At 39.9% G+C, this 72,089-nt stretch overlaps 2 protein-coding genes across 3 annotated transcripts; both read right to left on the bottom strand.

The window, feature by feature from the left end:
* Positions 1-29,785: 29,785 nt before the first annotated feature.
* Positions 29,786-33,288, bottom strand: LOC308081465 (uncharacterized protein). Its single transcript, XM_080457834.1, has 6 exons — positions 33,084-33,288; positions 32,778-32,831; positions 32,222-32,318; positions 30,950-31,243; positions 30,591-30,750; positions 29,786-30,203 (listed from the first exon to the last, which is right to left on the bottom strand). The coding sequence occupies exons 4-6, from the start codon at positions 31,088-31,090 to the stop codon at positions 30,031-30,033; spliced, it is 474 nt and encodes a 157-aa protein (XP_080313960.1). The 5' UTR covers positions 31,091-31,243; positions 32,222-32,318; positions 32,778-32,831; positions 33,084-33,288; the 3' UTR covers positions 29,786-30,030.
* Positions 33,289-33,472: 184 nt separating this feature from the next.
* On the bottom strand, positions 33,473-39,741 carry LOC308081468 (uncharacterized protein). Of its 2 annotated transcripts, XM_080457840.1 has the most exons (7): positions 39,090-39,741; positions 36,768-36,967; positions 36,462-36,515; positions 35,906-36,002; positions 34,634-34,927; positions 34,275-34,434; positions 33,473-33,887 (listed from the first exon to the last, which is right to left on the bottom strand). In XM_080457840.1, exons 5-7 carry the CDS (start codon positions 34,772-34,774, stop codon positions 33,715-33,717), a joined length of 474 nt encoding a protein of 157 aa, XP_080313966.1. In that variant the 5' UTR covers positions 34,775-34,927; positions 35,906-36,002; positions 36,462-36,515; positions 36,768-36,967; positions 39,090-39,741; the 3' UTR covers positions 33,473-33,714. The 2 variants fall into 2 exon arrangements, with proteins under 2 accessions (XP_080313966.1, XP_080313965.1); XM_080457839.1 differs by lacking the exon at positions 39,090-39,741 and having other exon boundaries at positions 36,768-37,239.
* Positions 39,742-72,089: the final 32,348 nt, after the last annotated feature.

Raw genomic sequence — 72,089 nt, 5'->3', positions numbered from 1 at the left:
GTATTCATATAGTAATCAATGACATATTGTTTGTTCATTAACTGGGACCTCTGTGCTTCTTCAGCACTTTACTAAACAGAACATTAAATTTCTGGTGCAGCGCGGAATAAAGCGATGCTTCACCGGCGCGTTTCACTGTTTTAGAGCTCCTTCAGCAGCCGCTGGTTCAAACTTGCAGTGCCTTTCGGCGATAGTTCTGTCTTCTTTCACTTTCTCCACGCCGTTTGGTTCCCCCCCAAGGTTGGTCAAGGATAAACTGAAGGGGCAGAATTTGCATATAATAACAGTTAAAGGTTAGTCATTTTTTGTTTTAAGTTATTACTATTTAAATGAATATGCTGAGTAGGTTTTTGGGTGATAGTTTTAGACATGAATCATTAAATAAAATAGTTTCAAGCAAGCATGTTAAATCACCAGACTGTATGTACTGGATAGCAAGAGGACAATGCACTTTGAATTAATCAGTCCTGGACACCTAAAGAGGGAAGTAATCAGTAACAGAAAAATGTCACAGCGTGCACTAACGGTTTGATATGGTAGACTACCTGGATGATTTTGTAGCAAAAAATAATGGACGTGTACAAAACATGTGCATATTTCAAAAAAACAACCAACACAAAATTCAGCTAAAAATGTTAGATAGGCTAGTGATGAAGAAACTAATACTACCTCATTAGTTGTTTAAGTTATACTTGAAAGCAGCACCAGTACAAAGCAGCAGTTGTGTTTTCCAAGCACACATGAACGCCTCACAGACTTGCGCAGTGAAACATGACGTCATCACGTCAGCACGACCTCTATAGACCGCCGAAGTCTGACGTCATTTACACATCCTTTGTTTGTCTACCTGGTTCGCAGTTTTCCACCCCCGTTCTGAATCCCATAGACGTATTTAATATCGCGTCAAATAAGAACTGTGTTCCAAAAATAAACAAATGACCACGGCGGGTTGACTCTTATGGATATGAAGCATCAACTGACGGTGAGAAAACGCTAATGTTACTTCCGCCAAATTAGTTACATTTTCGCCAGAAACAGACTGTATCAAATATAAGTGACTGACTATCATAAACTATACAGAACCTCCTCCCTGACAATAACGCCGACACGCGGTGTTTATTTTTGGACCACAATTCTTATATGAGACGATTCTAAGATGACCCAATGTTATTCTCCATAGAGAAATTACTTCCGCAAACCTGGGGATGAACGAGTGACGTCAGGACTTCGGTGCTCTATTCAAACTGGCGCGTCTACGTGAAATCAGCACAGCAGTTAGCTGCCTGTGACTCTGTGAGATATATTCATTCATAAAAAACGACACCAATAACAGAATACCAGCTGTAGCTACAGTGTGGTGCTGTATGTTAGTGTCACCAGAGGAGAATCCTGCAGCCGATTGTTGCAAAAACCAAACGTTAACCCACTCGGTGAGATAAACACATCTACACATGTACCTGTATTGCTAAGTAGCTAATGCTAACGCACTGCTACATGTTGCTAACAGCTAGCATCCTGTTTACACAGGCAAAGCCCTGTTGTGAGAGTTGAGTCCTGACGTCATCAGTACTGGATCACTGGATGTGATTCTGTGAGATATATTTGGCTGTTGAAATGTTGCTGCTATAAGTTACTAGTGTTGTGGAAAATATAGTATATGTGATTGTTATTGTACTAAACCAAACAAAAACTGATTTAATCCTACTTTATCTTATAAGATGCACTTTCAAATGGAAAATGTTACCACTTAGTCCTTATGGTGCAAATGCATTTTAAAGGTGCATTCCAATTTTGTTATTATCATAAAGGGTAAATTACCAGATGTATTCTACTGACACTGTTAAACAGTGTGAGTTAATGAGTGCCTTTGGGTGCTGTATTATTACAGAAAAGAATGGTATGTGTATTTATTTTGAGTTCATGTTAGATACGAGGTGTTTGATATTTTTTGTATTGATATACTGGTTAAACTGAAGCAGTTTAATTCATTTATTTTGCATTCCAACCAGTTATTGGTTCAAAATATGCTACGCATATACATATATTAATTCTATGGAATAAATGGAATTTGGATTTCGAGATTTGGGTTGTTGGGATTTAGAGTTGCCATTAGGATACTAATGCTCACATATGTTTAGAAAAAAGTGCAATTGGCTGTAGTTGCTGGGACTGATTTGTCATATTGATGAAAACAGGGTATTATGTATATATTTACTTATTTCTGAAACTCAAAGATGCTAAAATATTATATAGTTATATAGTTAAGAATGTTTTCAGATAGTTGATGTGCTATGTGAATGTAACTCCAGGGACATTGGAAGCATCTTAGCTCCCCCCACTTCCTTTACTCTGCCCTGATTGGTTGAATTCAATGTGTGAAAGACGCTCCTCAGGTATAAGTACCATAACATTGTTGTAGTCTATGTTGTTTGTGCTTTCAGCAAATTCAGAGACAAGACAGAGAACCAGACCTTTCATCCCATTTGGAAGGATTTTACATGGAGGAAGACTTGAACAAAAAGGTAATCGTTGCACAGTGTAATTGTGTGGTTGAGACATTGCACTTTACCATAGTCAAAGAGTGGACCTTTGTATTGTTTTATACAAAATACTAACCTTGAAGATGCCATATGTTGAAACGGTTGTATCTACTATCAAGTAAAATAGTACACATCCGCGCCATAGATACGAGCTGTGCAACCTCTATCCTTTTTAAATGTGTTTAATACCAAGCCATTTATCATTACAGATGAGCCAACCGGGGGAAGTTGAGCAGTCCTGTAGAGAACCTAAAAGGAGGAAGGTTGATCACCAGGTTTGTAATGTTTGTGTTATTGCTTAATTATTACAATGTGTTATCTATTATCTTGTGTGAACGTTGTTTTTTTTAAGTTAGATAATTTTAATTTATTTATTTGTTACAGGTGAATGCAACAGCAGTAGTGTTGAAGGCGTGTTCCATCCCTCTATCACGTGTAAGGTTTAACAGTGGACTGTTGGATGTGAAGGATGAAATAGTTCCATTGGATCTTTCTAACCCTGTGAAACACACTGCTGTTCCAAAAAGGGAAACGGTAATTTGCATGAAAATACTATCTGTTGGTTGACGCCTTATTACATCGCATTAAACCCTAGCATCGGATGCACCCTGCCCGACAACGTGTTAAATGTCAGTGTGTTGAGAGCTTGCATGTCAGTTGTTTTCAGTCAATAGATGCATTTTCAATGTACATTCAATATGTTGTCAGCATGTTATTTGTGGTGAAGAGATTTGATGCATCAGTAATAAAATTAAGGGGTCAAGTAACCGGGGAACACCAGCCAATTAAATATTAAGGGTGTGTTTGAGTGGCATAGTTATTGTGGCCCATAACTCTAACAGAGAAATGTGCTGCCTCCAAGAGGAGACTGCTTTAATGAAATATTGTGTGTATTGATTGTAAAACAATGAAAAAACAAAACACTGCTGTTTACACAGTTGATTCAACTGTTGTTGTTTTTCCCCCCCTTTTCTGTAGGTGTCCTCAAAAACATCAGCTGCCAGGGATGTGAAACTGGTTATAAAGGAAGAGAGTCTTTGTATGCCGTGCACAAGATACACCAAAGGTGAGAGCGATGATTACATTAAATTATATTACAGTCATGTATCAGACACTTTTATCCAAAGTGACTTACAATAAGTGCATTCAACATAGGTGGGGAACAAAACTACTAATCACCAGAAGCATTGAGTGCATTCTCTCCTAAAACAAGCAACCAAGAGTATACGTAGTGCTAAAGTAAAAGTGCAATATATCAGCTGCCTACAAAAACAGATGAGACAAAGTAGGAAAATCAAAATGTTCCTACTTTCGTAGTTCGTACAACTATTTAACAACAGTTGTACGATGATTATCCTAATGCTTGCATGTGTTCAGAAAAAAAGAGCAACCGGCTGTAGTTGCTGGGACTGATTTCAGAGCTGAACCATTGAGTCCAGTTGTGAATGCATTGACTGCTGTGATCAAACATGTGATTGTTCCTGTTTGTACGTGACGAGTGAAGGATGTCAAAGAAAAAAAAACAGAAAAACACAGTGCTTTTACAAACGGGAACACACAGATATGCATTATATATATATATATATATATATATATATATATATATATATATATATATATATATGTATATATAAAATGTTTACTGGTGAGGGTCCTCATACACAGTATGAAAAGCTACACAGCATTATGGCTGCAGCACTTCTGCTGTGGTATCGTGTCTGCATGCAACGTGAATGCCTCCACAATGGCTACAGTACTTCTGCTGTGGTATCCTGTCTGCATGCAACGTGAATGCCTCCACCATACTTTTATTTCGCTACTGCAGCGTCTCCTCCTAGACTGTTTTCAGTTGCTATAATTCACGGCATTTCTTGAAGATTTACAAAGACTAAAACTAAGCTAAAAACTAGTAATTTCTTATACAAATATGTTTCACAGCTGTTCTGTGCGCATAAACACATGTAAGCTCAAACTTAAACGTGAAATTCCACAAGAGAAAAAAATATCACCATTACACCACTGACCGTTACCGAACTAAATGAAAGCCAGCGCATGACGTCATATTGCTATACAACAGCTGACCTGACCAACTTACCTCTCGGTACATCACTGTATACCAAATAGGGTGCTTAGGTGGGCTCTACCATTATTTGGGTTCATTCATTAATTTGGATGTGTTCAGCATGCATACTGAGGACAACACCCACGTATGATGGCCATTTTGTGGGCTTGCCCTCCTTCCTTTGTTATGAAACATCACAGGTTCAGTGTCACATCGCCGAATACAAATGGTTAACATTGTTGGAATACATTGGTTCCAATTCAGTGAGTGTCATGAATTAACTATCATGTTATTTTCCTCCTCCTAGACTGTGTCCCTGTGTGTAAAGACAAGTCTTCATCTGAACAGATGGAGAGAGGCCACAGACGGATCAAGAAGGAACCAGAATATCCACAGATTAAAGAGGAAAAGGAAGAGCTATTCCAAAAACAAGAAGATGTCCAATTAGAAGCTGATGGGACAATGTTAACATTACTAACAGTGAAAAGTCAAGATGTTGAAAACAGAGAAACTGTCCCTCCAGCCAACACCTCATCTGCGCACAAACAAATTCAAGCTTGTACAGAGGACAGTGATGCATCACAACCAACTAGTAATACTCAGCTCCTCTCTTCAAACTGTTCTGAATCTGATACTGAAGACAGTGATGAGTGGGAGGAGACCAGGGAAGCCCAGTCCATTTTAAACACACTGCAATCACACAAGACACAAACTGTGGAAGGACAAAGACCGTCTACGATTAACAAGCTGGTACACAGTGTGAAATCATCAAAACAAATTCCATCTAAGACGACTCATAGAGAGGAAAAGCCCTTCATATGTACACTTTGTGGCAACAGCTTTAGTCAATCAAGTGGTCTGAAGCTGCACATGAGGGTTCATACAGGTGAAAAACCCTATAGCTGTACAGTTTGTGGCAGCAGCTTTAGTCAAAATGGTTACCTGAAGAAGCATATTAGGATTCATACAGGGGAAAAGCCCTTTAGCTGTACTGTTTGTGGCAACAGCTTTAGTCGATCAAGTGGTCTGAAGCTGCACATGAGGGTTCATACAGGTGAAAAACCCTATAGCTGTACAGTTTGTGGCAGCAGCTTTAGTCGAATTAATTATCTGAAGCAGCATATGAGGATTCATACGGGGGAAAGCCCTTTAGCTGTACGGTTTGTGGCAATATATTTAGTCAACGTAGTCATCTGAAGCAGCACATGAGGATTCATACAGGTGAAAAGCCCTTTAGCTGTACTGTTTGTGGCAACAACTTTAGTCAAAAAAGTGATCTGAAGCAGCACATGAGGATTCATACAGGGGAAAAGCCATTTAGCTGTACACTTTGCAACAGGAGCTTTAGTATACGTGGAAATTTGAAGAGTCACATGAGAATTCACACAGGGGAAAGCCCTTTAGCTGTTAAGTTTGTGGCAACTGCTTTAGTCAAAATTCCAATCTGAAGAAACATGAGGACTCACACAAGGATACAATGGATACTGTGAATGTGTGTTAGTTTGTTTTGTTCTGCAGTGCAGCTATACCGGGAAATATAGTTAACTGGTTTGTGTACATATTTTATTGTGCTCTTTGGGTGGGATACTTTGTTTATACAGTGACTTGTTATTCTGCATAGTGCAGGCTATTGATTATACAGTGACTTTGTGTTTGTTTTTCTTCATAGTGCTATTGTACAAGTGTACAAGCAGCGTTTACAGGACATCCTGACAGAGTATAAATATGTAATTAAAAAGGAAGCATTCTCAAAAGTTCCTAGCTACAGTCACTGACCACAACCCCTCAGGTGTTATTTATGTTCAAATGAAAACGATACCCAAAGAAGATTTTCACAAGTCACCATTTTTGTACGTGGCTTATTTAAACACTGGGTACATGCATTATAATGTTCTACTGTTTTTGATGTAAACCATACTGTGTTTATGTAACACATGTTTTTTTGTATTATTATGTTAACATTTATTTTCTTTAGTTGGATTGTAACTACACTGAACATGTTTTTCACATCTTGTTATGGACTAATAAAGTTGTGTTGGTGCTCATTGGCCTGATGGTTTGTTTTTGTTTTCATAAAATCTGTATATAACCATCAGAACTACTGGCATGTAAAGACAACATGCTGTAGCAGCAGTAGAGTCGTGAAGCAGAATAAAAGGCAACATCCAGACGTGAACATAGCTTGTTGTTTGCCTTTTAGGTGTTGTTGCAGGAGAATACATATTTCCAATTCACACAATACTGTTAGCCTTCATGATTTTGGGGGATAAACAATTACCTCAAGAACAGATGTACAATTAGTGTAATACCACGTATATGCCGATATCTCATTTGGCTGACCAGTTGAATCACTTTTAAATCCATTTTGTAGTGGGGTTTCTTTTGGGTAGGTACTACACTTTAGCTTGGCAGGGCAGCATAGTCTAGACTATATAGTCTAGGGGGGTAGATCAGCAAACACATAAGGTGCTGATCTACAAGCTCACAATGTGTCATTGAGCCTGTTTGGCTGTTTATGGTGAGGACATTTGGTGTAGCTGGGGAAAAAGCGGTCCAAGTACAGAGTACTAATATCAAGATAGTTTACGTGGTTGACCTGTGCTCAGATTTTTGTGTGTGAGCCACAGACATTTTTTATGTTGCTCATTCAATTAAAAATAAATCTCTCATCCTGATTGGATAAACATGGTATCCTGTCCTGAAACTGTAATTTGTGTTCACTATAATGCAGCAGAGACAGGGAAACCCCTGATCAAACACTCTGTAACTGTTGTTTCTTAAACTTTTGCACGTCAAGGACCCCCAAATTAATTAGTAGTGGTCAGCATCATGGAGAGATGATTTAGGTTGATTTTTTTGAAAGCCATTTCTCCTAAAACATAAGGAAGTAGGCCATTAATGTAGGACAGTGACAATGTGTGAAATTGCTATTTGGCCATAAATTGTATCATGGTTGTATACATTGCTGTATGCAATCTATAAAGTTCTCATATGCAGGTTTAACTGTGTAAAGGTCAAATATGGGGATGAACAGCTTAAGTTATTCTTCACCTTTAAGGTGGAGGCTACATCTTTGCCAGCCTAAATAATTGGAATGCGAATCAGTTCTTACCCTATCTATGTTCCACTTCATTTACACAAGACTGTCGGAGGCTATATGATCACTACTTATCATAATGAAAGGAATACATGCAAATTATTTGGCCCATCCATAAAGTGGAGTGTTTTAAACCCTACAACCAAAAATAATAGATGCATTTGTGTATTTTTGTGTATTTAAAGGGGTTGTAAGGGATATTATGTTTGCTAAACTAAGTGTTACATACATAATATCTGTATTCCTATAGTAATCATTGGCATATTGTTTGTTCATTAACTGGGACCTCTGTGCTTCTCACTTTACTAAACAGAACATTACATTTCTGGTGCAGCGCGTTACAAAACGACGCTTCACCGGCGCGTTCCACTGTTTTAGAGCTCCTTCAGCAGCTGCTGGTTCGAAATTGCAGCGCCTTTCGGCGATAGTTCTGTCTTCTTTCACTTTCTCCACGCCGTTTGGTTCCCCCCCAAGGTTGGTCAAGCATAAACTGAGGGGGCAGAATTTGCAACTGAGGGTGCCAGCCCCCCTCTGGCACCCTGTGGCGCCGGGCCCGGAGGAGACCCCTGTTACTGAACAAGCATATAATAACAGTTAAAGGTTAGTAATTTTTTGTTTTAAGTTATTACTATTTAAATGAATATGCTGAGTAGGTTTTTGGGTAATAGTTTTAGACATGAATCATCATTAAATAAAATAGTTTCAAGTAAGCATAAAGGCATGTTATTAAATCACCAGACTGTGTGTACTGGATAGCAAGAGGACAATGCACTTTGAATTAATCAGTCCTGGACACCTAAAAAGGGAAGTATTCAGTAAAAGAAAAATGTCACAGTGTGCACTAACGGTTTGATATGGTAGACTACCTGGATGATTTTGTGGCAAAAAATAATGGACGTGTACAAAACATGTGCATATTTCAAAAAAATGCAACAACCAACACAAAATTCAGCTAAAAATGTTATATAGGCTAGTGATGAAGAAACTAATACTACCTCATTAGTTGTTACGGGGCCAGAGCTCAGCTCTGGACCTGTTTTAATATTGCCTGTATTCTGTTTCTTCTGCCACTTTTCGCAGTTCTGGCTGAACCGTGCTGTCGCTTTTTACGAAACTTGGCCATATGGTATATGGTCATGAAAAACTATCAAGAAATAAATCTCACAATCTTTCGTCAAAAGGTGGCGCTATAGCACTCAATTGAAAATGCCAACTTTGAACAGGTACAACTCATGCCCTGTTTGACCTACAGCCATAAAACTTCAATACACACATGCGTCTACTCATGATGAACAACTTTAACCCTCTGACTTTTGACCTCTGACCTTTAGATCTCCCACCATTTTGAATTATATGAAAAACAAAAAAAAAATCTCCTCCTGGGATTTTTTAGTAATCTGCACGAAACGTTTTACACGTGAACTTTGGACCTTTGCCGACAAACAAGCAGCGAGGATTTTCCATAAGTGAAAAAATGAAGCTTTAATGAGCCAATGAATATTGCAGTTTTATGACAATTATTCATCTGCCCCTAACACATACATGCAGACTCACATTTCTTTGAAACTTTGCGGTAATGTTGAGGGTCATTCCAAATATTACTGAAACCAATCTTACTCCAATTGGTCAAAGGGGGGCCCTACAGCGATTTTTTGAAAGTGCTAACTTTAAACAGGCAAAAGTCATGCCTCGTTTGGCCGACAGCCATTAAACCTGTTTACACATGTGCCTTGACTCATGAGGAACACATGTATCACGTTGACCAGTAAGCTCCGCCCTTAGATTGTCCGCAATTTTGAGCAGTTTGAAAAACACTTAAACCCAGGGTTTTTCAGCTATTTGCGTGAAACTGTATCATCTGTGTGATCTCCTTTTTCACAGGTTCTTGCCTCACTTAATGCAGACTTCATTAAAGTTGCATTGCACACAACATGATTGTGTCAATTAATACATGTGCAATTGTTAAACTTAACCTGAAATACTTATTTGAGAGGGTATGTTTTCCCGCTTAAGTGAGTGTTTCACAACATCAAGGTTGCCGGTTCAAGCCTCACTTGGTGGAGACTTCATTTAAAGTGCATTGCAAACAACAAGACTGTATTAATGAATACATATGCAATTGATAAAGATAACATTAATTGCTTATCTGAGAAGGTCTGTTTTTGCAATGTATGACATACTTCATTCTGAAAATAGCCGATCTACAATCTCAAAACTTTTCAGATAGCAACGTGTTTCTGAGCTTGTAGATCGGCTGCTTTCACTGGTTCAGTTTTATCTTCAACAGACAACCTCAGCCTGGTCAAAGCTATAGCACTATAGGTAGTGTTGCAGCCTGTCAATCCGAAGGTTGAGGGTTCGATTCCTGGTTGAGATGTCCAATCAATCTATTCTGCTTCCATCTCTCTCTCTCTTCAATCTATTATGTTTCCATGTCTCTCTCTCTCAATTAATACATGTGCAACTGTTAAAGGTAACATGAAATGCTTCTTGGAGAGAGTATGTTTTTGCAATGTATGACAAACTTCATTGTGAAAATAGCCGATCTACAATCTCACAACCTTTCAGATAGCAACGTTTTGTGAGCTTGTAGATCGGCTACTTTCACTAGTTTTCGTTCCGAGGAGACACAAAAATGCCTTTATTGGTAAATGGTTTTTGAACCAGTGATCTAGAGTAATTCGGGACACAGAGGCTTGGTTCATAATGGACGGAAATACTTATAAATATCAACAGACACTACCAGTAATTGTGTCAATGAATACATATGCAATTGATAAAGATAACCTGAAATGCTTATTTGAGAGGGTATGATTCTGAAAATAGCCGATCTACAATCTCAAAACCTTTCAGATAGCAACGTTCTTTTTGAGCTTGTAGATCGGCTGCTTTCACTGGTTCACTTTTATCTTCAACAGACAACCTCAGCCTGGACAAAGTTATAGCACTATAGGTAGTGTTGCAGCCTGTCAATTCGAAGGTTGATGGTTCGATTCCTGTTAATGGCAATAGGTTGAGATGTCCAATCAATCCATTCTGCTTCCATCTCTCTCTCTCTCTCTTCAATCTATTATGTTTCCGTGTCTCTCTCTCTCTTCAATCTATTCCGTCTCTCTCTCTCTCTCTCTCTCTCTCTCTCTCTCTCTCTCTCTCTCTCTCTCTCTCTCTCTCTCTCTCTCTCTCTCTCTCTCTCTCTCTCTCTCTCTCTCTCTCTCTCTCTCATATTCACCAGAAGTTGCATTGCACACAACATGATTGTTGCGAACGCGGAAGGAGGCCTCCGACCAAGTGGAGCTTACTATATCACTGTGCTTGGGTTGTGTGTGTGTGTGTGTGTCTGTCCCTTATTTATGGTCTTTCCGTGTGTGTTCACGCTCTCATTGGCTCGCGCCCCCATGTGACTCGAAACTCCGTGCTGAAATGCCAGCAGCTGCACTGCCTGTATACAGCCGGCAGAGTACGGCAGAGTGCACTACTACAGTGTGGTTGAAATATAGCAGCCTCAGTCAATCTGCGTTCGCTTCCAGCGTTCGCGCGTCTTACTTGTGTCAATTAATGCAAGTGCACTTGTTAAAGATAACCTGAAATACTTATTTGAGAGTATGTCTTTTCAATGTATGACATACTTCATTCTGAAAATAGCCGATCTACAATCTCAAAACTTTTCAGATAGCAACGTGTTTCTGAGCTTGTAGATAGGCTGCTTTCACTGGTTCAATGTTATCTTCAACAGACAACCTCAGCCTAGACAAAGCTATAGCACTATAGGTAGTGTTGCAGCCTGTCAATCCGAAGGTTGAGGGATCGATTCCTGTTAATGGCAATAGGTTGAGACGTTCAATCAATCCATTCTGCTTCCATCTTTCTCTCTCTTCAATCTATTATGTTTCCATGTCTCTCTCTCTTCAATCTATTCCTTTTCCATGTCTCTCTCTCCGCCCTTAGATTGTCCGTAATTTTGAGCAGTTTGAAAAACACTTAAACCCAGGATTTTTCAGTTATTTGCGTGAAATGGTATCATCTGTTTGACCTCCGTTTTCACTGGATCAGGTCTGTTGGTCCAATGGCTTCCCGCTTAAGTGAATGTTTCACAACATCAAGGTTGCCGGTTCAAGCCTCACTTGGTGAAGACTTCATTTAAAGTGCATTGCAAACAACAAGACTGTATTAATGAATACATATGCAATTGATAAAGATAACATGAAATGCTTATCTGAGAAGGTATGTTTTTGCAATGTATGACATACTTCATTCTGAAAATAGACGATCTACAATCTCAAAACTTTTCAGATAGCAACGTGTTTCTGAGCTTGTAGATCGGCTGCTTTCACTGGTTCATTTTTATCTTCAACAGACAACCTTAGCCTGGACAAAGCTATAGCACTATAGGTAGTGTTGCAGCCTGTCCATCCGAAGGTTGAGGGTTCGATTCCTGTTAATGGCAATAGGTTGAGATGTCCAATCAATCCATTCTGCTTCCATCTCTCTCTCTCTTCAATCTATTCTGTTTCCATGTCTCTCTCTCTCTCTCTTCAATCTATTCCGTTTCCATGTCTCCCTCTTCAATCTATTCCGTTTCCATGTCTCTCTCTCTCTCTCTCTCTTGAGGGGCGGCCATAGCTGAGTGGTTAGTGAGCCAGCCTAGGGAGCCAGAGGCCCTAGTTGCCCCAGGTACGATTCCAGGCCAGGCCAGCAAATGAAATTTGTCCCTGAGCAAGACTCTTAACCCCTAATTGCTCACAGGCCCTCATTGGAAACAAGACCGCAAGGACTTTCATGAACGGACCTGTTAAAGGAATTATCCTTATCTCTTCAATCTATTCCGTTTCCATGTCTCTCTCTCTCTCTCTCTCTCCAATCTACAATCTCACAACTTTTCAGATAGCAACGTGTTTCTGAGCTTGTAGGTCAGCTGCTTTCACTGGTTCACTTTTATCTTCAACAGACAACCTCAATCTGTACAAAGCTATAGCACTATAGGTAGTGTTGCAGCCTGTCAATCCAAAGGTTGAGGGTTCGATTCCTGTTAATGGCAATAGGTTGAGATGTCCATTCAATCTGTTCTGCTTCCATCTCTCTCTCTCTCTTCAGTCTATTATGTTTCCATGTCTCTCTCTCTCTCTTCAATCTATTCCGTTTCCATGTCTCTCTCGCTCTCTCTCTCTTCAATCTATTCAGTTTCCATGTCTCTCTCTCTCTTCAATCTATTCCGTTTCCAAGTCTCTCTCTCTCTTTCTCTTCAATCTATTCAGTTTCTCTCTCTCTCTCTTTCTCTTCAATCTATTCTGTTTCTCTCTCTCTCTCTCTCTCTCTCTCTCTCTCTCTCTCTCTCTCTCTCTCTCTCTCTCTCTCTCTCTCTCTCTCTCTCAATCTATTCCGTTTATCTCTCTCTCTTTCTCTTCAATCTATTCCGTTTCTCTCTCTCTCTTTCTCTTCAATCTATTCCGTTTCTCTCTCTCTCTCTCTTCAATCTATTCCGTTTCTCTCTCTCTCTCTTCAATCTATTCCGTCTCTCTCTCTCTCTTCAATCTATTCCGTCTCTCTCTCTCTCTCTCTCTCTCTCTCTCTCTCTCTCTCGCCTATTCCCATGGATTGGATCTACCCACCTCACCTGCTGTCATTCCCTCTCAATCCATAATCACACCTGCCCTCACTCACTCCTCATTAGTCTCTCTCTCTCTCTCTCTCTCTCTCTCTCTCTCTCTCTCTCTCTCTCTCTCTCTCTCTCTCTCTCTCTCTCTTTCTATTCCCTGGCCCCGCTTATCGCTGCTTGCAGCTATATTTTTATTTGTGTTTCACAAGTTATACTTGAAAGCAGCACCAGTACAAAGCAGCAGTTGTGTTTTCCAAGCACCCTTGAACGCCTCAGAGACGTGCGCAGTGAAACATGACGTCATCACGTCAGCACGACCTCGTTCACACAGGCGCGTCTACATGAGAGCAGCACAACAGTAGCTGTGAGATATATTCATTCATAAAAACGATATAAATAACAGAGCAGATACACCAGCTGTAGCCACAGTGTGGTGCTGTGTGTTAGTGTCACTAGAGGGGAATCCTGCAGCCGATTTGTGCAAGAACCAAACGTTAACCCACTCGGTGAGATAAACAAAATGTGCCTGTATTGCTAACTAGCTAATGCTAACTCACTGCTACATGTTGCTAACAGCTAGCATCCTGTTAACACAGGCAAAGCCCTGTTGTGAGAGTTGAGTCCTGACGTTGTCAGTACTGGAAGGATGTGATTCTGTGAGATATATTTGGCTGTTGAAAAGTTTCTGCTATAATTTACTAGTGTCGTGGAAAATATAGTATGTGATTGTTATTGTACTAAACCGAACAAAAACTGATTTAATCCTACTTTATCTTATAAGATGCACTTTCGAATGGAAGATGTTACCACTTACTCCTTATGGTGCAAATGCATTTTGAAAGGTGCATTCCAATAAATTTTTTATCATAAAGGGTAATTTACAAGATGTATTCTACTGACACTGTTAAACACAGTGTGAGTTAATGAGTTAGATAAGAGATGTTTGATATTTTTTGTATGTTGATATACTGTACTGGTGAAACTGAAGGAGTTTAATTCATTTATGTTGTATTCCAACCAGTTATTGGTTGAAAATATGCTACGAATATATACATATATTAAAGGGTCTACACCATTTTTGGGGTCCCCAGTGTCTCTTGTACCCCAATTATTTATTTTTTAATTCAGTCATTCCTTCTCATTTCATGGATTTCCAGAATGGGCGTGTCTGAACAGGCGATCTCAGAATGGAAATGTTTCTGATGTCACAAACATTAATGATGGCAAACCCAATGTTAAATGAAAAGTGCCCGAATCGCTCCGAAACTTTTTCTACCCCCCCTAAGTGGGGGTCTACGAACAAATGCTTCGGGCTCGGGTTTTGGCTCCGCCCCCCGGAAGTGGGTGAAACAGGCACCTCAAACACTTGGTGGAATTGTTCAAAAATGTTCAAAGTGTTTTTTTTTTCGATTTTGTATTTTTCTTAGATGCTTCTTCTTATTTGTTTTATAATTTTTTTAAATATATTTTTTTATTAACAGACAGAATTGCTCAGTAGCCCCCCCCTGCCCAAGAGGACGTTTTGGTATTGCAGCTGAAAGTGCTGTATAAGCCAGAGACAATTGACTTGGGATGAGTATATCTGAGTGATGATTTAGGCTCAAACCTTTTGAAAAAGGTTTGAGGGACATACACCATATGATATTAAATATCAAATATTTTTTTTAAATTCATGGTGTAGATCCTTTTAATTCTAAAATTCATTTTAAAAAGGAAGTTGGGATTTAGAGTTGGCATTAGGATGATGATGCTAATGCTCGCATATGTTTAGAAAAAAGTGCAATTGGCTGAAGTTGCTGGGACTGATTTGTCATATTGATGAAAACAGGGATCATGGGTAAGGGCATTAAAGGGACATTCAGGGATTTTTATATGCCTGGACAACAGCTGACATGACATCCCACTCTGCAGTAAATTATAATTTATGTGTATACTGAAATGCCAGAGGACAAAATGTAGCTTGACAACTTTCTGTTACTGATTACTTGTCTCTTTAGGTCAGCAGGACTGATCCATTCACTGTGTGTACTGAGGGGTGTGATATGGTATGCTACCTGGGTAATGTTTTTCCTCTGTTCTTCCTTCATATATATATATATATATATATATATATATATATATATATATATATATATATATATATATATATACATACATACATACATACATACATACATACATACATACATACATACATACATACATACATACATACATACATACATACATACATACATACATATATATATATATATATATATATATATATATATATATATATATATATATATATATATATATATAGTTAAGAATGTTTTCAGATAGTTGATGTGCTTTGCTAATGTGAATTTAACTCCAGGGCCATTGGAAGCATCTTAGCTCCCCCCACTTCCTTAACTCTGCTCTGATTGGTTGAATTCAATGTGTGAACGACGCTCCTCAGGTATAAGTACCATAGCGTGGTTGTAGCCTGTGTTGTTTGTGCTTTCAGCAAATTCAGAGACAAGACAGAGAACCAGACGTTTCATCCCATTTCCAAGGATTTGACTTTGAGGAAGAAGTTTACAAGAAGGTAATAGGTTGCACACTGTAATTGTGTGGTTGAGACGTTGCACTTTACCTTTGTCAAACAAAGGGCCTTTGTATTGTTTTATACAAACTACTAACCTTGAAGAAGCCACCTGTTGAAGCAATTGTGTCTAATATCAAATAAAATAGTACATATTTGTACTGTGGATATGAGCTAAATCCTTTTTAAATGTGTTTAATACCATAACCATTTATCATTAAAGATGAGCCAACTACTGAAGTCCTGTAGAGAACCCAAAAGGAGGATGGTTGAGCACCAGGTTTGTAATGTTTGTGTTATTGCATAACTATTACAATTTGTTATCTATTATCTTGTATGTATGTTGTTTTTAATTAGATACGTTCCGTGGAACCACTGTATGTCCCCGGACCCCACTTTAAGGTTGAATACTTTGTCCACCACTGGTTGTGCGCTTGTATCAGTATTTTTAGCTTTATATCTTATACATTTGTCTGATTTTTGATTACAAGATTGTGATGTTTGTTTTATTGCATAACTATTGCAATATAATATCCATCTATTATCTTGTGTGTATGTTTTTATTATTATTAGATAAGTTGAATTTGTTTTACAGGTGAATGCAACAGTGGTAGTGTTGAAGGCGTGTTCCATCCCTCTATCACGTGTAAGGTGTAACAGTGGACTGTTGGATGTGAAGGATGAAATAGTTCCATCAGATCTTTCTAACCCTGTGGAACACACTGCTGTTCCAAAAAGGAAAAAGGTAATTTTCATGCAAATTGTATCTGTTGGTTGAGGCCTTATTACATCACATTGAACCATAGCATCGGAAAAAGCTCACAATGAGTTGCATGTCAGTGTGTTGAGAGCTTGTAAGTCAGTTATTTTCAGCCAAGAGATGCATTTTCAACGTATATTCAACGTGTTGTCAACATGTCATTTGTGGTGAAGAGATGTTATTGAGTTATTGGTAATACAAGGAATGGGTCAAGTAGCTGGGTAACACCTGTCAATTAAATATTAAGGGTGTGTTTAAGTGGCTTAGTTTTTGTGGCCCATAACTCTAATGCTATTTTTCTTCAATCAGAAACCAAATGTAGAAGAGAAATATGCTGCCTCAAAGAGGAGACTAGATTTAATTAAATATATAATGTATTAATTGTGAAAAAAAGTAAAACATTGTTTTGTTTATGTAGTTAATTCAACTGTTGTTTTGTCCACCTTTTTTTTGTAGGTGTCCTCAAAGCCATCACCTGCCATGGATGTGAAAGTGGTTATAAAGGAAGAGAGTCTTTGTATGCCGTGCACAGGATACACCAAAGGTGAGAGCGTTGATGATTGGTGTTCAGAAAAAGCCGGCTGATTTCAGTCCTGTGAGCGTGCGTTCACGTGACGTCATTGAAAGACAGTTCCATCGGGACAAAAGATCATAGTGACACCACTGACTGTTACCGTATTAATTGAAAGCCAGTATATGACATAATATTGATGACAAAACTCGGCACATCACTGTATACCAAATAGGGTGCTTAGGGTACTAACCATTCTTTGTTGTTTTCCTCCTCCTAGACTGTGTCCCTGTTTGTAAAGACAAGTCTTCACCTGAGCAGAAGGAGAGGGGCCACAGACTGATCAAGAAGGAACCAGAATGTCCACAGATTAAAGAGGAACAGGAGGAGCTATTCCAAAAACAAGAGGATGTCCAATTAGAGGCTGATGGGACAATGTTGACATTACTAACAGTGAAAAGTGAAGATGTTGAAAACAGAGAAACTGTCCCTCAAGCCAGAACCTCATCTGCACACAAACAAATGCAACCCTGTGCAGAGGACGGTGATGCATCACAACCAACTAGTGATGCTCAGCTCCTCTCTTCACACTGTTCTGAATCTGATACTGAAGACAGTGATGAATGGGAGACCCAGTCGATTTTAAACACACTGCAATCACACAAGGCCCAAAACGTGGAAGGACAGAGACCGTCTATGAGAAACAAGCTGCCTCACAGTGTGAAATCATCAAAACAAATTCAATCCATGACGACTCAGAGAGTGGAAAATTGTCATCTGAAGCAGCACATGAGGGTTCATACAGGGGGGAAACCCTTTAGCTGTACACTTTGTGGCAACAGCTTTAGTCAAAAGGGTAGTCTGAAGAAGCACATGACAATTCATACAGGGGAAAGGTCCTTTACATGTACAATTTGTGCCAACAGCTTTAGTCGAAAAGGTAATCTTAATGAGCACATGAGGATTCATACAGGAGATAAACCCTGTACCTGTACAGTTTGTGGCAACAGTTTTAGTCAAATCCGTTATCTGAAGCAGCACATGAAAATTCATACAGGGGAAAGGCCCTTTAGTTGTACAGTTTGTGACAGCAGCTTTAGTCAAAATGTGCACATGCAGGTGCACATGCGTATCCATACAGGGGAAAAGCCCTTTAGCTGTACAGTTTGTGGCATCAGCTTTAGTGTAATGAGTAGTCTGAAGAAGCACATGATGATCCATACAGGGGAAAAACCCTATAGCTGTACAGTTTGTGACAACCGCTTTATTCGTGCACATAGTCTGAAGGTGCACATGAGGATTCATACGGGGGAAAAGCCCTTTAGCTGTACAGTTTGTGGCAGCAGCTTTAGTCAAACTCATAATCTGAAGATACACATGAAGATGCATACTAACCAACCACTTTAGTCAGATGGGTAATCTGAAGAAGCATATGAGGATTCATACGGGGGAAAAGCCCTTTAGCTGTACTGTTTGTGGCAACCACTTTAGTCAGATGGATGATCTGAAGAGGCATATGAGGATTCATACGGGGGGAAAGCCCTAGCTGTAAAGTTTTTGGCACCAGCTTTACTCAAATAAAAAAACCTGAAGCAGCACACAGCAGCACAGTACTGTTTGACATTGACACAGATGCTAAGGCAGAGGGAATGACAAAGACCGACAAGATAGAAACTACAATATTTTCCACTTTTTTATTATAATGTAACAAAAACATGTATACACTTTTGTAATGTGCGTACTGCGAAGTAAGTAATGGTTGCAAGCAAGTTTGTTTTGCAAGGAGCAGTGATTGTGTTCTTTTTGCTCACATGTTTCAAACTTTCTTGATCACTTCCTAAGCATGGAAGTGGGGCATCCATTTCTACAGCTTTAGTGCAAACCTTGCAAAAAAACGTTGATGAGTCATTCCAAGAAAGTTGATTTTTCCGACCGTGACGTCCCTTACTCTTTACGGGCACTACTGCTGCTCGTGCTAGGGGTAGTAGGGGTGCTCGGGCCGCTCATACAGGGGAAAAACCCTATAGCTGTACAGTTTGTAACAACCGCTTTAATCAAAAGACTGGTCTGAATCAGCACACGAGAATCCATACAGGGGAAAAGCCCTTTAGCTGTACAGATTGTGGCATCAGCTTTAGTCAAATGAATGTTCTGAAGAAGCACATGATGATCCATACAGGGGAAAAACCCTATAGCTGTACAGTTTGTGACAACATCTTTCGTCATACACAGAGTCTGAAGATGCACATGAAGATACATACAGGGGGAAAGCCCTAGCTGTGCAGTTTTTTTTTCCAGTCTAAAACACCTGAAGCAGCACATGATGACTGATATATTTTGCTGTGCAAGATGTTTCAGCTTTCGTCTAAAATGAAACTATGAAGCAACACAAGGGTTCAGATAGAGGGAAAGTCTTATGGTTGTCCATTATGTAGCTGAAGATTTGTCCTATTCCAAAGTCTGAACATGTGCATGAGGTACAATCATTCACGTACTGTACTGGAATGATGCAGCCTACCAACATACAAAATACAATACTTTCAACAAAATGTAACAAAAACCTCTTATTTTGTATAGATATACAAGCTCACAGCAGCGTTCCAACAGCATTGTAAGCTTGTAGATTGTCTAGTTTCAAATAGTGATGGTGAAGTTAAACTGGTTAAAATTTTTGTGATGCTGTTTTAACTCTTTCTTGGGGGGGGGGGGGGGCAGTGGGTACTAGTGGAAAAATCTGACACTGTGACATGTAGTTTAAAGACATGCTCTGGGTTACATTTATTTCTGAACATGGCAGCGTGGTAAAGCAGAATAGAGAGAGATCAACTCAATCCTGTCATAAATCCTGCATGTCATCACAAAATAATGGCATATCCAAATAACACTGTATGTCAATTAACACTGTATGTCAATTATGTAACATAAGAGGATTAAATGACACATTTACGTTGTAAAAATTGTAACCTGACTTGAGCCAAATTACGTCTGAATGATGCCAACTTAAAAGGTTGTAACATAACTTCCGTTGTATTGTCTTGTGACAATTAAATGGTCTAAGTAACATTATCTTGTGACTTAAGCAACATTAAATGGCCAATGGCACACTCTTGACATGTGCCACTATACTACTGGGATGGGAACGGCAAGATTTTTTCAATGAGGATATAAACATGTATCGGAGGTGGCCAGAATCATGAAGACATGATTTAGGTTTAAACAGGTTATTTTCTTCATTCCTCCTCATTTACACAATACTGTAGGGGGCTATATGCTCACTATTTATCATACTAAAAGGAATACATGCAAATTGAATGGCCTATGCATTCAGCAATAGGGTTACACACCCTAACCAATACTCACCTGTCCATTAACAATGGGACAAGCATCCACCAAAACATTCCACAACATGCACAACTTGTGTATTCTAACTGATTAGACACAGATAGAGTTTCAAACTCTACAATGCAATGTGTAAACTGGCACTGATGTAATTAAAGGGGTTGTAGTGATATGATTTGATCTATGTGTTTCCCCAGCTCTTTAGCAATTATCTGGCTTCTAGGTATCTGGAACACTTTATAACATTGATGCTGATAAATGGGTTCTCTCGCAAGATTTGATGACATTGCTCACCCACCTGAAGCTATAGTTCCTTTTATTAAAGAGCTGGGGAGACCCCTGTTACTGAACAAGCATTATAGCAATGATAACTATCAAAATATAGGGCTGCAACTTTTGTTTTACCAAAAAACATTTGGTTTTACAACAGTCAGAGTTAAAAGTCAGTAATTGAATGCATTGGATTTAAGTAGTTAAAATCACAATTTAAATATTGCTCTAAGTAGGTCTGTGATTATAGTTTTAGACATAAAACATTATAGAAAAACAGTTTAAAGCCCAGCAAAGCATGCAAGACATGTTATTAAATCACCAGACTGTGTGTACTGTGTGCACTGGAATACAAGAGTAGTTCTTTAGTTTCACAACTCTTTGTTCCTGATTACTTGTCTCTTTAGGTCAGCAGGACTGATCCATTCACTGTGCGTACTGAGGGGTGTGATATGGTAGGCTACCTGGATGATTCCCCCCCTTTTTGCAAAAATAAATGGACAAACACAACACATGTGTACTTCTGAAATTATAAGAAAATATTATATAGTCGTGAAAATTATGTTTCCAGATAGTTGGTGTGCAATACTAATGTGCATGTAGACCCAGGGCCATTGGAACCATCTTAGCTCCCCCCACTTCCCTTACTCTGCCCTGATTAGTTGAATGAAATGCTTTTTCAACGCATTGTCAGTGTGTTGAGAGCTTGTAGGTCAAGCTTCAGTCAAGAGATGCATTTTCAACGTATATTCAACGAGTTGTCAACATGCTACTGTATTTGTGGTGAAGAGATGTGATGTATTAGTATACATGTATTAGATGTATTAATACATTGCTAATGGTTGTATACATTCCTGTATGCAGTCTATAAAGTTCTCATATTATGCATTTTTAACTATGTAAAGGTCAAATATGGGAATGAAAAACAGCTAAGTTATGTGTCACCTTTAAGGGGTTGTTGCTGGAGGCTATTTTTTTCCCAGACAAATAATTGTAATGCAAATGAATTATTATCCTATATGTTCCACTTCATTTACACAATACTGTCGGGGGCTATATGCTCACTACTTATTATAATGAAAGGAATGCTTGCACATCATTTGGCCCTTCCTTTCTCACCTGTCCATTAACAATGGGACAAGCGTCCTCCATAACATTCCACAACATTCACTACCTGTGTTTTCTAAATGATACATAGTGTTTCAGACCCTACAACCAGAAATAATGGATACATTTGTGTAAACTGGCACTGATGTTTTTAAAGGGGTTGTAAGGGATATGTTTTGCTAAACTAAGTGTTACTGTATTCCAATAGTAATCACTGACATAGAGTGTTTGTTCATTAACACTGATCTCTGTGTTTCTCCAGCACTTTAATAAGCAGAAAATACAATGTGAGGTCAGGATACCAATTCCATTCAATCAGGAGACCTAAGTAATGCAGGATACAGGATAAACAAGCTAAATGATGAAACTGTAAACTTAACAAAAGACATTGGTAACTGTCTGGAACCATATAAAACTGACGCTGATAAACAAGTTCTCTCTCCTTATTGCTTTCCCACCTGAAACTATATTTTATGTTTATTAAATTGAGCTGAGGAGACCCCTGTTACTGAACAAGCATTATATCAATGATTACTATCAGAATATATGGCTTTAACCTTTTACCAGTTTTGTTTTTACAACAATAACAGTTAAAAGTCAGTAATTATTGGTTTTAAAGTCATTATAATTTAAATGTTACGCTGAGTAGGTGATAGTTTTTATAATCCTGAGGAAAAGCCCCTTCCTCTCTTTAGGTATCCAGGACTGATTACTTCAGTGTGTGTACTAAGGGTGTGATATGGTAGGCTACCTGGACACAACATGTGTATTTCTAAAAAATACAACAAAAAACACAATATTCATCTTAAATGCTATGTAGGCCAGTGATTTGTTTGTGCTATGTTAATGTTCATGTCAGCCCAGGGCCATTGGAAGCATCTTAGCTCCCCCCACTTCCTTTACTCTGCTCTGATTGGTTGAATTCGATGTGTGAACGACGCTCCTCAGGTATAAGTACCATAGCGTGGTTGTAGCCTGTGTTGTTTGTGCTTTCAGCAAATTCAGAGACAAGACAGAGAACCAGACGTTTCATCCCATTTCCAAGGATTTGACTTTGAGGAAGAAGTTTACAAGAAGGTAATAGGTTGCACACTGTAATTGTGTGGTTGAGACTTTGCCCTTTACATTTACCTTCGTCAAACAATGGGCCTTTGTATTGTTTTATACAAACTACTAACCTTGAAGAAGCCATCTGTTGAAACAGTTGTCTAATATCAAATAAAATAGTACACATTTGTACTGTGGATATGAGCTAAATCCTTTTTAAATGTGTTTAATACCATAACCATTTATCATGACAGATGAGCCAACTACTGAAGTCCTGTAGAGAACCCAAAAGGAGGATGGTTGAGCACCAGGTTTGTAATGTTTGTGTTATTGCATAACTATTACAATTTGTTATCTATTATCTTGTATGTATGTTGTTTTTAATTAGATAAGTTCCGTGGAACCACTGTATGTCCCCGGACCCCACTTTAAGGTTGAATACTTTGTCCACCACTGGTTGTGAGCTTGTAGCAGTATTTTTAGCTTTATATCTTATACATTTGTTTGATTTTTGATTACAAGATTGTGATCTTTGTTTTATTGCATAACTATTGCAATATATTATCCATCTATTATTTTGTGTGTATGTTTTTTTTATTAGATAGGTTGATTTTTTTTTTACAGGTGAATGCAACAGCAGTAGTGTTGAAGGCGTGTTCCATCCCTCTATCACGTGTAAGGTTTAACAGTGGACTGTTGGATGTGAAAGAAGAAATAGTTCCATTGGATCTTTCTAACCCTGTGGAACACACTGCTGTTCCAAAAAGGAAAAGGGTAATTTGCATGCAAATTATATATGTTGGTTGAGGCCTTATTGCATCACATTGAACCCTAGCATCGGAAAAAAAACTCACAATGAGTTGCATGTCAGTGTGTTGAGAACTTGTAAGTCCGTTAATTTCAGTCAAGAGATGCATTTTCAACGTATATTCAACGTGTTGTCAACATGTCATTTGTGGTGAAGAGATGTTATTGTGTTATTGGTAATAAAAGGAATGGGGTCAAGTAGCTGGGTAACACCTGTCAATTAAATATTAAGGGTGTGTTTAAGTGCCTTAGTTTTTGTGGCCCATAACTCTAATGCTGTTTTTCTTCAATCAGAAACCAAATGTAGAAGAGAAATATGCTGCCTCAAAGAGGAGACTAGCTTTAATTAAATGTATAATGTATTACTTTTGAAAAAAGTAAAACGTTGTTTTGTTTATGTAGTTAATTCAACTATTGTTTTGTCCACCTTTTTTTTGTAGGTGTCCTCAAAGCCATCACTTGCCAGGGATGTGAAACTGGTTATAAAAGAAGAGAGTCTTTGTATGCCGTGCACAAGATACCAACCGGTGGAAGTTGAGCAGTCCTGTAGAGAACCCAAAAGGAGGAAGGTTGAGCACCAGGTTTGTAATGTTTGTGTTATTGACAAACTATTACAATGTCTTATCTATCTATTATTTTGTGTGTATGATGTTGCAACTTTATTTTTTTTACAGCTGAATGCAACAGCGGTAGTGTTGAAGGCGTGTTCCATCCCTCTATCACGTGTAAGGTTTAACAGTGGACTGTTGGTTGTGAAGGATGAAATAGTTCCATTGGATCTTTCTAACCCTGTGGAACATACTGCTGTTCCAAAAAGGAAAAAGGTAATTTGCATGCAAATTATATCTGTTGGTTGAGGCCTTATTACATCACATTGAACCCTAGCATCGGAAAAAGCTCACAACGAGTTGCATGTCAGTTTGTTGAGATTTTGTAAGGTCAGTTATTTTCAGTCAAAAGATGTACTTCCAACGTATATTCAACAAGTTGTCAACATATTATTTGTGGTGAAGAGATGTGATGTATTGGTAATAAAAGGAATGGGTCAAGTAGCTGGGGAACACCAGACAATTAAACATTAAGGGTGTGTTTAAGTGGATTAGTTTTTGTGGCCCATAACTCTAATGCTGTTTTTCTTCACTCCAAACCAAATGTGGCTTTGACTAAATATTGAATGTATTAATTGTGAAACAATGAAAAAATAAATATTGTTTTGTTTACGTAGGTAATTAAACGGTTCCCTTTTTCTGTAGGTGTCCTCAAAGCCATCACCTGCCAGGGATATGAAACTGGTTATAAAGGAAGAGAGTCTTTGTATGCCGTGCACAAGATACTCCAAAGGTGAGAGCGATGATGATTGGAGTTTAGAAAAAAAGTGCAACCGGTTGATTTTATTGAAATACAGTTCCACTGGGGAAGAAAATCACCATTACACCACTGACCGTTAACGTAATAATTGAATGCCAGGGTATGACGTCATTGGTGAAAAAAGGGACACAGGGATTTGTGGATTTCTATATTTCTGGACACATATGATATGCATTAATGTCTGTATGAATTCAAGAGGTTTTGTGGGCTTGCCCTCCTTCCTTTGTTATGAAACATCACAGGTTCAGTGCCACATCGCCATTATACAATGGTTAACATTGTTGGAATACATTGGATCTAAATGTATATGAGAATCATGACTTAACTATCATGTTATTTTCCTCCTCCTAGAGTGTGTCCCTGTATGTAAAGACAAGTCTTCATCTGAACAGAAGGAGAGGGGCCACAGACTGATCAAGAAGGAACCAGAATATCCACAGATTAAAGAGGAACAAGAGGAGCCATTCCAAACACAAGAGGATGTGCAGTTAGAGGCTGATGGGACAATGTTGACATTACTAACAGTGAAAAGTGAAGATGTTGAGAACGGAGAAACTGTCCCTCCAGCCAGCACCTCATCTGCACACAAACAAATACAAGCTTGTGCAGAGGACAGTGATGCATCACAACCAACTAGTGATGCTCAGCTCCTCTCTTCACAATGTTCTGAATCTGATACTGAAGACAGTGATGAGTGGGAGGAGACACAGTCGATTTTAAACACACTGCAATCATACAAGGCACAAAACGTGGAAGGACAGAGACCGTCTATGAGAAACAAGCTGCTCCACAGTGTGAAATCATCAAAACAAATTCCATCCATGACGACTCAGAGAGTGGAAAATTGTCATCTGAAGCAGCACATGAGGGTTCATACAGGGGGAAAACCCTTTAGCTGTACCCTTTGTGGCAACAGCTTTAGTCGAAAGGATAGTCTGAAACAGCACATGACAATTCATACAGGGGAAAAACCCTATAGCTGTACAGTTTGTGACAGCAGCTTTAGTCAAAAGAAAGGTCTGAATCAACACATGAAGATTCATACAGGGGAAAGGTCCTTTATATGTACACTTTGTGGCAACAACTTTAGTCGTAAATCTATTTTGGAACAGCACATGAAGATTCATACAGGGGAAAAGCCCTTCAGCTGTAAAGTTTGTGGCAACAGCTTTAGTCACAAGATCAGTCTGGAGAAGCATATGATGATTCATACAGGGGGAAAACCCTTTATCTGTACAGTTTGTGAAAGCAGCTTTAGTCTAAATGACAATTTGAAGAGGCATATGAGAATCCATAGAGGGGAAAAGCCCTTTAGCTGTACTGTTTGTGGCAACCACTTTAGTCAGATGGGTAATCTGAAGAAGCATATGAGGATGCATACGGGGGAAAAACCCTATAGCTGTACAGTTTGTGACAACAGCTTTCGTCATACACAGAGTCTGAAGATGCACATGAAGATACATACAGGGGGAAAGCCCTAGCTGTGCAGGGTTTTTTTCAGTCTAAAAAACCTGAAGCAGCACATGATGACTGATATCTTTTGCTGTGCAAGATGTTTCAGCTTTAGTCTAAAATGAAACTCTGGAGCAACACAAGGGTTCAGATAGAGGGAAATTCTTATGGTTGTCCATTATGTAGCAGAATATTTGTCCTATTCCAAAGTCTGAACATGTGCATGAGGTACAATCATTCACGTACTGTACTGGAATGATGCAGCATACCAAGATTCAAAGTACAATACTTTCAACAAAATGTAACAAAAACCTTATTTTGTATAGATATACAAGCTCACAGCAGCGTTCCAACAGCATTGTGAGCTTGTAGATTGTCTAGTTTCAAATAGTGATGGTGAAGTTAAACTGGTTAAAATTATTGTGATGCTGTTTTAACTCTTTCTTTTGGGGGGGGGGGGGGGCAGTGGGTACTAGTGGAAAAATCTGACACTGTGACATGTAGTTTAAAGACATGCTCTGGGTTAAATGTATTTCTGAACATGGCAGCGTGGTAAAGCAGAATAGAGAGAAGATCAACTCAATTCTGTCATAAATCCTGCGTGTCATCACAAAATAATGGCATAACGAAATAACACTGTAGGCCTATGTCAATTATGTAACATAAGAGGATTAAATGACACATTAAGTTGTAAAAATTGTAACACGACTTGGGCCAAATTACTTCTGAATGATGGCAACTTAAAAGGTTGTAACATTGCTTCCGTTGACAATAAAATGGTCTAAGTAACATTATATTGTGCAACATTAAATGGCCAATGGCACACTCTTGACATATGCCACTATACTACCCCAGCCAACATGTCCATCTGGGCCCCAGGTGGGTTTTAACTGGGCAGATGGGCATGGGTTACATCTGGTTTTGCACATGGGTTCCACCAAGCACCCACTTGTGGTAGCCCATATGGGCTTAAGTGGGTTTCTAACTGGGTCTTAGGTGGGTTCCAAATGGGCAATTTTATGTCGGAACCATGTGGGCGCCACCTGTGTTTGCCTATATGGGCTTGAACTGGGACCTGAATGGGCCTTAAGTGGGTTCCAGCTGGGCAAAAGTGGGTTTCTGACTGGGTCTTAGGTGGGGTCCAAATGGGCAATTTGATTTCGGAACCCTGTGGGCGCCACCTGTGTTTGCCTATATGGGCTTGAACTGGGACCTGAATGGGCCTTAAGTGGGTTCCAGCTGGGCAAAAGTGGGTTTCTGACTGGGTCTTAGGTGGGGTCCAAATGGGCAATTTGATTTCGGAACCATGTGGGCGCCACCTGTGTTTGCCTATATGGGCTTGAACTGGGACCTGAATGGGCCTTAAGTGGGTTCCAGCTGGGCAAAAGTGGGTTTCTGACTGGGTCTTAGGTGGGGTCCAAATGGGCAATTTGATTTCGGAACCATGTGGGCGCCATCTGTGTTTGCCTATATGGGCTTGAACTGGGACCTGAATGGGCCTTAAGTGGGTTCCAGCTGGGCAAAAGTGGGTTTCTGACTGGGTCTTAGGTGGGGTCCAAATGGGCAATTTGATGTCGGACCCATGTGGGCCTCACCTGTGTTAGCCCATATGGGCTTAAGTGGGTCCTGACTGGGTCTTAGGTGGGGTCCAAATGGCCAATTGTATGTCACACCCATCTAGGCCTCACCTGTGTTTGCCCATATGGGCTTGAAGTGGGATCTGAATGGGCCTTAGGTGGAGTCCAACTGGGCACGTTTGAGACCCATGTAGATCCCACTTCTAGCAGCCCAAGTGGGTAACATCCGGGCCCTTTGCCAACATGGGTTTCAAGTTGGTCCTGAAGGGATTTAAATAGGACAATTAAACAGTATATTGACAAGAACCATGTTTAACTACTGCTAAGTTTTACCAGGGTGAAAAAACAATATCAGACAATATATCTTTTGACAATGTTTATTATTTTAACTTTCGGCCTCCTGGTTTTTAATAAACCAAATACAAATATTAGAAAAACAAATACAAAATGCTTTGATAATTGTAAAATATAAAATGTATAAATGAAAATAAAGTGCAAAAGCTTTCAGAAATTGTGAAAAAAAAAATATATATTTTTTTAAATAAATAAATAAATGAAAATAAAGTGTAGACAGTATTATTGGGCCAATATATCTTCAACTCTCGTAAACAATCCCTTTAACTCTCGTAAATTATCATTAAGATAGAACTCTTGTAAACAATCATTTGAAATGATGTAAAAATGACAAATAACAGTGCAAACTCTAAAGCAGCGCTACTCAACCCGCGGCCCGCGGGCCGCATGCGGCCCGATCGCAGCGTCTTGGCGGCCCCCTCATGGTAAAAAAAAAAAAAAAAAAAAAAGTTTTTTTTTTTTTTTTTTAAGCACAGGATAAAAATATACATTTCCGTTCAAATATATGGGTTGCTAAAACATTTTTCAAAAAAACAGACAGACATACATACAGGTGCGTCAATTGTTACAGGTATAATCAGGGGTGCACATAACTGGTGCGCAGGTGCGCATGCGCACCCAAAATAAATAATGAGCACCACATCAGACGACGCGAGGCGCTTTTGCGTACCAACAGCTGGGACCGGAATTTCCAAGCTTTTATTTTTTAGCAAAACTAAAAAATAAAAGCCTGGAGATTTACTTCCTGAAGCCACACTCACACAATCACGCTAAAGCACGTGTCGGCCCCATGTACAGCCATAGGCGCAGGGGGACGCATGCTGTGATTGTGTGAGCCTCGCATCCTGACACACAGACAGGCTGCGACTCGCAGCCCGCTGCACGCAGCGGCTGTTAGAGGCACTCGTCACCGATGATGAACGTACCGTAATGGTGCAAAATATGCCGTGAACGTCCCAAATTTGGCGGATAAAAGCAGCGCAGCACAGGGCACCAACCTTGGGGGGTTCACCAAACAGCGTGAGTGAAAAAAAAAAAAGGCGAAATTCGGCGGAATTTGGAAGCAGAGCGTCCTTCCCCCCCCCCCCCCCCGTTGACAAAACTGTCCCGGTGGGCACCGTGCTGAAACCCCCCCCCCCCCCCCCCCCCCCCCCGTTGACAAAACGGAACGGGACCATTTTCTTGTGTGTTACAAAATCGAAAAATCCAAAATAGGACCGTCATTTTTATGGCGGCCCCTTGGACTTTTGGCATTTTGCTGAGTGGCCCCTGAGCCATCTTAAGTTGAGTAGCCCTGCTCTAAAGTAACAACTTAAATGTTCTGGACACAAACTAATGAGGAACCCATATCTCTTAACTCAACTTCAACAAAAGGAGGGTTCTTCTCATGAGGTAGTTAATTATTCCAGCAGAGGGCCATTTCAGCCAACAAATCCTGAATGATAAACACACCACAAACTCTGTGTGTGTGTGTGTGTGTGTGTGTGTGTGTGTGTGTGTGTGTGTGTGTGTGTGTGTGTGTGTGTGTGTGTGTGTGTGTGTGTGTGTGTGTGTGTGTGTGTGTGTGTGTGTGGCGCCTATTGGGCCTGTTCCTGATTTTCCTGGGTGTTCACTGTGTTTTCGAGGGATCTCCTAGCTCGTAGGGTCCGGTTTCCACCACGGTCTCGAGCTCCGGTGAACCATTTGGACACGGCCATCTCTGCATCCTTCTGGTTTATATGCTGCGTGACGGCGTTCTTCTTTATTGCCCCTAAAATTAAATGACAAGAAGCCAACTTAGTAATGCTGGCTTGATTTTTACATTATGAAACCTTATAAGACAGACTTTTCAAAAGTTTTATATCGCTGAGAAATGTGTATGCTTTTTAAAAACAACCGAGTCAAATCTGAGAACAGTTCAAGCTATTCACACGGCCAAGTGCTACAGGAAAAATGCAGGATTATGTATAGAACCTGACAGCTAAGGTGGCTAAGATGTTCTGATGCATTATTGAGGATTCTTTGCTGAACAGAAAAAGAAAACGGAACAATAATTTTAAATGTCTTGAGCTATGGTGGCAATTTAGTTTTCATGTAGAACAACAAAGTTCAGGTGGCACCATCATATGTTATGGCAATAACACAAAATCTAATTTACCATATAGAACCTCAAAAAGTGCCAGTCCTCGGAACTCCTTCTTGCCACTGCGTCCGAAAAGGTTATGCTCGAGTGCCAGCGTATTGGTCAGGAGGAACCCCATCATCCTCCTGACACAACGGTCCAGGGAAGTCCCCCCAATGTCTGCAACCACGGCAACCTGAGTATGATAAAAGTCACAGGAAGGAAATTCTGTATTAAGTGAACAGCTAAGATGTCAATGCCCGTTGTGTGCATGCACTCAAAGGGCAGGTTAACAGACTACCAATGTGATTAGAAAATACAAGCCCATTTTGAAGTGAATAAGCGATTTAGAAAATACAAGTACATTTTGAAGTGAATAAGAGATTTGAACTTACAACTGCAGACTTAAAGTCAGGGTCACCCAGCTTTAAGTTCATGGACTCGAGATCTGCCACCGTGTCCAGCGGGAACACAGCTCCTTCAGGCAGCTCGAGCGCTGGCAGAGATTGTTTCTCCTTCAGCAGCATGTTCAGCATCTGCCCATGGACCTTCCGAGTGCTCTTTACTTTACAGGCGGGCAGCTCACTTTCTTGGACAGTGCATGGGGAGGTGTAGGTGGTAGTTGGCCATCATCGAAAGCTTCCGATTCCTCCTCACTCGTAAGCGCCTCCCTCTGTTTTGGCGTTGGCCTACATTCAGTTAAAAACATAAATTTTAGCAAACATAAAAAAGTAACTTTAAGCAGTAGTTCTCAAAATGGAGTCCGGGGACCCCCATGGGTCCTTGAGGGGGTTCCAGAGTATTCCCAGCAAAATGTATTAAAAAAGTACAGGCAAGAGGGACAAATCAGTTTAACCATGCATACATCAACCATTTCAAAATTGCTGATCTACATGCTCACAACACGCCGCAAAGCAAGGCGTGGTGAGCTTGTAGATCGGTTATCTTCATTTATTTTGTAACGATGAAATAGGGCATTCATTTACGAAAAAACTAAAAGTTTAATTATGGAGATACAAGGTTTCTGCCCGACGGCAACAATATCATGAATAACAGTGATCAAAGCTACAGAAACACATTAAATAATGAGTTGATATTTAATGTATACAATCATGCTGTTTGTTGTGCATGGTGAGGGCTTGCATGTCAAACAGCTCATATATGAGAAATATAGCATGACATGACATGGAGGAGCGAGCGAGCAGGAGTGTGAGGAATTGGAATGTGGTCGTCAGTCTAACCTGCTTGCTTCCTCCGGACTCGCATCTACTCTTCACCTCCTGGCTCGGAGGTGGGACTAATGCGTCTAATAATTATAATGGGTTAGATACAGGGGGAAATTCCAGGTTTCAGGGGTCCTTGAGGGGGTCCTCAGATAAATCCCCAGATAAATGAAGGCTAGTTAGGAACCAAATGGACCCTTATGTTGCTGTAACTCTCAGGGTTTATGGTGGTCCGTGGTCTAATGCAGGGGTTCTCAAAGTGGGGTCCGGGAGGGCCCTATATTCATCAGCTATTTAAAAAAAGAAAAACCTTGACATAACACCACAAATCTTGTATAGGGTCCTTGGCACAAAATCTTTTCAGATGGGGTTCCGTGGCCAAATACACACCTTGACAAGAAAACATTTTAGAACCATTGCCTAACAACAGCTATTTTTAGTTACCTCCTCTGTCGCCTTCGGGATGCATCATCACCATCAGTCGCCATGTCCGATGACGTCTCTCCCAGCTGGAGCTTCTCACGAGCCACTGCGTATGTCTCTTCAGGAAGAACACAAAAACAGGGGAAGGGGACATTAAAGCAATACAGCTTGTCATTTGTGGACTGGACATCTTCATCTCCAATTTACTTAGACAAAGAGAGAAGAATTACCCAAAAGAAAAACACACACACACACACACACACAGTATTGCTTTACGGTAAAAAAATGTGTTTAACATGAATTGGCCTCCTGGTGGCGCTATAAAAGGCCCATGAGAAGAATCTGGGGCAGAGGTTCTGCTCCGGCATCCAGGGAGTGTGTGTGCACAGTTTCGCTGCGATCAAGGCAACGGTGCCGGAGATTAACTGTACACAGACCGAATGACACGGACGGAAGGACGGCCGGACAGACAGGGTGCAAAACATAATCTCTTGTCATGCCTTTCGGCCTGGGGAGACAATAAGGGTGGCTGAGAGCATCACATAGCTATATCTAGCCTATTATTAAGTCTACTTACCATGATTACAGTGGTCAGTTGACTCCAACACTGCCAAGCAGCTTCCACAAAAGCCTAAAATGTGAGAACACAAAACATGAACTATGAATGCTCTAACACAGACAAAGCACATTAAAAAAAAAATCACCAAAAAATATCACTTACCCTATCTTTAAAAAGAAAAAAGTGTGTGTGTGTGTGTGTGTGGGGGGGGACAGATAAATCATGGTAGGTTTTTCTCTAGTAAAAGCTTCACTCTGCCTTCATTAAAATTTCCTTTGGCAAAAGGATTACCCAAAGTATATGAAGCAGTTTCCATTAACTAACCTTGGTGTAGCCGGTCTGGGCCTACTTCTCAGCAGACCCTTGCTACGACTCTGCGTTGTGTTGTGCGTGTTTGATGGACAAGGAGATTCGGTTGGTGTCTTTAGCCGAAACTGTGGCGTATTTATTTCTCTGGACTGCATGAAATAAACACAATAATGCAGCAGCATTAGTACACAATAGGACGTCTGCAACACACCAGTCTCAGTCTGTCATACAAACAACTGAGCGACTAGTACTTATAAAACATTCAGATATCATAAAAATCCAAAATAGGACCGTCATTTTTATGGCGGCCCCTTGGACTTTTGGCATTTTGCTGAGTGGCCCCTGAGCCATCTTAAGTTGAGTAGCCCTGCTCTAAAGTAACAACTTAAATGTTCTGGACACAAACTAATGAGGAACCCATATCTCTTAACTCAACTTCAACAAAAGGAGGGTTCTTCTCATGAGGTAGTTAATTATTCCAGCAGAGGGCCATTTCAGCCAACAAATCCTGAATGATAAACACACCACAAACTCTGTGTGTGTGTGTGTGTGTGTGTGTGTGTGTGTGTGTGTGTGTGTGTGTGTGTGTGTGTGTGTGTGTGTGTGTGTGTGTGTGTGTGTGTGTGTGTGTGTGTGTGTGTGGCGCCTATTGGGCCTGTTCCTGATTTTCCTGGGTGTTCACTGTGTTTTCGAGGGATCTCCTAGCTCGTAGGGTCCGGTTTCCACCACGGTCTCGAGCTCCGGTGAACCATTTGGACACGGCCATCTCTGCATCCTTCTGGTTTATATGCTGCGTGACGGCGTTCTTCTTTATTGCCCCTAAAATTAAATGACAAGAAGCCAACTTAGTAATGCTGGCTTGATTTTTACATTATGAAACCTTATAAGACAGACTTTTCAAAAGTTTTATATCGCTGAGAAATGTGTATGCTTTTTAAAAACAACCGAGTCAAATCTGAGAACAGTTCAAGCTATTCACACGGCCAAGTGCTACAGGAAAAATGCAGGATTATGTATAGAACCTGACAGCTAAGGTGGCTAAGATGTTCTGATGCATTATTGAGGATTCTTTGCTGAACAGAAAAAGAAAACGGAACAATAATTTTAAATGTCTTGAGCTATGGTGGCAATTTAGTTTTCATGTAGAACAACAAAGTTCAGGTGGCACCATCATATGTTATGGCAATAACACAAAATCTAATTTACCATATAGAACCTCAAAAAGTGCCAGTCCTCGGAACTCCTTCTTGCCACTGCGTCCGAAAAGGTTATGCTCGAGTGCCAGCGTATTGGTCAGGAGGAACCCCATCATCCTCCTGACACAACGGTCCAGGGAAGTCCCCCCAATGTCTGCAACCACGGCAACCTGAGTATGATAAAAGTCACAGGAAGGAAATTCTGTATTAAGTGAACAGCTAAGATGTCAATGCCCGTTGTGTGCATGCACTCAAAGGGCAGGTTAACAGACTACCAATGTGATTAGAAAATACAAGCCCATTTTGAAGTGAATAAGCGATTTAGAAAATACAAGTACATTTTGAAGTGAATAAGAGATTTGAACTTACAACTGCAGACTTAAAGTCAGGGTCACCCAGCTTTAAGTTCATGGACTCGAGATCTGCCACCGTGTCCAGCGGGAACACAGCTCCTTCAGGCAGCTCGAGCGCTGGCAGAGATTGTTTCTCCTTCAGCAGCATGTTCAGCATCTGCCCATGGACCTTCCGAGTGCTCTTTACTTTACAGGCGGGCAGCTCACTTTCTTGGACAGTGCATGGGGAGGTGTAGGTGGTAGTTGGCCATCATCGAAAGCTTCCGATTCCTCCTCACTCGTAAGCGCCTCCCTCTGTTTTGGCGTTGGCCTACATTCAGTTAAAAACATAAATTTTAGCAAACATAAAAAAGTAACTTTAAGCAGTAGTTCTCAAAATGGAGTCCGGGGACCCCCATGGGTCCTTGAGGGGGTTCCAGAGTATTCCCAGCAAAATGTATTAAAAAAGTACAGGCAAGAGGGACAAATCAGTTTAACCATGCATACATCAACCATTTCAAAATTGCTGATCTACATGCTCACAACACGCCGCAAAGCAAGGCGTGGTGAGCTTGTAGATCGGTTATCTTCATTTATTTTGTAACGATGAAATAGGGCATTCATTTACGAAAAAACTAAAAGTTTAATTATGGAGATACAAGGTTTCTGCCCGACGGCAACAATATCATGAATAACAGTGATCAAAGCTACAGAAACACATTAAATAATGAGTTGATATTTAATGTATACAATCATGCTGTTTGTTGTGCATGGTGAGGGCTTGCATGTCAAACAGCTCATATATGAGAAATATAGCATGACATGACATGGAGGAGCGAGCGAGCAGGAGTGTGAGGAATTGGAATGTGGTCGTCAGTCTAACCTGCTTGCTTCCTCCGGACTCGCATCTACTCTTCACCTCCTGGCTCGGAGGTGGGACTAATGCGTCTAATAATTATAATGGGTTAGATACAGGGGGAAATTCCAGGTTTCAGGGGTCCTTGAGGGGGTCCTCAGATAAATCCCCAGATAAATGAAGGCTAGTTAGGAACCAAATGGACCCTTATGTTGCTGTAACTCTCAGGGTTTATGGTGGTCCGTGGTCTAATGCAGGGGTTCTCAAAGTGGGGTCCGGGAGGGCCCTATATTCATCAGCTATTTAAAAAAAGAAAAACCTTGACATAACACCACAAATCTTGTATAGGGTCCTTGGCACAAAATCTTTTCAGATGGGGTTCCGTGGCCAAATACACACCTTGACAAGAAAACATTTTAGAACCATTGCCTAACAACAGCTATTTTTAGTTACCTCCTCTGTCGCCTTCGGGATGCATCATCACCATCAGTCGCCATGTCCGATGACGTCTCTCCCAGCTGGAGCTTCTCACGAGCCACTGCGTATGTCTCTTCAGGAAGAACACAAAAACAGGGGAAGGGGACATTAAAGCAATACAGCTTGTCATTTGTGGACTGGACATCTTCATCTCCAATTTACTTAGACAAAGAGAGAAGAATTACCCAAAAGAAAAACACACACACACACACACACACAGTATTGCTTTACGGTAAAAAAATGTGTTTAACATGAATTGGCCTCCTGGTGGCGCTATAAAAGGCCCATGAGAAGAATCTGGGGCAGAGGTTCTGCTCCGGCATCCAGGGAGTGTGTGTGCACAGTTTCGCTGCGATCAAGGCAACGGTGCCGGAGATTAACTGTACACAGACCGAATGACACGGACGGAAGGACGGCCGGACAGACAGGGTGCAAAACATAATCTCTTGTCATGCCTTTCGGCCTGGGGAGACAATAAGGGTGGCTGAGAGCATCACATAGCTATATCTAGCCTATTATTAAGTCTACTTACCATGATTACAGTGGTCAGTTGACTCCAACACTGCCAAGCAGCTTCCACAAAAGCCTAAAATGTGAGAACACAAAACATGAACTATGAATGCTCTAACACAGACAAAGCACATTAAAAAAAAAATCACCAAAAAATATCACTTACCCTATCTTTAAAAAGAAAAAAGTGTGTGTGTGTGTGTGTGTGGGGGGGGACAGATAAATCATGGTAGGTTTTTCTCTAGTAAAAGCTTCACTCTGCCTTCATTAAAATTTCCTTTGGCAAAAGGATTACCCAAAGTATATGAAGCAGTTTCCATTAACTAACCTTGGTGTAGCCGGTCTGGGCCTACTTCTCAGCAGACCCTTGCTACGACTCTGCGTTGTGTTGTGCGTGTTTGATGGACAAGGAGATTCGGTTGGTGTCTTTAGCCGAAACTGTGGCGTATTTATTTCTCTGGACTGCATGAAATAAACACAATAATGCAGCAGCATTAGTACACAATAGGACGTCTGCAACACACCAGTCTCAGTCTGTCATACAAACAACTGAGCGACTAGTACTTATAAAACATTCAGATATCAAATCTGTCACAATAGATCACAATACACTGTATACCATTACAGTTACACTGGAAATGTATACACCACCGGCTAATTAATATTTTTTAGACATGTAAACAAAACAATAAAATAAACACATAGTACAAAACACAATAGACCAAAAACATGGGAGCAACAAACATACCTGCATGAAATAAACACAATAATGCAGCAGCATTAGTACACAATAGGACGTCTGCAACACACCAGTCTGTGGTGGGGAAAAGAAAAAAAGAAGCCATTAAACATGCTGCAGGTGCTGTGTGTGAGTCCTCACAAGTGCTGCTAAACAGTACACTTAACAAAAAGTTTGCTAAAACACTCAAACCTCTGCAAAACAACTACACAGCAACACATTAGCACCATGGAATGACATTATAACCTTGTTTCACAGTTTAAGATTATATAAACACTGTAAACATCATTTAGAACAGAAATCTACAAGAGCACAGGACAAACTCTCCTCACCTCAGTCTGTCATACAAACAACTTAGGGAGAGAGGGTGCAACGCAGGTACATGACGTCACTGCAGGAAATGAAGACTTCAAAATAAAAGCATTAGCTCCCAAAACGGTCTTTTGTAGTAAACATACCAAAATAAAAGTGACAATAAATAATATTGGAACAATAAAATAAAACGTGAGGGATTATTGGTGGAATGCATTTCTGTATATTTATATACCTGCTACATTGGCAGTGGTGTAAAGTAACTAAGTACATTTACTCAAGTGCTGTACTTAAGTACAATTTTGAGGTACTTTCACTTCACAGAAATACTTCCAATTTTAAGTACTTTTACTTCTACTCAACTACATCTCAGAGGCAAATATTGTACTTTTACCCCACTACAATTGTTTGAAAAAAAAAAAAAAAACGTTGTAGATTTTGATTAGTAGCCTATTACAAAACATACATTAGCCACTTCAGCCATTTGAAATAAGCAGATCTACAAGCTCACAATGCGTCGCATTGCAAAACATTGTGAGCTTGTAGATCTGCTATTTTCAAAAGTTTTTTCTGCATTTCAAAACTTGAAATTAGACATTCAGCATAATGAGTACTTTTACTTTTGATACTTTAAGTACATTTTGATAACAAAAACTAGCATTCTAGCTAACATTATGCATTGCTTTTTTCCCCCCCATAACCACTAGCATTCCTATTATGTGGGAAACATCCGCCCAATTCTCCCAAAATAGCAGATATACAAGCCAAAATAAATAAAGTACATTTTTAATTCCGGACTTTTACTTGTAACAGAGTATTTCTACATTGCAGTATTGATACTTTACTTAAGTAGACGATGTGTACACACTGAAGCTTGGATAGGCTGGCTTAGTGCTGCTCGGATGCAATCTAAAGCCAGCCTGGTATATCCGGTAAATGTTCACATACACACATATGCAAACATGATGTCGTTTCCGTATCCGCTCTAGACCGGAACTATTACCTACTAAGTGAATTGATACCAGACCAGTCCAGTTAGCTCTGTTCATTCTTTTTCTTTTAGTTCACCATTATAAATTAACGAACTGCTTCACAGTGGTGCTGGTTACAACTATGCTAATGCAATTATTAAAAACGCTAAAAATCTATAATTTTATACACAAAGATAAACTAATGAGAATGCATTTTAATCACGAAACTTGTGAAAATGGCGGGCTAACGTGAACTAGCATGCTAGCTAATATTATGCATTGCTCTCCGGACTAAGTTGCCACGGCAATATAATATATTATAATTATAATAATAATAAGTTTAATCAAACGATGACAGCCAGATGATGGTATCTGAACGGGATAATACATACTATTCTCCATACTAGGACTCACTTACCAGTTAGCTATCATGCTAATAATGACTACCAAGCATAGACTGTGCTACCATGGCTAACAAGCTACAATGAACCTCCAGCCCGCACATAATTCACAAAACATTTAGTCAAAGGATGACAGCCAGATGATGGTATCTGAACGGCATAATAAATGGTGGTACAAACTATATTACTGGCCCCAAAAAATGGAGGGAAAACATCTTGTTACTTACTTAAATACATATCTCTCTCAGTTCACTGCTCCAACACTCCGTCTCCTTGGAGTGTATCCAATCCGAGAAATAGATCGGGAGATTCTGGAACTACTTCTTTTAATGTCCAACAACCTTTTATTGATTTTATTTTGGTTTGTTTAATCTAAAAATCTCCTTCTAACGAAGGGTTGGCGTACGGTAAATCCACCGGGCGGTTTGAGAATTCAAACGGGAATGACTGACGTGACGTCAGTTCCTGTAGTTGGCAGTGTTTCCATATTTTGCGAAAGAAATAAGCAGACAGGTCTATGAAAACAAGCCGAAAACTGTGTATTGGCATACGGTCATGTGGTGACTAAAGGCCACATGGCCTATATATACATATATAGAATTAAGGGATCAAAGCTTTCCCTTTATTTTTATTTTTTTGTATATTGAAAATAGCCGATCTACAAGCTCACAACGCGTCTTCAAACAAGCCGCTTATAATAAGCAGACATGGCAACACTGCCGTGGGCTTACGATGCACGGCTGCAATGCATTCTGGGACTTGAAGTTGACTTTAAAAGTGTTAATTGTTCTTCAACCCAACTTTTTGTTACTTGTAATTGAATTTATCTGCAGGTAGGAACCAACAATCTGATACAGTACCAAACTGACACAGAGGCAGTTATACTTATTATGGGCAGGAAAATTATTAAAGGTTTTTTAAGGTTTATATTATGTGTAATAAACCTTGTTTCAGGTATGAGAAATGTAAAGAGCCCGCCCACAGAATATTTCTACTGTAAGCATTAATAACGGAGGCAGAACTTCCAATGGACATTAACAGGATACTTTATTTATTTAACTATACTAAAGCAGAAAACACTAATAAAAGACGAGAGGTAACCATAGGCAAATCGTATTACAATTCATTGAATGATCAGTTATAAACTATAGTCCTAATTAAAACAGCTCGAGCATGAATTCATGAACACCTAGAATATAATCAAACACATTTACTAGAAACTCTAAAACTACTACTTAACTTTCCAAGGATAGGAAACCCCCCAAGGGGTCTGGGCTTTGGCGCTGGGTCAGCAGACTTTGAATGACAGTTTTGTGTGAGTTGCCCCAGCCAGCACGCCCACGTGGGACCCATATGGTTTCAATGCGGGCTACTTGGGTACCAAGTGGGAATGGGCTTGAACTGGGCAAATTATGAGGGTCCCACATGGTCTGCATATGGGCTAACTGGGCACGGGCTTGAACTGGGCAAGCCCATGCCGGGCCCACATGGTCTGCATATGGGCTAACTGGGAGTGGGATGGAAGTGGGCAAGCCCATGTGGTTCCCACATGGTCTGCATGTGGGCTAACCGGCATGGGTTGGAAGTGGGCAAGCTCTAGCCTCTATGTAGATGAGACGTAAACTTAATCTGTCTGTGTGTGTGTGTGTGTGTGTGTGTGTGTGTGTGTGTGTGTGTGTGTGTGTGTGTGTGTGTGTGCGTGTGTGCGTGCGTAGGTTTGCTGTGTTCAGCGCATAGATATCGATACACATAGAACTGTTCTGACTGCTGCTGCTCATTCCAACTGCAGAGCTTCACTTTCTATGCTTATAATGTCTATGCTGACTGAGCTACGCTTCCACGCTCGACGGGATCATAGATGTACAAGCCCACAAGCGTTGCGGAGACGAGTTGTTGTGCGTTTGTAGATCGGTGATTTTTGACGCGCGATACCGTCGTGCGTCGAAGTATAAACCAAGCTCATTGAGCCATGAAAAGCATCACAACTCATTGAGTTCTCAACGGATTTACACACGGTTTGGTTTGTATGATACAGGATTATTCTGTCTGTAAACATAATATAGTATAGCCTAACTTATAAAACAAAAACACTTTTTGTCTGTTAGTTATTGCAGTGAAAGGATATGAATCATATAATACAGCAGTATTTTATTATTAGTCAAAAAGGTACAAAAAGGTGTGCTTGCACATATTTTCACAAATTGGTACCACCTGTGACCATATATATATTTTTTTGTATTACTATGTCATAGCTTATATTTTGGTATGATAAATATGCCAATATAGTAGCACAAACCTACCCCCATGCCCACTTAGCCCATATATAGCCCTTATGGAACCCACTTTTGTGATACCAGTCCTAACCCATGCCCACTTCGCCCGTACATAGCCCATATGGAACCCAGACATGGGTGACCAGTTCTAACCCATGCCCACTTAGCCCACACATAACCCTTATGGGACCCAGACATGGGTGACCAGTTCTAACCCATGCCCACTTAGCCCGTACATAGCCCATATGGAACCCACTTTTGTGATACCAGTTCTAACCCTCTAATTGCTTTAAAAATATATATGTATATATATATTCCAACTTGCTTTTTGACGCTGAATCCAACGGTGCCAGTCTCAAAGCTGCACGACCCCTAGGGGCCAAGATTATCATAAATAACTGTCTCAAAGGCTTGGAAAAGTCATTTTTCAAAATCAAACATCAGATTCTGGGTCAGTGTGTTGCCCAGAACGCGCCCATATAACTTTTGTCATACACAGCCTTACGGTTCTCCTTAATTAGCTGGGGTCAAGGGGCTATCTTCTGCGCGTTATATCTCGATAACGACGCGTTTTTGGAATCCGCCTTTTGGATATGTCGTACAGCTCATTAAGGCGCACGCGTGGATGCCCTTGGTGTCCCGATCCGACATTCCTACGAGAAATTTGTTTTTTAAAGTTTGCATTCATTATGGTCTAAAGGTCTAACACTCTATGTAGTTCCCTGAAAGTAGAGGACTCTGCGTGGGAGTGTTGTACGAGAAAGGCGAAGACATCGACGCGTGCGCCTCTGCGAGCTTTACAACATATCCGAAAGGCGGATTCTAAAAACGTATCGTTATCGAGATATTACGCTTTATTGCGCGTTCTAAGTCGACATTTGGTGACCAGTTCTAACCCATGCCCACTTAGCCCGTGCATAGCCCATATGAGACCCATACATGGGTGACCAGTTGTAACCCATGCCCACTTAGCCCACACATAGCCCATATGGAACCCACTTTTGTGATACCAGTTCTAACCCATGCCCACTTAGCCCATACATAGCCCTTATGGGACCCAGACATGGGTGACCAGTTCTAATCCATGCCCATTTAGCCCACGTATAGCCCATATGAGACCCAGACATGGGTGACCAGTTCTAACCCATGCCCACTTAGCCCGTGCATAGCCCATATGAGACCCATACATGGGTGACCAGTTTAACCCATGCCCACTTAGCCCACACATAGCCCATATGGAACACACTTTTGTACTACCAGTTCTAACCCATGCCCACTTAGCCCATACATAGCCCATATGGGACCCAGACATGGGTGACCAGTTCTAATCCATGCCCACTTAGCCCGTACGAAACCCATATGAGACCCAGACATGGGTGACCAGTTCTAACCCATGCCCACTTAGCTCGTACAAAGCCCATATGAGACCAAGTACAGGGTGATCAATTCTAACCCAAGCCCACTTAGCCCATATATAGCCCATATGGAACCCACTTTTGTGACACCAGTTCTAACCCGTGCCCACTTAGCACGTACATAGCCCATATGGGACACAGAAAAGGGTGACCAGTTCCAACCCATGCCCACTTAGCCCACATATAGCCCATATGAGACCCAGACATGGGTGACTAGTTCTAACCCATGCCCACTTAGCCCATGCATAGCCCATATGAGACCCAGACATGGGTAACCAGTTCTAACCCATGCCCACTTAGCCCACACATAGCCCATATGGAACCAACTTTTGTGATACCAGTTCTAACCCATGCCCACTTAGCCCATACATAGCCCTTATGGGACCCAGACATGGGTGACCAGTTCTAACCCATGCCCACTTAACCCACATATAGCCCATATGAGACCCAGACATGGATGACCAGTTCTAACCCATGCCCACTTAGCCCGTACAAAGCCCATATGAGACCAAGTACAGGGTGACCAGTTCTAACCCAAGCCCACTTAGCCCTTATATAGCCCATATGGAACCCACTTTGTTACACCAGTTCTAATCCATAACCACTTAGCCCGTACATAGCCCATATGGGACACAGAAAAGGGTGACCAGTTCCAACCCATGCCCACTTAGCCCACATATAGCCCATATGAGGCCCAGACATGGGTGGCCAGTTCTAACCCATGCCCACTTAGCCCACACATAGCCCATATGGAACCCACTTTTGTGATACCAGTTCTAACCCATGCCCACTTAGCCCATACATAGCCCATATGAGACCCAGACATGGGTGACCAGTTCTAACCCATGCCCACTTAGCCCACACATAGCCCATATGGAACCCACTTTTGTGAAACCAGTTCTAACCCATGCCCACTTAGCCCATACATAGCCCATATGAGACCCAGACATGTGTGACCAGTTCTAACCCATGCCCACTTAGCCCACATATAGCCCATATGAGACCCAGACATATTTGACCAGTTCTAAACCATGCCCACTTAGCCCACACATAACCCTTATGGGACCCAGACGTGGGTGACCAGTTCTAACCCATGCCCACACATAACCCACATAGAACCCACCAAACTTGCCCAGTTCAAGCCCGCGCCCACTTAGCCCATATAGAACCTATATGGAACCCACTGCAATTGCCCAGTTCAAGCCCATGCCCAATTGGTACCCAAGTAGCCCACATGTGCCCCACATGGGGCCCAGGTGGACATGTTGGCTGGGACAGGGATGGGAACGGCAAGATTTTTTCACTGAGGATATAAACATGTATCGGAGGTGGCCATAATCATGAAGACATGATTTAGGTTTAAACAGGTTATTTTAATTCATTCCACCTCATTTACACAATACTCTAGGGGGCTATATGCTCACTATTTATCATACTAAAAGGAATACATGCAAATTGAATGGCCTATGCATTCAGCAATAGGGTTACACGCCCTAACCAATACTCACCTGTCCATTAACAATGGGACAAGCATCCACCAAAACATTCCACAACATGCACAACTTGTATATTCTAACTGATTAGACACAGATAGAGTTGACGTCATGACGTCAACTCTATCTATATGACGTCACCACGTCTGCACTTACACTTTCACACTGGTGCGTCTACATGAAAGAAGCCCAGCAGTTAGCCGTGAGATATATGCATTCATAAAAACGATATAACTAACAGAACACCAGCCGTAGCTACAGTCTGGTGCTGTATGTTAGTGTCACCAGAGGGGAATCCTGCAGCCGATTGGTGCAAGAACCAAACGTTAACCCACTCGGTGAGATAAACACATCTACACATGTACCTGTATTGCTAAGTAGCTAATGCTAACTCACTGCTACATGTTGCTAACAGCTAGCATCCTGTTCACACAGGCAAAGCCCTGTTGTGAGAGTTGAGTCCTGACGTCATCAGTACTGGAATATTGGATGTGATTCTGTGAGATATATTTGGCTGTTGAAATGTTGCTGCTATAATTTACTAGTGTTGTGGGAAAATGTAGTATTTAATTGTTTTTGTACTAAACTGAACAAACACAGATTTTATCCTGCTTTATCTTATAAGATGCACTTTCAAATGTAAAATGTTACCACTTACTCCTTATGGTGCAAATGCATTTTAAAGGTGCATTCCACATGTTTTGATCACAAAGGGCAAATTACAAGATTGTATTCTACTGACACTGTTAAACACAGTGAGAGTTAATTAGTGCCTTTGCCCAGGTAGCAAATCATGTCAGATTTCTAGTGTGACGACGTCTCCACGCCCCGCCGACCGGAGCGTCCGCTCGTCGCGACCCGACGTCTCCACATGACATCCTTGATCAGCGTTTACCGTGCGCTGCGCCGAGCGCACACCAGGCGTAGCGCTGGCGGGCCGGGTGGACCCGCGAGCGGCCGAGTAGTGTGGCGCTGTCGTATATGTCAATGGATTAAGTAAAAAAAAATGCCTACTTCCTCCATTGCTTTTTTGGCTTGAATTGGGCTGGTTGCATTTACAATGTTTCTACCCTGTTCTCCATCTGTCATCATCAAGTATCGACTGGTTCCTGGCCTCGCCTACACAGTGAAGGTCCAATTCCAGCCTGACGAATGGCGTTACTTCTACGACTGCATTCGGGTTCACTGCAAGGTTTGGCATCCGTCAGAGAGCTCCATGTGCCACGTTGTTGTGTTGCTGTGCTGTCATTTTTTTTTTGTGCTGAAAAGCCAGCTGTCATTTGAGCAATGCAGTGTTATTTTTAGGCCACACGTTTCCGTTTTGGTGGCATCGTCATTCGAATCTTTAACCACACCTATTCTTGGCATGTCATACTAGGCGAAACCTTCTTCAGAAATGGCCAATCTCTTGCAGGTTGGCTATTATATTGGGGTCCCAGAGGTAAATGCCATTAAATTGGGGTCCGTAGCCTAATGCATGTCAAACTGGGGGTCCTTGAAATTAAAATGGTTGAGAATCACTGCTAGAGCCGTAAAAACCTTCTCTTATTGGGGTCCCTGGCTTATCTTTTCAAATGGGGGTCCGCGGGGTAATAAGTGTCAATTAGGGGGTCCTTGACATGAAAAAAGTTTGAGAAGGACTGGTGTAAAGTAACTAAGTACATTTACTCAAGTACTGCACTTAAGTACCATTTTGAGGTATTTTTACTTACTGGAGTATTTCCAATTTTCAGTACTTTTACTCCACTACATCTGTTACGGCCCCTTTAACCTTGGCTCGCTCGCACAAGGGACCACAACATAAAATGGAAAATAGTCAGGTTTTCACACTTTGATGGAAGTTTATTGTACCATAAAGCAGATAACAGCAAGTGTAGTATTTTATGCACCAGAAAATGTGAGGTCAGGATACCAATTCCATTCAATCAGGAGACCTAAGTAATGCAGGATACAGGATAAACAAGCTAAATGATGAAACTGTAAACTTAACAAAAGACATTGGTAACTGTCTGGAACCATATAAAACTGACGCTGATAAACAAGTTCTCTCTCCTTATTGCTTTCCCACCTGAAACTATATTTTATGTTTATTAAATTGAGCTGAGGAGACCCCTGTTACTGAACAAGCATTATATCAATGATTACTATCAGAATATATGGCTTTAACCTTTTACCAGTTTTGTTTTTACAACAATAACAGTTAAAAGTCAGTAATTATTGGTTTTAAAGTCATTATAATTTAAATGTTACGCTGAGTAGGTGATAGTTTTTATAATCCTGAGGAAAAGCCCCTTCCTCTCTTTAGGTATCCAGGACTGATTACTTCAGTGTGTGTACTAAGGGTGTGATATGGTAGGCTACCTGGACACAACATGTGTATTTCTAAAAAATACAACAAAAAACACAATATTCATCTTAAATGCTATGTAGGCCAGTGATTTGTTTGTGCTATGTTAATGTTCATGTCAGCCCAGGGCCATTGGAAGCATCTTAGCTCCCCCCACTTCCTTTACTCTGCTCTGATTGGTTGAATTCGATGTGTGAACGACGCTCCTCAGGTATAAGTACCATAGCGTGGTTGTAGCCTGTGTTGTTTGTGCTTTCAGCAAATTCAGAGACAAGACAGAGAACCAGACGTTTCATCCCATTTCCAAGGATTTGACTTTGAGGAAGAAGTTTACAAGAAGGTAATAGGTTGCACACTGTAATTGTGTGGTTGAGACTTTGCCCTTTACATTTACCTTCGTCAAACAATGGGCCTTTGTATTGTTTTATACAAACTACTAACCTTGAAGAAGCCATCTGTTGAAACAGTTGTCTAATATCAAATAAAATAGTACACATTTGTACTGTGGATATGAGCTAAATCCTTTTTAAATGTGTTTAATACCATAACCATTTATCATGACAGATGAGCCAACTACTGAAGTCCTGTAGAGAACCCAAAAGGAGGATGGTTGAGCACCAGGTTTGTAATGTTTGTGTTATTGCATAACTATTACAATTTGTTATCTATTATCTTGTATGTATGTTGTTTTTAATTAGATAAGTTCCGTGGAACCACTGTATGTCCCCGGACCCCACTTTAAGGTTGAATACTTTGTCCACCACTGGTTGTGAGCTTGTAGCAGTATTTTTAGCTTTATATCTTATACATTTGTTTGATTTTTGATTACAAGATTGTGATCTTTGTTTTATTGCATAACTATTGCAATATATTATCCATCTATTATTTTGTGTGTATGTTTTTTTTATTAGATAGGTTGATTTTTTTTTACAGGTGAATGCAACAGCAGTAGTGTTGAAGGCGTGTTCCATCCCTCTATCACGTGTAAGGTTTAACAGTGGACTGTTGGATGTGAAAGAAGAAATAGTTCCATTGGATCTTTCTAACCCTGTGGAACACACTGCTGTTCCAAAAAGGAAAAGGGTAATTTGCATGCAAATTATATATGTTGGTTGAGGCCTTATTGCATCACATTGAACCCTAGCATCGGAAAAAAAACTCACAATGAGTTGCATGTCAGTGTGTTGAGAACTTGTAAGTCCGTTAATTTCAGTCAAGAGATGCATTTTCAACGTATATTCAACGTGTTGTCAACATGTCATTTGTGGTGAAGAGATGTTATTGTGTTATTGGTAATAAAAGGAATGGGGTCAAGTAGCTGGGTAACACCTGTCAATTAAATATTAAGGGTGTGTTTAAGTGCCTTAGTTTTTGTGGCCCATAACTCTAATGCTGTTTTTCTTCAATCAGAAACCAAATGTAGAAGAGAAATATGCTGCCTCAAAGAGGAGACTAGCTTTAATTAAATGTATAATGTATTACTTTTGAAAAAAGTAAAACGTTGTTTTGTTTATGTAGTTAATTCAACTATTGTTTTGTCCACCTTTTTTTTGTAGGTGTCCTCAAAGCCATCACTTGCCAGGGATGTGAAACTGGTTATAAAAGAAGAGAGTCTTTGTATGCCGTGCACAAGATACCAACCGGTGGAAGTTGAGCAGTCCTGTAGAGAACCCAAAAGGAGGAAGGTTGAGCACCAGGTTTGTAATGTTTGTGTTATTGACAAACTATTACAATGTCTTATCTATCTATTATTTTGTGTGTATGATGTTGCAACTTTATTTTTTTTACAGCTGAATGCAACAGCGGTAGTGTTGAAGGCGTGTTCCATCCCTCTATCACGTGTAAGGTTTAACAGTGGACTGTTGGTTGTGAAGGATGAAATAGTTCCATTGGATCTTTCTAACCCTGTGGAACATACTGCTGTTCCAAAAAGGAAAAAGGTAATTTGCATGCAAATTATATCTGTTGGTTGAGGCCTTATTACATCACATTGAACCCTAGCATCGGAAAAAGCTCACAACGAGTTGCATGTCAGTTTGTTGAGATTTTGTAAGGTCAGTTATTTTCAGTCAAAAGATGTACTTCCAACGTATATTCAACAAGTTGTCAACATATTATTTGTGGTGAAGAGATGTGATGTATTGGTAATAAAAGGAATGGGTCAAGTAGCTGGGGAACACCAGACAATTAAACATTAAGGGTGTGTTTAAGTGGATTAGTTTTTGTGGCCCATAACTCTAATGCTGTTTTTCTTCACTCCAAACCAAATGTGGCTTTGACTAAATATTGAATGTATTAATTGTGAAACAATGAAAAAATAAATATTGTTTTGTTTACGTAGGTAATTAAACGGTTCCCTTTTTCTGTAGGTGTCCTCAAAGCCATCACCTGCCAGGGATATGAAACTGGTTATAAAGGAAGAGAGTCTTTGTATGCCGTGCACAAGATACTCCAAAGGTGAGAGCGATGATGATTGGAGTTTAGAAAAAAAGTGCAACCGGTTGATTTTATTGAAATACAGTTCCACTGGGGAAGAAAATCACCATTACACCACTGACCGTTAACGTAATAATTGAATGCCAGGGTATGACGTCATTGGTGAAAAAAGGGACACAGGGATTTGTGGATTTCTATATTTCTGGACACATATGATATGCATTAATGTCTGTATGAATTCAAGAGGTTTTGTGGGCTTGCCCTCCTTCCTTTGTTATGAAACATCACAGGTTCAGTGCCACATCGCCATTATACAATGGTTAACATTGTTGGAATACATTGGATCTAAATGTATATGAGAATCATGACTTAACTATCATGTTATTTTCCTCCTCCTAGAGTGTGTCCCTGTATGTAAAGACAAGTCTTCATCTGAACAGAAGGAGAGGGGCCACAGACTGATCAAGAAGGAACCAGAATATCCACAGATTAAAGAGGAACAAGAGGAGCCATTCCAAACACAAGAGGATGTGCAGTTAGAGGCTGATGGGACAATGTTGACATTACTAACAGTGAAAAGTGAAGATGTTGAGAACGGAGAAACTGTCCCTCCAGCCAGCACCTCATCTGCACACAAACAAATACAAGCTTGTGCAGAGGACAGTGATGCATCACAACCAACTAGTGATGCTCAGCTCCTCTCTTCACAATGTTCTGAATCTGATACTGAAGACAGTGATGAGTGGGAGGAGACACAGTCGATTTTAAACACACTGCAATCATACAAGGCACAAAACGTGGAAGGACAGAGACCGTCTATGAGAAACAAGCTGCTCCACAGTGTGAAATCATCAAAACAAATTCCATCCATGACGACTCAGAGAGTGGAAAATTGTCATCTGAAGCAGCACATGAGGGTTCATACAGGGGGAAAACCCTTTAGCTGTACCCTTTGTGGCAACAGCTTTAGTCGAAAGGATAGTCTGAAACAGCACATGACAATTCATACAGGGGAAAAACCCTATAGCTGTACAGTTTGTGACAGCAGCTTTAGTCAAAAGAAAGGTCTGAATCAACACATGAAGATTCATACAGGGGAAAGGTCCTTTATATGTACACTTTGTGGCAACAACTTTAGTCGTAAATCTATTTTGGAACAGCACATGAAGATTCATACAGGGGAAAAGCCCTTCAGCTGTAAAGTTTGTGGCAACAGCTTTAGTCACAAGATCAGTCTGGAGAAGCATATGATGATTCATACAGGGGGAAAACCCTTTATCTGTACAGTTTGTGAAAGCAGCTTTAGTCTAAATGACAATTTGAAGAGGCATATGAGAATCCATAGAGGGGAAAAGCCCTTTAGCTGTACTGTTTGTGGCAACCACTTTAGTCAGATGGGTAATCTGAAGAAGCATATGAGGATGCATACGGGGGAAAAACCCTATAGCTGTACAGTTTGTGACAACAGCTTTCGTCATACACAGAGTCTGAAGATGCACATGAAGATACATACAGGGGGAAAGCCCTAGCTGTGCAGGGTTTTTTTCAGTCTAAAAAACCTGAAGCAGCACATGATGACTGATATCTTTTGCTGTGCAAGATGTTTCAGCTTTAGTCTAAAATGAAACTCTGGAGCAACACAAGGGTTCAGATAGAGGGAAATTCTTATGGTTGTCCATTATGTAGCAGAATATTTGTCCTATTCCAAAGTCTGAACATGTGCATGAGGTACAATCATTCACGTACTGTACTGGAATGATGCAGCATACCAAGATTCAAAGTACAATACTTTCAACAAAATGTAACAAAAACCTTATTTTGTATAGATATACAAGCTCACAGCAGCGTTCCAACAGCATTGTGAGCTTGTAGATTGTCTAGTTTCAAATAGTGATGGTGAAGTTAAACTGGTTAAAATTATTGTGATGCTGTTTTAACTCTTTCTTTTGGGGGGGGGGGGGGGGCAGTGGGTACTAGTGGAAAAATCTGACACTGTGACATGTAGTTTAAAGACATGCTCTGGGTTAAATGTATTTCTGAACATGGCAGCGTGGTAAAGCAGAATAGAGAGAAGATCAACTCAATTCTGTCATAAATCCTGCGTGTCATCACAAAATAATGGCATAACGAAATAACACTGTAGGCCTATGTCAATTATGTAACATAAGAGGATTAAATGACACATTAAGTTGTAAAAATTGTAACACGACTTGGGCCAAATTACTTCTGAATGATGGCAACTTAAAAGGTTGTAACATTGCTTCCGTTGACAATAAAATGGTCTAAGTAACATTATATTGTGCAACATTAAATGGCCAATGGCACACTCTTGACATATGCCACTATACTACAGGGATGGGAACGGCAAGATTTTTTCACTGAGGATATAAACATGTATCGGAGGTGGCCATAATCATGAAGACATGATTTAGGTTTAAACAGGTTATTTTAATTCATTCCACCTCATTTACACAATACTCTAGGGGGCTATATGCTCACTATTTATCATACTAAAAGGAATACATGCAAATTGAATGGCCTATGCATTCAGCAATAGGGTTACACGCCCTAACCAATACTCACCTGTCCATTAACAATGGGACAAGCATCCACCAAAACATTCCACAACATGCACAACTTGTATATTCTAACTGATTAGACACAGATAGAGTTGACGTCATGACGTCAACTCTATCTATATGACGTCACCACGTCTGTACTTACACTTTCACACTGGTGCGTCTACATGAAAGAAGCCCAGCAGTTAGCCGTGAGATATATGCATTCATAAAAACGATATAACTAACAGAACACCAGCCGTAGCTACAGTCTGGTGCTGTATGTTAGTGTCACCAGAGGGGAATCCTGCAGCCGATTGGTGCAAGAACCAAACGTTAACCCACTCGGTGAGATAAACACATCTACACATGTACCTGTATTGCTAAGTAGCTAATGCTAACTCACTGCTACATGTTGCTAACAGCTAGCATCCTGTTCACACAGGCAAAGCCCTGTTGTGAGAGTTGAGTCCTGACGTCATCAGTACTGGAATATTGGATGTGATTCTGTGAGATATATTTGGCTGTTGAAATGTTGCTGCTATAATTTACTAGTGTTGTGGGAAAATGTAGTATTTAATTGTTTTTGTACTAAACTGAACAAACACAGATTTTATCCTGCTTTATCTTATAAGATGCACTTTCAAATGTAAAATGTTACCACTTACTCCTTATGGTGCAAATGCATTTTAAAGGTGCATTCCACATGTTTTGATCACAAAGGGCAAATTACAAGATTGTATTCTACTGACACTGTTAAACACAGTGAGAGTTAATTAGTGCCTTTGCCCAGGTAGCAAATCATGTCAGATTTCTAGTGTGACGACGTCTCCACGCCCCGCCGACCGGAGCGTCCGCTCGTCGCGACCCGACGTCTCCACATGACATCCTTGATCAGCGTTTACCGTGCGCTGCGCCGAGCGCACACCAGGCGTAGCGCTGGCGGGCCGGGTGGACCCGCGAGCGGCCGAGTAGTGTGGCGCTGTCGTATATGTCCCTTCCCCCCCCATATATTGCGAACCCCCCCTCGTATATGACCCCACCTCCCTCCCACATATTTATATATAAACACATGTAATAAAGGAGCCCAGATGTGAACTTTTTTTTTTTTTGTTTTATTAAAATAGTAAAAGAAAGTTACAAATGCATAAAGCAATCACAATTGTACAAGGCAGGATGATGTGGGCTATCACAGTTCTGTTGGGCTTCTCTTGTCTGTAACAATAGTCAGTGGTGTAAAGCATTGGTTCTCAAAGTGGGGCCCGGGGACCCCCAGGGGTCCTTGGGGGGGGTTCCAGGGGGTCCCCAGTCAAATGATTGATAGGAACCAAATGGACCCTTGTGGGTCTGTCACTCTGAGAGTGTACAAATGGAACCAAATGGACCCGTAATTTGTACACTCTCAGAGTTTGATTAACATTGGTTTTACAGTGTATATTGGGGTCCCAGAGGTAAATGCCATTAAATTGGGGTCCGTAGCCTAATGCATGTCAAACTGGGGGTCCTTGAAATTAAAATGGTTGAGAATCACTGCTAGAGCCGTAAAAACCTTCTCTTATTGGGGTCCCTGGCTTATCTTTTCAAATGGGGGTCCGCGGGGTAATAAGTGTCAATTAGGGGGTCCTTGACATGAAAAAAGTTTGAGAAGGACTGGTGTAAAGTAACTAAGTACATTTACTCAAGTACTGCACTTAAGTACCATTTTGAGGTATTTTTACTTACTGGAGTATTTCCAATTTTCAGTACTTTTACTCCACTACATCTGTTACGGCCCCTTTAACCTTGGCTCGCTCGCACAAGGGACCACAACATAAAATGGAAAATAGTCAGGTTTTCACACTTTGATGGAAGTTTATTGTACCATAAAGCAGATAACAGCAAGTGTAGTATTTTATGCACCAGAAAATACAGTGTTGAATAAGACTAGGACTCAGAACTTGAAACAAAACCTAACTAAATTCCTAACAAAGTAAAGTGATGGGCTGGCCAAACTCAAAAAGTGGGGAGTCTGGTGAGCCAAACACTATGTGCTCGTCGTCTCGCCAGACTCCCATAAACTACCAAAACAAAATAACAAACTAAACTAGTCAATAACGAAAACTCATACCAAATAATACTTACGGCCAGCCCATCGAAACTGAAAGAAAGAACATACAAAAGTCAGGGGAACAAAATTACTGTTGTGCTCTGCTGGGGTGCTGGGGGAGATCATGAGAGCTGGCCACAGCTCCTTTTATATCCTGGACCCTAATTCCTCATGAAGGACAGCTGGGACAGGGGCGGAGCAGCCAGCTCAATCACAGATGAGTGACAGCCACAGACCACAGCAGCAATACAGAGTAGACACTGAAAAACAAACAACCATTAGTGACCCAATAATATTATGAGCTAAATTGAGGTGTTTTAACTGTGCAAGCACATAACACCCCCACCCTAAGTTATTGAATGGTGGGCTCTGACCCAGGTAACACCGCACCCCAGTGCCAAAAACCCACCATTCAACAACACAGACCTAAGCTAAATACGAGACAATGCGTCTGCCATAACATTGTCTTTGCCACGAATATGTCGAATATCCAAATTATGTGCTTGTAGCAACAGACTCCAACTCATTAATCGCTTGTTTTTGTTTCGCATTCGATGTACAAAAACCAACGGATTGTGATCCGTATAAACAATTACCGGGACATTAGAGGATCCGACATACACCTCAAAATGGTCCAGAGCCATTAACAAGGCCAGTGCCTCTTGTTCAATGGTTGAGTACCATTTTTGGTGACGATTAAACTTTTTGGAGAAGTATGACACAGGATGTTCTATCCCATCAGGTCCATCTTGTAACAGAACCCCGCCCATCCCTGTGTCACTTGCATCCACTGCCAATTTAAATGGCCCGTCAAAACGGGGTGCCACGAGTACAGGAGCGTTTAACAAAATGCTTTTTGTACGCTCGAAAGCAGCCTGACACACACCAGACCACACAAAATTCACTTTAGGACTCAATAAATCGGTTAAAGGTGTAGCCACCACAGAAAAGTTTTGACAAAACCCCCTGTAGTACCCCACCATCGCCATATAACGCCGAAGCTCAGTGCTCATATGCATGTTTAACTATGTAAAGGTCAAACATTGGGATGAAAAACAGCTAAAGTTATTTTTCACCTTTCAGGTGTTGTTTCTGGAGGTTAAATATTTTCCAGTCTAAATCAATGTAATGCAAATGAGTCCTACTACATTGTCCACCCTATTTACACAATACTGTAGGGGGCTATATCTTCACTACTTATCATGCTAAAAGGAATACATGCGAATTGAATGGCCTATCCATTCAGCAATAGGGTTACACGCCCTAACCAATTCTCACCTGTCCATTAACAATGGGACAAGCATCCACCAAAACATTCCACAACATTCACAACCTGTGTCTTCTAACTGATTAGATACAGATAGACAAAAAAGGATTTCCAAAGAAGTACTGCTTGCCAAAAAAGTTGTGACATGCAGACTTGCAAAGAAAATAATTCCAAAGCACTCTGTTTTAAGTGAAAACATATATTATTTATTTAGAGCAAGGCAAATGAGTATGACCAGTATGCCTTGCTCTAAATAAATTATATATATTTTCACTTAAGTGCCTTGGAATTATTGTCTATAAGTCTGCATTGCATTTGTTCATATGTTCCTACCTGTGTCACCAACGAGCACCTATCTATCAGAGCCACCGAATGATCCCTGCATTGCTTCTTTTTCAAATGCTACAATACAATGTGTAAACTGGCACTGATGTATTTAAAGGGGTTAAAGTGATATGTTTTGTGTTACATAGCTCTATATTCCCATAGTAATCAACTGCCATGCAGTGTTTGTTCATTAACTGTTATCTATGTGTTTCCCCAGCTCTTTAGTAAACATACAATATTTTTTCAGGTCAGGATACCAATTTCATACAACAAGGAGACAGAACTAATGCAGGATACAGGATCAACAAGCACAATTGGAAGTGATGAAACAGGAAAATGAGCAGACAATATTGGTATCTGGAACACTTTAACATTGATGCTGATAAATGGGTTCTCTCCTATGATTTGAAGACATTGCTCACCCACCTGAAGCTATCTATATGTTCCTTTTATTAAAGAGCTGGGGAGACCCCTGTTACAGAACAAGCATTATAGCAATGATTACTATCAACATATAGATCGAGCTGTAACTGTTTTACCAAAAAACAGTTTAACAACAGTAAGAGTTACAAATCAGTAATTTAATGTATTGGTTTGACAGTTTTCATTCTTTCTTTAGGTGTCCAGGACTGATTCATTCAGTGCTTGTTCTAAGGGTGTGATACTGTGATATGGTAGGCTACCTGGATGATTTTGTAGCAAAAAAGTAATGGACGAGCACGTCGTACAATGTGTGTAATTTATACAAAATACATCAAACCCCACACAATGTAGCTAAACTGTTATATAGGCTAAAATAATGTTTTCAGGTGTGATGTGCTAAGTTAATGTTCATGTCAGCCCAGGACCATTGGAAGCATCCAAGCTCCCCCCACTTCCTTTACTCTGATCTGATTGGTTGAATTAAATGTGTGAAAGACGCTCCTCAGGTATAAGTACCATAGCGTGGTTGTAGTCTATGTTGTTTGTGCTTTCAGCAAATTCAGAGACAAGACAGAGAACCAGACCTTTCATCCCATTTCCAAGGATTTGACTTTGAGGAAGAAGTTTACAAGAAGGTAATAGGTTGCACACTGTAATTGTGTGGTTGAGACTTTGCACTTTACCTTAGTCAAAGAGTGTGCCTTTGTATTGTGTTATACAAACTACTAACCTTGAATAACCTCTATACTTTTTAATTGTGTTAAATATCAAGCCATTTATCATTACAGATGAACCAACCGGTGGAAGTTGAGCAGTCCTGTAGAGAACCCAAAAGGAGGAAGGTTGAGCACCAGGTGTGTAATGTTTGTTTTATGGCCAAACTATCACAATGTCTTATCTATCTATTATTTTGTGTGTATGTTGTTTTTTAATTAAATAAGTTGCAATTATTATTATCTTTTCACAGTTGAATGCAACAGCGGTAGTGATGAAGGCGTGTTCCATCCCTCTATCACGTGTAAGGTTTAACAGTGGACTGTTGGATGTGAAGGATGAAATAGTTCCATTGGATCTTTCTAACCCTGTGGAACACACTGCTGTTCCAAAAAGGAAAAGGGTAATTTGCTTGAACATTATATCTGTTGGTTGATGCCTTATTACATCACATTGAATCCCCTAGCATCGGAATGAAGCTCACAATGAGTTGCATGTCAGTGTGTTGAGAGCTCTTAAGGTCAGCTATTTTCAGTCAAGAGATGCAGTTTAAACGTATATTCAACAAGTTGTCAACATGTTATCTGTGGTGAAGAGATTTGATGTATTGGTAATAAAAGGAATGGGTCAAGTAGCTGGGGAACACTAGACAATTAAACATTAAGGGTGTGTTTAAGTGGCTTAGTTTTTGTGGCCCATAACTCTAATCTTCATTCAGAAAACAAATATGGAGACTGGCGTTGACTGGCGTTGTGAAACAATGAAAACATGTTTTGTTTACGTAGGTAATTCAACTGTTTTTTTTTGTGTAGGTGTCCTCAAAGTCGTCATCTGCCAGGGATTTGAAACTGGTTATAAAGGAAGAAAGTCTGTGTATGCCGTGCACAAGATACTCCAAAGGTGAGAGCGATGATGATTGGTGTTCAGAAAAAAAGTGCAACCGGTTGATTTTCACCGAGGAAGAAAATCACCGTTACACCACTGACCGTTACCGTACTAATTGAAAGCCAGTGTATCACGTCATGTTGATGAAAACAGGGATTTGTGGATTTCTATATTTCTGGACAACAGCTGACCCACTCGGCACATCACTGTATACCAAATAGGGTGCTTAGGGTACTAAGCTCTACCATTCTTTGGATTCATTACGATGTGTTCAGCATACTGAGGACACATAGGATGTGCATTAATGCTTGTATGAATTCAAGAGGTTTTGTGGGCTTGCCCTCCTTCCTTTGTTATGAAACATCACTGGTTCAGTGCCACATCGCCAAATATGAAAATATATGAAAATCATGACTTAACTTTCATGTTATTTTCCTCCTCCTAGACTGTGTCCCTGTATGTAAAGACAAGTCTTCATCTGAACAGAAGGAGAGGGGCCACGGACTGATCAAGAAGGAACCAGAATATCCACAGATTAAAGAGGAACAGGAGGAGCTATTCAAAACACAAGAGGATGTCCAGTTAGAGGCTGGTGGGACAATGTTGACATTACTAACAGTGAAAAGTGAAGTTGTTGAAAACAGAGAAACTGTCCCTCAAGCCAGAACCTCATCTGCACACAAACAAATGCAACCCTGTGCAGAGGACGGTGATGCATCACAACCAACTAGTGATGCTCAGCTCCTCTCTTCACACTGTTCTGAATCTGATACTGAAGACAGTGATGAGTGGGAGGAGACACAGTCGATTTTAAACACACTGCAATCACACAAGGCACAAAACGTGGAAGGACAGAGACCGTCTATGAGAAAAAAGCTGCCCCACAGTTTGAAATCATCAAGACAAATTCAATCCATGACGACTCAGAGAGTGGAAAATTGTCATCTGAAGCAGCACATGAGGGTTCACACAGGGGGGAAACCCTTTAACTGTACACTTTGTGGCAACAGCTTTAGTCAAAAGGGTAGTCTGAAGAAGCACATGACAATTCATACAGGGGAAAGGTCCTTTACATGTACAATTTGTGGCAACAGCTTTAGTCGTAAATGTATTTTGAAGCAGCACATGAAGATTCATACAGGGGAAAAGCCCTTTAGCTGTACAGTTTGTGGCAACAGTTTTAGTCAAATTCCTAATCTGAAGCGGCACATGAAAATTCATACAGGGGAAAGGCCCTTTAGTTGTACAGTTTGTGACAGCAGCTTTAGTCACAAGATCAGTCTGGCGAAACATATGAGGATTCATACAAGAGAAAAACCCTTTAGCTGTACAGTTTGTGAAAGCAGCTTTAGTCTAAATGAAAATTTGAAGAGGCACATGAGAATCCATACAGGGGAAAAGCCATTTAGCTGTACAGTTTGTGGCATCAGCTTTAGTCACATGAGTAGTCTGAAGAAGCACATGAACATTCATACAGGGGAAAAGCCCTTCAGCTGTACAGTTTGTGGCAACAGCTTTAGTCACAAGATCAGTCTGGCGAAACATATGAGGATTCATACAAAGGAAAAACCCTTTAGCTGTACAGTTTGTGAAAGCAGCTTTAGTCTAAATGAAAATTTGAAGAGGCACATGAGAATCCATACAGGGGAAAAGCCATTTAGCTGTACAGTGTGTGGCATCAGCTTTAGTCACATGAGTAGTCTGAAGAAGCACATGATGATCCATACAGGTGAAAAGCCTTTTAGCTGTACAGTTTGTGGCAACAGCTTTAGTCACAAGATCAGTCTGGCGAAACATATGAGGATTCATACAAGGGAAAAACCCTTTAGCTGTACAGTTTGTGAAAGCAGCTTTAGTCTAAATGAAAATTTGAAGAGGCACATGAGAATCCATACAGGGGAAAAGCCATTTAGCTGTACAGTTTGTGGCATCAGCTTTAGTCACATGAGTAGTCTGAAGAAGCACATGATGATCCATACAGGTGAAAAGCCTTTTAGCTGTACAGTTTGTGAAAAAAAATTTAGTCAAAAGGTTAATCTGAAGATTCACATGAGGATTCATACGGGGGAAAAGCCCTTTAGCTGTACAGTTTGTGGCAACAGCTTTAGTCAAACACAGAGTCTGAAGAAGCACATGAAGGTGCATACAGGGGGAAAGCCCTAGCTGTACAGTTTTTGGCTTCAGCTTTAGTCTAAAAAACTGAAGCAGCACACGATGACTCATATATGAGAAAAGCCCTTTAGCTGTGCAATTTGTCTAAAATTAAACTCTGAAGCAGCACGAGGGTTCAGATAGAGGGAAAGCCTTAGGGTTGTACATAATGTAGCAGAAGATTTTCCCTATTCCGAAGTCTGAAAATGTGCATGAGGAACATTCATTATAATACTGTTTGACGATGACACAGATGCTAAGGCAGAGGGAATGACACAGTCTGACAAGCTACACATTACAATATTTTCCACATTTATACAATGTTACAAAAACTACATGTATACACTTTTGCAATGGGCATACTGCCTAGTAAGTTAAAGTTGCAAGCAAGTAAAAAAAAAAGTCTTCCTCTATGCCAGCCCATAACAGGAAATTGATTTGATTTGAAAATAAGTTTGTTTTTTCAAGGAACTCTGAATGTGTTATTTTGCTCACATTTGTAGTATTAGTAAAGTTAGTATTGACTAAATATATTATTTTCATTTTGAGAAGAGACATTTTGGAGTGTGTATGCCTGTCTGTTCTGTCGTTGCTAGGGTTATGCCTTTATTTAAAAATATATACAATAAAAGTGTACATTAAAGGGACTACACCATGAATTTTTTTTTGGTGTGTTTTTGGTCTCCCCTACCTCTCGTCTATCCCCAAAATACCCCAGTTTGAACACTCAGGCTTTCACAGCAAATCTGAGGTTTTATGTATATTGTTCTCAAAACAGGCCGAACCGATTCCCTCCCGTTTTTCAGTTTTTTCATTTCTTTATGTAATTTTGGCTGTGATTGTTCCTAGCCATGACATTTGGGAGGAAAAGCGTGAGGAAAGCGTGTTTTTCAAATGTAGTTTCATCCATATCCACTGCATTTTGCTAGAAGATTTGTAGTTGGTGAGTTTTTTTTTTTTACCCCTTTTGTCCTAACACAATAGAAAGGGCAGCACGTTTAGTTTTAGTATTATGTATTGATTAAATATATCAAATCAAGTGTAAATTATCTTTTTTTGACCCGTCCCTTTAAATTAAAGTGAAACATGATGTCTGTAATTTCCCTTTTATCTGCAGCAAACTTCATGGAGTTTTGTAAAAAATAAGGTATATCACAAGCAATGAAAATGTTTTGTGCCAAAGTTAAGCAACAAAACAACAAAATGTAACAAAAAACTCTTATTTTGTATAGATATACAAGCTCACAGCAGCGTTGTATTTCTGAACATGGCAGCGTGGTAAAGCAGAATAGAGAGAAGATCAACTCAATCCTGTCATAAATCCTGCATGTCATCACAAAATAATGGCATATCCAAATAACGCTGTATGTCAATTATGTAACATAAGAGGATTAGATGACAAATTGACGTTGTAAAAATTGTAACCTGACTTGGGCCAAATTACTTCTAAATGATGCCATCTTAAAAGGTTGTAAAATTGCTTCTGTTGTATTGTCTTGTGACAATAAAATGGTTTAAGTAACATTATCTTGTGACTTAAGCAACATTAAATGGCCAATGGCACACTCTTGACATATAAAACAAAGGTATGGCTCGCAACTCACTTTGATGCTCCAGGTTTTATTTCACAATACAGCTGATACGACGTTTCGACCCTTTCGGTCTTTTTCAAGTATAAACAAGAACAGGAAATGACCTCTTTTTATACAGGAACAAATGATTTTGGTTACCAGCCCCACCTGGTGATCAGGGGCGGTACCAAGACTTAATCAACATTTTGTCAAGAGACAACTTATCAAAAGACAACATTTCATCTTTTACATTTTACAGAGTATTAACATTTACTTGATTTTTACAACTATTTTTTAGAAAAAAGACTTTAGTAAAAATTAAAAACAGTAGAAAACTCAATTCATTTGATTCTACAGACAGGTAATAAGGACTAAGCTTATTATCTGCTGACAAATATTTTCCAAGAAATATTTCTCCAAAGAAATATACATTTCATGAAATGCATTTCTCAAGAAATACTCCTTAAAAACTATATATCTTTTGACCCGGTCCAGATCATAGCCACTGTGTACAACAAGTTACAAGCAAAAACAACAAAAAGAAAAAGAAAAGTTAACGTTTTACAACCTACACATATACAACTCCCTTCTTTGGCTTGTTTACAAATATGGTCTAATATCAAAGTCCTCATTGAGTCCTGTTGGTGCCATGGTTTTAAGATAATGGATCCACCATACTTCCCTCCTCAGTAGGAGATTGTCTATATCTCCCCCTCGTCTCGGAAGATGCACTTTCTCTATTCCTAGGTATCTTAAAGATGAGACATTGTGGTGTGCCTTTTTAAAATGTAAAGCTACTGGGCTTTTTTCGTCCCCATTACGTATTGTACTCCTGTGTTCAGCAATGCGTGTTTTTAATGCACGTGTTGTCTTACCCACATATGCTTTCCCACATGGACATCTAAGTAAATAGATTACATTATTCGTTGTACATGTTATTTTGCCTCTTATTTTTATCTCTTGCCCCGTTGACGGGTGATAAAAAAATGTACATTTTTCTGTAAAATGACATTGGGCACACGAACCACAACGTCGATTGCCATCTGGTAAGTCATCTAGGAAAGTGTGGGGTTTTTTAGGAGGTAGATCTGATTTTACCACAATGTCTCTGATATTATGTGCTCTCCTGTATAATAGCCTAGGGGGGATCTGAAAAGATTTGTCCAATATTGGATCAGAACTAAGAAGATGCCAATGTTTTTTTATAGTTTTCTTAAAATAATTGCCTAGAGGTGAATATTGTGTGACACACTGTATGGGTTGTACAGACGTGTTTTTATTTTTCTTAGATTGTAAACATTCTTCCTGGGTTTTTTGGCATACCTTCAATGCTGCCTTGTCTACAATGTCCTGTGTGTACCCTCTTGTTTTAAACATATTTTTTAAAATATCTGTCTGTTTCTGAAAGAAATCGTCTCTACTGCAGATTCTACGGATCCTATAGAACTGACTAATAGGTAAACTGTTTTTTAAGGGAGTAGGATGAAATGAATCACTTCTCAATAAAGAATTTCTGTAACAGGGTTTCCTGTATACATCTGTTTGGAATGTACCCTTCTCTCTTACTGCAGACTTGTAGAACAAGATGTCAGAAATACTCTTAAGAAAAGAAAAGAACATAACATATATAACAACCTATCGAAAGAAGAAAGGGAAGCATTGAATACTCTTTCTAAAGATGACACTTTGATTGTAAAAAATGCAGATAAAGGAGGGGCCATTGTTGTCCAGAACAGGAGTGATTATGTAAAGGAAATACATCGACAGTTAGGAGATACCAAGAGCTACAGAAAACTTTCTGGAAATCCAACAGTAACTTTTAAAAATGAGATTCATCATCAACTAAAGAATTGGTTGGACAATGGCCTCCTGACCAAAAAAGAATATGACTATATGAAAATAGATCATCCAAGCACTCCAGTCTTTTATTGTCTGCCAAAAGTGCACAAAGATCCTGTCCAACCTAAAGGTAGACCAATAGTGGCAGCAATAGGATCTCTCACTGAAAATATTTCTTCTTATGTGGACTTCTTCCTACAACCAATAGTGAAATCTCTCCCGTCCTTCACACAGGATTCAACAGACCTACTAAAGACTCTGAAGTCCATCCAGGATCCGACCACTGTGACCTACATGGCCTGTTTGGATGTCGAATCCCTATACACCTCAGTACCCCATACAGGGGCCTTGGAGGCTCTGACACTGTTCCTGAATCAGCGTCCACCAGATTCAACTCCAGAAACTCACGTTCTTATCGAACTGACAGAGACACTGCTCACACACAACTACTTCATGTTCCAAGACGAGAACTATCTACAAGTTAAAGGTGTGAGTATGGGCAGTAAAGCTAGCCCGTCCATAGCAAACATCTATATGGGTCTTTTTGAACAGAACTATGTATTCAACTCAACAGAAAATATGTTTTTGCCATACATAAAGATGTGGAAAAGATATATAGATGATATTTGTATTTTGTGGACAGGGGATGAAATGACACTAATACAATTCTTTGATTTTCTCAATGTCAGAAATGAACATCTAAAGTTTACTATGGAACATGACCAACACCAAGTAAATTTTTTAGATATTGTAATCAAAAGAGAGAAGGGTACATTCCAAACAGATGTATACAGGAAACCCTGTTACAGAAATTCTTTATTGAGAAGTGATTCATTTCATCCTACTCCCTTAAAAAACAGTTTACCTATTAGTCAGTTCTATAGGATCCGTAGAATCTGCAGTAGAGACGATTTCTTTCAGAAACAGACAGATATTTTAAAAAATATGTTTAAAACAAGAGGGTACACACAGGACATTGTAGACAAGGCAGCATTGAAGGTATGCCAAAAAACCCAGGAAGAATGTTTACAATCTAAGAAAAATAAAAACACGTCTGTACAACCCATACAGTGTGTCACACAATATTCACCTCTAGGCAATTATTTTAAGAAAACTATAAAAAAACATTGGCATCTTCTTAGTTCTGATCCAATATTGGACAAATCTTTTCAGATCCCCCCTAGGCTATTATACAGGAGAGCACATAATATCAGAGACATTGTGGTAAAATCAGATCTACCTCCTAAAAAACCCCACACTTTCCTAGATGACTTACCAGATGGCAATCGACGTTGTGGTTCGTGTGCCCAATGTCATTTTACAGAAAAATGTACATTTTTTTATCACCCGTCAACGGGGCAAGAGATAAAAATAAGAGGCAAAATAACATGTACAACGAATAATGTAATCTATTTACTTAGATGTCCATGTGGGAAAGCATATGTGGGTAAGACAACACGTGCATTAAAAACACGCATTGCTGAACACAGGAGTACAATACGTAATGGGGACGAAAAAAGCCCAGTAGCTTTACATTTTAAAAAGGCACACCACAATGTCTCATCTTTAAGATACCTAGGAATAGAGAAAATGCATCTTCCGAGACGAGGGGGAGATATAGACAATCTCCTACTGAGGAGGGAAGTATGGTGGATCCATTATCTTAAAACCATGGCACCAACAGGACTCAATGAGGACTTTGATATTAGACCATATTTGTAAACAAGCCAAAGAAGGGAGTTGTATATGTGTAGGTTGTAAAACGTTAACTTTTCTTTTTCTTTTTGTTGTTTTTGCTTGTAACTTGTTGTACACAGTGGCTATGATCTGGACCGGGTCAAAAGATATATAGTTTTTAAGGAGTATTTCTTGAGAAATGCATTTCATGAAATGTATATTTCTTTGGAGAAATATTTCTTGGAAAATATTTGTCAGCAGATAATAAGCTTAGTCCTTATTACCTGTCTGTAGAATCAAATGAATTGAGTTTTCTACTGTTTTTAATTTTTACTAAAGTCTTTTTTCTAAAAAATAGTTGTAAAAATCAAGTAAATGTTAATACTCTGTAAAATGTAAAAGATGAAATGTTGTCTTTTGATAAGTTGTCTCTTGACAAAATGTTGATTAAGTCTAGGTACCGCCCCTGATCACCAGGTGGGGCTGGTAACCAAAATCATTTGTTCCTGTATAAAAAGAGGTCATTTCCTGTTCTTGTTTATACTTGAAAAAGACCGAAAGGGTCGAAACGTCGTATCAGCTGTATTGTGAAATAAAACCTGGAGCATCAAAGTGAGTTGCGAGCCATACCTTTGTTTTATTATTACTGTTTTTACAGTTTAAAGCTCAGCGCCAAGGAACGGAGGATGTGCGTTGTCTATGTTTCTGAACACTCTTGACATATGTCACTATACTACTGGGATGGGAACGGCAAGATTTTTTCAATGAGGATATAAACATGTATCGGAGGTGGCCAGAATCATGAAGACATGATTTAGGTTTAAAAAGGTTATTTTGTTCATTCCACCTCAGTTACACAATACTGTAGGGGACTATATGCTCACTATTTATCATACTAAAAGGAATACATGCAAATGTAATGGCCTATGCATTCAGCAATAGGGTTACACGCCCTAACCAATTCTCACCTGTCCATTAACAATGGGACAAGCATCCACCAAAACATTCCACAACATGCACAACTTGTGTCTTCTAACTGATTAGACACATATAGAGTTTCAAACTCTACAATGCAATGTGTAAACTGGCACTGATGTATTTAAAGGGGTGTAGTGATATGTTTTGATCTGTGTGTTACCCCAGCTCTTTAGCAAAAAGAAAATAAATTTTCAGTTCAAGATAAATATATCATCCAATCAGGAGACAGAACACATGCAGGATACAGGATAAACAAGCTAAATTATCTGGCATCTAGGTATCTGGAACACTTTATAACATTGATGCTGATAAATGGGTTCTCTCCCATGATTTGATGAAATTGCTCACCCACCTGAAGCTATGTATTCCTTTTATAAAAGAGCTGGGGAGACCCCTGTTACTGAACAAGCATTATAGCAATGATTACTATCAACATATTGGGCTGTAACTTTTGTTTTCCAAAAAAACATTTGGTTTTACAACAGTCAGAGTTAAAAGTCAGTAATTGAATGCATTGGATTTAAGTAGATACAATCACAATTTAAATTGCTCTAAGTAGGTCTGTGATTATAGTTTTAGACATAAAACATTATAGAAAAACAGTTTAAAGCCCAGCAAAGCATGCAAGACGTGTTATTAAATCACCAGACTGTGTGTACTGTGTGCACTGGAATGCAAGAGTAGTTATTTAGTTTCACAACTCTTTGTTACTGATTACTTGTCTCTTTAGGTCAGCAGGACTGATCCATTCACTGTGCGTACTGAGGGGTGTGATATGGTAGGCTACCTGGATGATTCCCCCTTTTTTGCAAAAATAAATGGACAAAAACAACTTCTGAAATTCTAAGAAAATATTATATTGTTGTGTGCAATATTAATGTGCATGTAGACCCAGGGCCATTGGAACCATCTTAGCTCCCCCCACTTCCTTTACTCTGCCCTGATTGGTTGAATGAAATGCTTTTTCAACACATTGTCAGTGTGTTGAGAGCTTGTAGGTCAGTTATTTTACTGTATTTGTGGTGAAGAGATGTGATGTATTAGTATACATGTATTAGATGTATTAATACATTGCTAATTGGTCGTACATGGCATAATGGTTGTATACATTCCTGTATGCAGTCCATAAAGTTCTCATATTATGCATGTTTAACTATGTAAAGGTCAAATATGGGAATTAAAAACAGCTTAAGTTATTTGTCACCTTTAAGGGGTTGTTGCTGGAGGCTATTTTTTTCAGCCAAATAATTGTAATGCAAATTAATTATTATCCTATATGTTCCACTTCATTTACACAATACTGTCGGGGGGTATATGCTCACTACTTATCATAATGAAAGGAATGCTTGCTCATCATTTGGCCCTTCCTTTCTCACCTGTCCATTAACAATGCGACAAGCGTCCTCCATAACATTCCACAACATTCACTACCTGTGTTTTCTAAATGATATATAGTGTGTTTCAGACCCTACAACCAGAAATAATGGATACATTTGTGTAAACTGGCACTGATGTCTTTAAAGGGGTTGTAAGGGATATGTTTTGCTAAACTAAGTGTTAAATAGCTCTGTATTCCAATAGTAATCACTGACATAGAGTGTTTGTTCATTAACTGGGATCTCTGTGTTTCTCCAGCACTTTAATAAACAGAAAATACAATGTGAGGTCAGGATACCAATTCCATTCAATCAGGAGACCTAACTAATGCAGGACACCGGATAAACAAGCTAAATGATGAAACAGGAAACTTAACAAAAGACATTGGTAACTGTCTGGAACAAAAGGTTTTTGGGTGATATTTTTTATAATCCTGAGGAAAAGCCCCTTCCTCTCTTTAGGTATCCAGGACTGATTACTTCAGTGTGTGTGTGTGTGTGTGTGTGTGTGTACTAGGGGTGTGATATGGTAGGCTACCTGGATGATTTCATAGCAAGACATAATGGACAAACACAACATATGTGTATTTCAAAAAAATACAACAAACAACACAATATTCAGCTTAAATGCTATGTAGGCCAGTGTTTTTTGTGTGCTATGTTAATGTTCATGTCAGCCCAGGGCCATTGGAAGCATCTTAGCTCCCCCCACTTCCTCTACTCTGCTCTGATTGGTTGAATTCAATGTGTGAACGACGCTCCTCAGGTATAAGTACCATAGCGTGGTTGTAGCCTGTGTTGTTTGTGCTTTCAGCAAATTCAGAGACAAGACAGAGAACCAGACGTTTCATCCCATTTCCAAGGATTTGACTTTGAGGAAGAAGTTTACAAGAAGGTAATAGGTTGCACACTGTAATTGTGTGGTTGAGACTTTGTACTTTACCTTTGTCAAACAAAGGGCCTTTGTATTGTTTTATACAAACTACTAACCTTGAAGAAGCCACCCGTTGAAGCAATTGTGTCTAATATCAAATAAAATAGTACATATTTGTACTGTGGATATGAGCTAAATCCTTTTTAAATGTGTTTAATACCATAACCATTTATCATGACAGATGAGCCAACTACTGAAGTCCTGTAGAGAACCCAAAAGGAGGATGGTTGAGCACCAGGTTTGTAATGTTTGTGTTATTGCATAACTATTACAATGTGTTATCTATTATCTTGTATGTATGTTGTTTTTAATTAGATAAGTTCCGTGGAACCACTGTATGTCCCCGGACCCCACTTTAAGGTTGAATACTTTGTCCACCACTGGTTGTGAGCTTGTATCAGTATTTTTTAGCTTTATATCTTATACATTTGTTTGATTTTTGATTACAAGATCGTGATGTTTGTTTTATTGCATAACTATTGCAATATATTATCCATCTATTATCTTGTGTGTATGTTTTTTTGAATTAGATAAGTTGTTTGTTTTTTTACAGGTGAATGCAACAGTGGTAGTGTTGAAGGCGTGTTCCATCCTTCTATCACGTGTAAGGTTTAACAGTGGACTGTTGGATGTGAAGGATGAAATAGTTCCATCAGATCTTTCTAACCCTGTGGAACACACTGCTGTTCCAAAAAGGAAAAAGGTAATTTGCTTGCAAATTATATCTGTTGGTTGAGGCCTTATTACATCACATTGAACCCTAGCATCGGAAAAAGCTCACAACGAGTTGCATGTCAGTGTGTTGAGAGCTCTTAAGGTCAGCTATTTTCAGTCAAGAGATGCAGTTTAAACGTATATTCAACAAGTTGTCAACATGTTATTTGTGGTGAAGAGATTTGATGTATTGGTAATAAAAGGAATGGGTCAAGTAGCTGGGGAACACCAGACAATTAAACATTAAGGGTGTGTTTAAGTGGTGCTTAGTTTTTGTGGCCCATAACTCTAATGCTGTTTATCTTCATTCAGAAAACAAAAATGGAGACTGGCTTTGACTAAATGTTGTGAAACAATGAAAAAAAAACATGTTTTGTTTACGTAGGTAATTCAACAGTTTTTTTTGTAGGTGGCCTCAAAGTCGTCATCTGCCAGGGATGTGAAACTGGTTATAAAGGAAGAGAGCCTTTGTATGCCGTGCACCAGATACTCCAACGGTGAGAGCGATGATGATTGGTGTTAATATTTCTATATTTCTGGACAACAGCTGACCCGACCGACTTCCCACTCGGCACATCACTGTATATCAAATAGGGTGCTTAGGGTACTAAGCTCTACCAGTCTTTGGATTCATTACGATGTGTTCAGCATACTGAGGACACATGATGTGCATTAATGCCTGTATGCATTCAAGAGGTTTTGTGGCTTGCCCTCCTTCCTTTGTTATGAAACAGGTTCATTGCCACATTGCCAAATACAAATGGTTAACATTGTTGGAATACATTGGATCTAAATGTATATGAGAATCATGACTTAACTATCATGTTATTTTCCTCCTAGACTGTGTCCCTGTGTGTAAAGACAAGTCTTCATCTGAACAGAAGGAGAGGGGCCACAGACTGATCAAGAAGGAACCAGAATATCCACAGATTAAAGAGGAGCAGGAGGAGCTATTCCAAACACAAGAGGATGTCCAATTAGAGGCTGGTGGGACAATGTTAACATTACTAACAGTGAAAAGTGAAGATGTTGAAAACAGAGAAACAGTCCCTCCAGCCAGCACCTCATCTGCACACAAACAAACACAAGCTTGTGCAGAGGACGGTGATGCATCACAACCAACTAGTGATGCCCAGCTCCTCTCTTCACATTGTTCTGAATCTGATACTGAAGACAGTGATGAGTGGGAGGAGACCAGGGAAGCCCTGTCCATTTTAAACACACTGCAATCACAGAAGACACAAAATGGGGAAGGACAAAGACCGTCTATGAGCAACACGCTGTTCCACACTGTGAAGTCGTCAAAACAATTTCCATCCATGACGACTCATATAGGGGAAAAACCCTTCATATGTAAAGTTTGTGGCAACAGCTTCAGTCAAAAATGTATTCTGAAGAAACATATGAGGATTCATACAGGGGAAAGGCCATTTAGCTGTACAGATTGTGGCAACAGCTTTAGGCAAAAGGTTACTCTGATCCAGCATATGAGGATTCATACAGGGGAAAAGCCCTATAGCTGTGAAGTTTGTGGCAACAGCTTTAGTTCTGTAACTAGTCTGAAGCAGCACATGACGATTCATACAGGGGAAAAGCCCTTTAGCTGTACAGATTGTGGCAACAGCTTTAGGCAAAAGAAAGGTCTGATCCAGCATATGAACATTCATACAGGGGAAAAGCCCTATAGTTGTGACGTTTGTGGCAACAGCTTTAGTTATGCAACTACTCTGAAGCAGCACATGAAGATTCATACAGGGGAAAAGCCCTTCAGCTGTACAGTTTGTGGCAACAGCTTTAGTCACAAGATCAGTCTGGAGAAGCATATGAGGATTCATACGAGGGAAAAACCCTTTAGCTGTGCAGTTTGTGAAAGCAGCTTTAGTTTAAATGAAAATTTAAAGAGGCATATGAGAATCCATACAGGGGAAAAGCCATTTAGCTGTACTATTTGTGGCATCAGCTTTAGTCAAATGAGTAGTCTGAAGAAGCACATGAGGATCCATACAGGGGAAAAACCCTATAGCTGTACAGTTTGTGACAACCGCTTTAGTCGTGCACATAGTCTGAAACTGCACATGAAGAAACATACAGGGGGAAAGCCCTAACTGTGCAGTTTTTTTTTCAGTCTAAAAAACCTGAAGCAGCACATGATGACTGATATATTTTGCTGTGCAAGATGTTTCAGCTTTAGTCTAAAATGAAACTCTGAAGCAACACAAGGGTTCAGTTAGAGGGAAAGTCTTATGATTGTCCATTATATAGCAGAAGATTTGTCCTATTCCAAAGTCTGAACATGTGCATGAGGTACAATCATTCACGTACTGTATTGGAATGATGCAGCCTACCAAGATACAAAATACAATACTTTCAACAAAATGTAACGAAAACCTCTTATTTTGTATAGATATACAAGCTCACAGCAGCGTTCCAACAGCATTGTGAGCTTGTAGATTGTCTAGTTTCAAATAGTGATGGTGAAGTTAAACTGGTTAAAATTATTGTGATGCTATTTTAACTCTTTCTTTTAGGGGGACCCAGTGGGTACCAGTGGAAACATCTGACACTGTGACATGTAGTTTAAAGACATGCTCTGTGTTAAATGTATTTCTGAACATGGCAGCGTGGAATAGCAGAATAGATAGAAGATCCACTCAATCCTGTCATAAATCCTGCATGTCATCACAAAATAATGGCATATCCAAATAACGCTGTATGTCAATTATGTAACATAAGAGGATTAAATGACAAATTGAATCAACACAAGGTTTCAGATAAAGGAAAAGTCTTATGGTTGTCCATTATGTAGCAGAATATTTGTCCTATTCCAAAGTCTGAACATGTGCATGAGGTACAATCATTCACGTACTCTACTGGAATGATGCAGCCTACCAAGATACAAAATACAATACTTTCAACAAAATGTAACAAAAATCTCTTATTTTGTATAGATATACAAGCTCACAGCAGCGTTCCAACATTATTGTGAGCTTTAGATTGTCTAGTTTCAAATAGTGATGGTGAAGTTAAACTGGTTAAAATGATTGTGATGCTATTTTAACTCTTTCTTTTGGGGGGGGGCAGTGGGTACTAGTGGAAAAATCTGACACTGTGACATGTAGTTCAAAGACATGCTCTGGGTTAAATGTATTTCTGAACATGGCAGCGTGGTAAAGCAGAATAGAGAGAAGATCAACTCAATCCTGTCATAAATCCTGCATGTCATCACAAAATAATGGCATATCCAAATAACGCTGTATGTCAATTATGTAACATAAGAGGACTAAATGACACATTTACGTTGTAAAAATTGTAACCTGACTTGGGCCAAATGACTTCTGAATGATGCCAACTTAAAATGTTGTAACATTGCTTCCGTTGTATTGTCTTGTGACAATAAAATGGTCTAAGTAACATTATCTTGTGACTTAAGCAACATTAAATGGCCAATGGCACACTCTTGACATATATGCCACTATACTACTGGGATGGGAACGGCAAGATGTTTTCAATGAGGATACAAACATGTATCGGAGGTGGCCAGAATCATGAAGACATGATTTTAACAGGTTATTTTCTTCATTCCACCTCATTTACACAATACTGTAGGGGATTATGCTCACTATTTATCATACTAAAAGGAATACATGCAAATTGAATGGCCTATGCATTCAGCAATAGGGTTACACACCCCTAACCAATACTCACCTGTCCATTAACAATGGACAGGTGACACAACAACTTGTGTATTCTATAACTGATTAGA

Source organism: Gymnoscopelus braueri (assembly GCF_963280865.1).
Source record: "Gymnoscopelus braueri genome assembly, contig: SCAFFOLD_64, whole genome shotgun sequence".
NCBI lineage: Eukaryota > Metazoa > Chordata > Actinopteri > Myctophiformes > Myctophidae > Gymnoscopelus > Gymnoscopelus braueri.
This window is presented reverse-complemented; position numbering and strand designations above follow the sequence as displayed.

What these genes read in the sequence shown, in the direction of transcription:
- LOC308081468 (XM_080457840.1), bottom strand. Translation starts at nt 34,774, where the DNA reads ATGCTGAACATGCTGCTGAAGGAGAAACAATCTCTGCCAGCGCTCGAG. An exon ending in CTGACTTTAAGTCTGCAGTT is followed by an intron (nt 34,435 to 34,633) that starts GTAAGTTCAAAT and finishes TATCATACTCAG; the next exon opens with GTTGCCGTGGTTGCAGACAT. An exon ending in ACTTTTTGAGGTTCTATATG is followed by an intron (nt 33,888 to 34,274) that starts GTAAATTAGATT and finishes ATTTAATTTTAG; the next exon opens with GGGCAATAAAGAAGAACGCC.
- LOC308081465 (XM_080457834.1), bottom strand. Translation starts at nt 31,090, where the DNA reads ATGCTGAACATGCTGCTGAAGGAGAAACAATCTCTGCCAGCGCTCGAG. An exon ending in CTGACTTTAAGTCTGCAGTT is followed by an intron (nt 30,751 to 30,949) that starts GTAAGTTCAAAT and finishes TATCATACTCAG; the next exon opens with GTTGCCGTGGTTGCAGACAT. An exon ending in ACTTTTTGAGGTTCTATATG is followed by an intron (nt 30,204 to 30,590) that starts GTAAATTAGATT and finishes ATTTAATTTTAG; the next exon opens with GGGCAATAAAGAAGAACGCC.